Raw genomic sequence first — 72,089 nt, forward strand, 5'->3', positions numbered from 1 at the left:
GAAAATAGAGAACATGTTCTCTATTTTCCCGACGAGTTCCTCGGCGGCTCCAACGGGCCGAAAGTGTACAGACGACAGAGTTTCTCGGCAGAATCAGGCTCTGACCGAGTTTCTCGCCGAATTCTGCCGAGAAACTCTGTCGTGTGTACGAGGCCTTACGGGTGCTAGATTTTTGGCCTCTTGATTGGTCAGAGAGGGTGACATCAATCTTGTGCATGCATATGGGAATCATTAATCCTAGTTACTGGCACTATCCCCAGAATATATGCTGAGCTAAACATGTTTGCAATTTTATTTTCTTAATTATTAGCACTCTTTGTTGAATAAGGTCACATGTGGCAGTTTGAGAGATACTGCATATCACCTGCTACTGTATGTCATACTAACTAAACTAAAATGTTTAGTTCAAACCACTCTTAAAAAAAAGCTAAGCCCTGGGTTTGTTTTTTAATAAAAATGTGTAAAGGTTACTAACTTTATGTCAGTTAATCAACACTCCTAATTGTGCATAATGCATGTGAGGTTTAACACACATCTTAGAATACCCCGTTTGAGAACTCACTACAGTGTCCCATTGCAGCAGTGTTCTCATTCAGGCAACCAGCAATAGAATAAGTGAAGGAAGGCTTTGTATGTGTTGTACATCACTCAAATCACATTTTACAGATTCAGGCATATAAATATATTGCTGTTAAAGGAATATATTTTTTTACATTAACTTTTACAGAAAATTGTATTATTTGTCTTCTAAACACTAAAATGTAATAAATATATTTTGCAAGACATATAATTTTTTTTATATACAAACAAATTGAAACCACAAGAGAATCGACTGGGGGTGTACACGGCAAATCCACTACTGGTAGTGTACACAAAGTTAAAATGTTAAGAGCAAGGGGGAACATTTTAGACAAAAGAGACTTTGCACACATCCAAAGTCTCTGAGGTTCCGGGGCTTTCCTAGAGCATTTGGCACCCAGGGCAGATCCTATATGTGGCACCCCCACCTTAAAATGTAAAAACACCCCACTAAGCCCCCTGAAAACCTCTGCATCCTTCAATATATTTTTGTCACTACTGTGTACCCCCTCTCCACAACTGCACCTCTGGACCCCTTTACACTACACAGCACCCTGAACCTCTGGACCCCTTTACATTACACAGCGCCCTCCACCTCTGGACCCCTTTACATTACACAGCACCGCACCTCTGGACCCCTTTACATTACACAGCACCCTGCACCTCTGGACCCTTTTACATTACACAACCCCCCTGCACCTCTGGACCCCTTTACATTACACAGCACCCTGCACCTCTGGAACCCTTTACATTACATGGCACTCTGCACCTCTGGACTCCTTTACAATACACAGCACCTTGCACCTCTGGACCAATTTACATTTCACAGCACCATGCACCTCTGGACCCCTTTACATTAGACAGCACCCTGCACCTCTGAACCCCTTTACATTACACAGCCCCCCACAGCTCTGGACGTCTGTATGTTACACAGACCCCCGTACAATGCAGACCCACTCCCTACTGTGCAGACCCATCTCTATAGTGCAGACCCCCCTACAGTACAGACCCCCCAAAAATACAGCCCCCCTACAATGCAGACCCCCTAAAGTACAGACCCCCCTGCAGTGCAGACCCCCCTAAAGTACAGACCCCCCTTACAATGCACAGACCCCCTCTACTATACAGACCCCCTTCAGACCCATAATGTACCCCAGAACAAACATTGAGAGCCCAAGGTAGTGGTTTTGCAGTGGGGTGCGAGCCGCACCCGAGTGACACCCGTCGACACACACGGAAGGGACCCGGCGCAATGATCCCCTTCTTTCCGTGATCACGGCTCTGATCATTCTTGGCAGCCTCTGTCACAGCCGAGCAGAGTGAAGCTGCCTCCCCCTCCTCCTTTATGTCTACACAGTCCTGTGCATGTCCCGAAAAAGGAGGAGCCGGAGGGGGAGGTGGCTTTACTCTGCTCGGCTGTGACAACCGATGCCGAGACTGATCAGAGCCGTGACCACGGAGAGAAGGGGATCGTTATGTCAGGTCCCTCCCGGGTGTGCTGACGAGTGTCACTCACACCCCACTCTCCCTGCAAAGCCACTACTTTGGGCTCTCCGTGTGTATTCTGTGACCGCGTGGTGCCACTGGCTAAACCTGTGGTGCTGTCTCTACTAGTCTGCTTCAGTCGCGGATGGGGGGGGTGCTGGTCTCAGTGTGTGCCACCCAGGGCGGACTGCCCCCCACTTAGTAAGCCACTGCTGAGGTTGACTAACTAAAGTCATATAGACTGTTTACTGACTGCCATTATGTGCAAGCAAAAATGCTGTTTTTTTTATTTCCTTGCACATGATTCGTTGCAAAGTGAAGCTTTACCACATTCACTAAGTTTGGGGAAAATTCCCTTGCAGAGTGCAAAGTGAACAGTTTTTTTGCTTTTAGTATATCAACCCCTGTGTCTCATAGTTTTTTTTTTTTAACTTTATTTCTGCTTCAACTAACAGTTAATTATAAGTAAAAAAAGAAAAAAAGGGGACTACAAATAGTTAGGAGTAGATGGAATAATCTGGGACAGAAGCTGAGTAGGAAGAGCTTTGGGCTTGATAATAGGAGAAGATATGTAAGATTGGGAGTTGAGGAGGAAGCAGTACTTTCAGTAGTTCTGTTATTATATATATATATATATATATATATATATATATATATATATATATATATATATATACAGTTGTGTTCAAAATTATTCAACCCCCCAATGCTGTAAAGGGTTTTAGGGAATTTAGTGTACATTTGTAATTGTATTCAGAATGAAATCCTACAAGGACTTCTTAAAGAACCATATGCAACTAAAATGACATCAATTGGTTTTGTAATACAGTAGTAAATGTTTATTTTGTGAATTCTTCATTTACACAATTATTCAACCCCTTAAAGACTACCACTCTGAAGAACAGAGGTTCATTGTAGTGTTTTCAATCAGGTATTGAAAACACCTGTGGATGTCAGGGAGCAGCAATAAAGCCTAATAAGCACCAATCAGGCAGCTTTAAAATGACTGTGATACTCAGCTCCTTCTAGACATTTACTGGTGTGGTTACAAACATGGTGAAGTCAAGGGAATGGTCCAGGAAGACAATAGAAGAGGTGATTACTCTTCACAGGAAGGGCAATGGCTATAAGAAGATTGCAAAGATGTTAAACATACCAAGAGACACCATAGGAAGCATCATTCTCAAATTCAAGGCAAAGGGCACTGTTGAAACGCTACCTGGTCGTGGCAGAAAGAAGATGCTGACTTCGACTGCTGTGCGCTACCTGAAGCGTAGAGTGGAGAAAAGTCCCCTTGTGACTGCTGAGGAACTGAGAAAAGATTTGTCAGATGTGGGTACTGAAGTTTCTGCTCAGACAATACGGCGCACACTGCGTAATGAAGGCCTCCATGCCAGAACTCCCAGGCGCACCCCCTTGCTGTCTCCAAAGAATAAGAAGAGTCGACTGCAGTATGCAAAAATCATGTGGACAAACCACAGAAGTTTTGGGATTGTGTTCTGTGGACTCATGAAACAAAATTAGAAGTGTTTGGGCCCATGGATCAATGCTATGTTTGGAGGAGGAAGAACAAGGCCTATGATGAAAAGAACACCTTGCCTACTGTGAAGCATGGCGGGGGGTCAATCATGCTTTGGGGCTGTTTTGCTTCTGCAGGTACAGGGAAGCTTCAGTGTGTGCAAGGTACCATAAATTCTCTTCAGTACCAGGAGATATTGGATGACAATGTGATGCAGTCCGTCACAAACCTGAGGCTTGGGAGACGTTGGACCTTTCAACAGGACAATGATCCCAAGCATACCTCCAAGTCCACTAGAGCATGGTTGCAGATTAAAGGCTGGAACATTTTGGAGTGGCCATCGCAGTCACCAGACTTAAATCCGATTGAGAACCTCTGGTGGGACTTAAAGAAAGCAGTTGCAGTGCGCAAGCCTAAGAATGTGACTGAACTGGAGGCTTTTGCCCATGACGAATGGGCGAAGATACCCGTAGATCGCTGCAAGACACTTGTGTCAAGCTATGCTTCAAGTTTAAAAGCTGTTCTAACTGTAAAAGGATGTTGTACTAAGTACTAAGATTGAATGTCAACTGGGGGTTGAATAAAACTGATAATGATGTGAGCACAGAAAAGACATTTGTGGTTATTTCATTATAAATGTTATGTTATATTTGTCTGACCTACACGTGCCTCTTTGATTTAATTGTAAGCAGGATGACTGAATGATCAAAATCAATGTCAAACTGGGCAAAACAATCAATTTCAGTGGGGGTTGAATAATTTTGAATACAACTGTATATATATATATATAAAAACTATTTTGCTTCCCCCCTCACAACTATCTGGATGATTACTGTGACCCAGATTAGGAGTTTCACTAACCCCTCCCCCCGGGCCCTGAGGGGATATTACTCTAGGGGGAGGGAGTTGGTGTGAAGGGTGGAAACTGAATGTATCAATTTATTATTTGTAATTTGAATGAGGAACAGGATGATATATTTAGTTTGTACGAGGGTGATCTATCGACTCTATTTTTTGTATATGTTAATGAGATTTGGCTTCCTGTATAAATGAAAAAGTGAAAAATAAAGAAATTGAAAAAAAAAAAAATCACTTTGTATGTTTCTGCATGTAACAGCTAAAACAAATTACAAGAAGCAAAAGTGTTGCATTTTATCTATAAAAGATCACTATCACAGCCTGCTAGAGTAACCATTGAAGGAAAACATTTGGGTTGATTTAGCAAATACAAACAGGCTGTTTACTTTGCAATAGAATGTTCATTTTGCACTGTTTTCAAAAAGTGGCAGCTAGTACGGGAACTCTCCCCTTACTGCTTCCACAGCAGGAGTGGCCAGTCCTTAAAGAGCGCAGGGGCACTGCCCCCTACTTTGTATGCAGGGTTGCATGTGGGGCACTGGACTCAAGCACATAACTAAAGACCGAGGCTTTAATTGGCTTGAAAAAGGTTGGACTCGGGGAGAAGCGCACTGCACCCTGAACCCACCCACTTGTGACACTTGCGAATCAATATTCGCTATTGTTTTCTGGCTTCTCCTACCGGCCAATCAGCACAGGAGGCAGATCTAAAGAGGACCAGGCTGGCCGGAAGGAGACGCTGGGGAAGCCGTTGCGCCGTGACCCTGGAGGGGTGAGTGTGGACCTTGGGGGGGGTTGTTTGCCTCCCCCGCAAAAAGTTTTGCACCAGCCGCCACTGTCACTTTTCTCAGAAGTAAAACAGTGCAGAGCTATTTGGGAAGTAATCCTGCAGGGATCATTTAAGAGTTATTGCAAACTATGAGTTAAGGGCCACATGCATCTTCCTTTCTGCTGCGAACATCTAGTAGCTTACTGTAACAATTATAATATATTACATAGAGTTTTTTTTTTCTAACGAACATAACATTTAATAAATATCATAAGGGGCATGCACAGTATGTTGGATTCCCCCTAACATCAAAAAGGAGTTTGTATGTTTCTGTTGATATTTTAGATTTCACATTTACCATCTGCATGTATAGTCTGTCTGCATTGATCAGTCACCTAATTTTGTTCTCATAGATAAATCTGGTCTCTACAAGGAGTACTGGTGAAGCTACAAGTTTAAAAAGAGAATGTTGAACAGCGCCTGATCTGTATAACAGGGCATTTAAAACTAATTACTACTACTGTTTATACAACCTAATTTTGCTAGGAAAATGTAGTAAATTAACTCATAATGTCAAGGTTAAGATCCCCCAATATGGTTTGTTTTAGTTTAATTGTTACAAATTGAATTCATTACAATTGTCACTGATGCTACAAGACATAGAAACTGCTTCCTTTTCAGAGTCTTAAAGCAAAGATTCTTTTGTTCTTTATATAATCAGCCTAGAAAATATATTTAGAACAGCAGGAATTAAAATACTGGAACACACCAGTCTGATTTCTAAATGGCAATAACTAGAGTGCCGTGTAAAGAGCTGTGTTCAATAGAAATCAAAATATTGACCCTTTTCCCCTTTGCACCAATCTTAAACACAATTGTATTCATTCTGAATAACATGCTCACACATTCTACAAAGTCGTTTATTAATTTAGCAGGTTTTCATACCTAAGGTTTTATGCTGTACAGATGTTTAATGGTATTTGGTACAGCAAAACAAAGTGTGATTTTGATATAAAAAGTATAGTAAACATAGCAATCAATCAGGAATCATCTCTTATTTACTATAACTAACATAAATGAGATAAACCAAAATAAATATGTAAAGGTAAAAAATTGGAATATATAATATCGAACAATAACATTGTAAAAAACTATTACTACTGTATAGTAGACATGTGCATTTGTTTTTGTGCGAATGCATTTTCGTCCGAATTTCAGGTATTTTCGTTATCGTTTTAACAAGCGAAAACGAACGCACAGAACACGAAAAAAGAAAGATCTGACATAAACAAATGCTTTATTTTCGTTTTTGTTGGTCGAATGTGCCTAACCTTAACTCTATTAGTTCAAGATTAGTCTACATAGAGAGAAAAGATTTGACATTATAGAGAGAAAAAAATTGACATTATAGAGAGAAAATATTTGACATTATAGACATTATAGAGAGAAAAGACTTGACATTATAGGGATAAAAGATTTGACATAGAGAGAAAAGATCGCTGCTGGAATTGGGTGGGGGAAGTAAAATTGAAGGCTTATGGTGTCTGTTGATATTTCTAAGAAGATTCGACGGAGCAGCTAAACTCTACGACGACTCATACATTTCCGGTAAAATGTTTGGCCCATAGGCTATAGAAAAATTCTAATGTTGGTTGACTAGTAATAATAATTATCAAATATAATTATTACTAGTCATACAACATTAGAATTCTACTATAGCTTGTAGGCGGAACATTCAACGGGAAATGTAGGATTGAGGCGCCGTACAGTTTCGCTTCTTTGAACATTCGGCAGACATCATAAGCCTGCAATGACAGATTCAACCTTAATTCTTTCGGATTTTCGGACTAATGCAATTTCCAACGAAAAACAAAATAAATAAAAACGAATTTCGGGAGTAACTAAATAAATGTATTTTTCGGACGAAAACGAAATTCCGGAATGAAATATTTCAGTGTGCACATGTCTACTGTATAGTGATGGCTATATTTACTATAAGGTAGCTAGTGGGCTACTGCAAGGGGTAGCAATGTAAGAGGAAGAAACACTAAGCCTATACATTTTAAACTGTTATGACTTTTTTCCTATTTTGTTTGCATCTTTAGGCCACCTCTTGATATTTGTGGCTAAATTCAGCAAGTGAGCTGAAACAGAAAAGCATTGCAGGGGGAGCTGAGAAGAGTCATAACTGTATTGTTTTGATGGAACATGGTTTTATCTCTATTTCCTAATCACATGACACAAGAGGTAGAGCTTATATAAAAGTCACCATTGTTCCAGCAGGGCAGATTATATATACATCCCTACATAACCTGAATTACCAGGGATTACTGTACTTAGTATATCTCTATTGTTCTTTGCAATACCATAATTATGGAATCTAAAAATGTGCAAAAAAGCAGAATACTTATTTTTTGGATCCCTCAGAACACTAATTCTTTGAATTAAAACACTTTGCATGCTTGGTACCGCTTAGGGTCTGTCACAAAGGGTAAGAGTAGAAAATCTGGCAAATATTGCTATAGCACCCCCAGACCCCTCCTTTTTCTTACCTGAACCCGATCGTTCCAGCCACCGTCTTGGGTCCTCATTGGATAGATTGATAGCAGCATGAGCCATTGGCTCCTGCTGCTGTCAATAAAATCCAGTAACACAGGTGCCAAGGGGCAGGGCCGAGTCCCACTGTCTGTGTCAATGGACGCAGCAGCAGCACTCGAGAGCACATCTGCATGAGTGCCCCCATGGAATGCGGCTCTTCGTGGGGGCTCTCAAGAAGAGGAGGAGCCAGGAGCACTGTGGGGGACCCCGTAAAAGGGGGATCGGGGCCCAGATACCTGCTTAGACATGCACAGGACTCAAAAATTATTAATTTTTTTGAAAGGCAAAGTAGTTATCACTACACTACAATAGATGTTTCCTAATACGGTGAAGAACATATATGTTTTTTTGTTTTTATTTTTTGAAGCAAGCTTACAGACTTGTTTCTGATGCTTAATGAGGAAAAACTGGCAGATTTCCAGGGAGATTTCCAACCAGAGCTTTGGTTTCAATAAAAATTTAACAATTTAACAACAGCTCTTTTTTTTTAAGAGCCTGACAAATTTAGGGCCCAAGCTGAATAGAAACTTGTGCCAAGAGTCAAATGTGAAGCCATGTACACAAGACAGGGATTCCCGGCGGTATAAAGTCCGCTGGGAATCCCGACGGGAAAACCGAGAACCTGCTTGGTAAGTTTCCCTGTGTACACACGGCTGGGTTTCCCGTCGGGAAAACTGCGGGGAGAGCTTTGGCCGGGAATCCCGGCCGTGTGTATGCTCCCTCGCAGTGTTTCCCCATTGGAAAACTGCCGGGTTTAAAACCGCCAGGAATCCCAGTGAGAAAATAAAGAGCAGGGGGCAGATCCACATTGATCTGCACCCGCGCAGCGTATCAGAGATACGCTACGCCGCCGTACCTTACCTGGCGTTCTTTCAAATCCTCAAAGATTTTGCGCCGTAAGTTACAGCGGCATAGTGTATTTCTGGCGGCGGAATTAAAATCGGCGATTAGGGGGCGTGTTTCATTTAAATGAAGCGCGTCCCCGCGCCGAATGAACAGCGCATGCTCCGTTTCGAAATTTCCCGCCGTGCATTGCGTGAAATGACGTAATTTTTTTAACTTAGACGTGACTTACGTCCATCCCGATTCACGGACAACTTACGCAAATTTTTTTTTTCAAATTTCGACGCGGGAACGACGGCCATACTTAACATGGCAAGTCTATCTATACGCGCAAAATATCAGCTTTAACTATACGCCGGAAAAAGCCGACTAGAGACGACGTAAGAGAATGCGACAGCCGCGCGTACGTTCGTGGATCGTCGGAAAAAGCTAATTTGCATACCCGACGCGGAAAACGACGCAAACTCCACCCAGCAGACGCCGAAGTATTGCATCTACGATCCGAAGGCGTACGAAGCTGTACGCCTGTCGGATCAAACCCAGATGCCGTCATATCTTGGTTTAAGGATTCAAACTAAAGATACAACGCAGGAAATTTGAAAGTACGCCGGCTTATCAGTAGATACGCCGGCGTACTCTTACTGTGGATCTGGCCCCTGGTTCTCTATTTTTCCGCCGGGATTCCTGGCAGTTCTCCTGTTGGGAAAACTACGAGGAGGCATACACATGTCCGGTTTTCCCGGAAAAAAGCTCTCCCGACAGTTTTCCTGGCAGGGAAACCGGCCATGTGTACAGGGCTTGAGATTCTATTTGCTGAACTCTCACCATGAAAATGTTGATTCTGATTGATATTGATAAACATTTTATTTTTATCATTTTATATTTATTGCATGCTTGTTATAGATCAATGACTCTATCCCCTACTTTTCCCATTCCCTCAATGAAATCTTCTCACCATTTTTTTTCATTGCTTTATACATATCTTTGATCGTCAGTCTTTTGGCCAGTCCAGTAATGTCACAGGCCCTTTCTCTTATCCCACAAAATGGAAACAGTCTTCTTTCTGGCCTTGGTAGCACTCACATAATTACATTTAAGAAAGGCTCAGTACTGTGAGGCGAGGCTGCATGATGTCTCACCCCCACTGGGTGTGACATTAACAGACTGTGCACACAGGAAGTGTGTTAAAATCACTAGCCAACTATGGAGGTGATCACAGAAGGCATTGCTGAATCGTGGAGAAGATGAGTTGGCTTCTTTCTAGTTAAAAAAGGATTTGGAAACCTGCTTTAGTCAGAGAGTCTGCACATTCCAAAGATGATTTTTAAGGACGGTTCTTCAGAATAAATCAGATTTTAGTTCAGATTGATACCAACTGGATAAAAATAGACACAGAGGAGATGGTGGATTTAAAACTGTCCATACACCTTACAATCTGATTTCACATTTTCTATACAAGCTCTATTAATTTTATCAAAATGGTGTAGCATGAGGACCTACCTAAGCAATCCCTTCAGTTGGCTTCGAATATGTCAGACTCTTGCCCTACATAATAATTGGTAGATTGTACAATAAGGTGCATGGTCAGCATTATGCCAGTTAAAGTAGAAAACCCTCACTTGGTTTATAGCAAAGGTAGCTAATGTTTATGGGTGTCCATAAAGGAAGACAATTGAGAACAGTCATTTTGTTGTAATAGCTTATTTAAAGGTTAAATCACTATACAATCCATTTCACAGTATATGAAAAACACTTTTTTCAGGTTTAGTGTTGAAAAAAAGCTCTTGCTGGTGCTGTGTCATCCTTGATGCTGAACTGAGTGTTCTGGTCAGCATTACACAGCAGTAGGAGATCTCACAGCTGTAATCTTTGAATGTTATAGGCAGCTGTCAATAGCCGAACCATGCGTCCATTCAAATGAAGATACTTTCTTCCTGTATCATCTATGTACGTATTTAAAAAAACATTTTTTAGAATGAAAAGCAATAATACCAAAATATAAAATGAACATAACAAAGGTGAAAATCATTAAATTAAATAGAACATTTTAAAATATTCAAGCTAGAATCATTCAATTCCATACCTTAATCTGAATTATACACGCTAATGTCATATCTTATTGCAATATTTCTCGGTTAAAGGTTTTATTTGCTACTAAGAGACCTATTTAATCAATTTGTTCCATACTTACTTAAGCTAATGCATATTACAATTAAACCATTCTACAAATCTGCATTTCTTTGGAATCATTTTATTACTTCCTGATAAATTTCACACCAAGGGGCAATTTAATAAACTGTGGTGGTGTAATGTGTTTAACATGCAGAACAAAATGTATTATGTTTAAAATCCCGTGCTGTCCCTTTGTGCAAGATAAATTGTATATTCTAAAAATAAGCACAGTATTACATTTTGTCTGTGTTACAGTAGAAATTATTACCAGGTGTCAATTTTGTCTAGAATGTACACTGCCTCCTTTATATGTAGTTCTTTATATAATATATTCTTCTTCAAATTTCACAAAAGAATAATACATTTTGCACATGATTGAATATCCTAACATTGCTTTCCAGACTTATTCCCTTTGCAAACCACTTTAGGGTATAAAAACCTTAATTGCAAATTTTTCAACCGGGTACATATTTTTTTTTCGATGGAAAAAATACCCCCAACTGGGTTCTCATATGCTTTCCATCTTTTTTTTTAAACATCTACAATTGGTCGCCATATAAAATATTACAGTAGAAAAGCGCTTTATATATATATATATACATACTGTATATTGTAAGTAGTAATTTAACTTTTAGGGGCTGGACAGCATATCATCAGCTAACCAGCATTGCTCACCAGCTATGAGCATTTAATGCATATATTTTTTTGGTGACACATTACATAAAGTGGCCCTAAAAGCAGCAGCACTTGAGAACAAAGACTTAAATAAATAGGAAAAAATATATATTTTTGTACTGCATCAGGCAGAGGTGGATTAAATTCACTTGTGTATTCAAGATTCATTAATTTTGATGAAGATTAAAAATGTCATACTTATGCCACCCTGACCCCCCTGACACAAGGTCATAGAGTACAGCTTATTGAAGATTTTGAGAGGCGCTACTACCCTGCCCCCATTTCTAAGGAAGACACATGTAAACTCAAAGCTCTGATCTCTGGGAATGAGTTTGACAGAGCACTGAAGGAAATCAAGGCAGGGAAAAGCCCTGGGCCAGATGGCTTAATATTACATGACCCTTGTGGATTTCATAAGACCTTGATTTTGAAGGCCTCTTGTGACCTCTTCTTCCCCATCTCATCACCTTCTTGAGGCTCACATTACTGAACTTCCCAAGGAAGGGAAGGATAAGACACAAGTCTCAAACTATCATCCCATACCGGTCCTCAACATGGACATGAAGCTTCAAGATAAGATCCAGACGAATCAAAATGTTCTTCTTCCAGAGGAGATTGTTACGCAGTGCAAGGCTAATTTCCCCTTTTCATTGTGCTTGGAAGCCTTGAACTACTTACTGTAGGTATACAAATACCGACGCACCTCTCGGCGGAAACGTCACATGATCCAGGAGGCTATTCAATGAGATGTATGCACTTAAACTAATCTAAATATATTGTGGTTTGGCAGAGGGGCGCTCATAAAAATGACACTTCTCCCTATACTACTGTATGTCATGCAGACAGTCCCTATCCATCTTCCACCATCCTTCTTTTTCACTTTCAAGAGGGAATGCACAGTTATCCCGTGGCACAATAAGCCCCCCCCCCCCCATAGAATCAAGCACTTTTTCCTCATCCTGCAGAAATACAAGGAAGGTAATGGCCTGCCTGACCCACATGCAGTAGGTATTAACGGTCATGCTTACTCTATATTCTGGTGGATTGGAATATCCACAAAACGGTTAATGGACCCCTGAAACAATCTCTGAATGCTTTACATTTACACAATATTGGTATAATGTTCAGCGCTAAACCATCTTATGAAAAAGATTAAAGTTTAACATTTAAATAAAAAGGCATGCATCGCGGGCGTGGCTTGGACGGGACCCGAGATGGCTGCGTGAAGACGGAGCTCCTGCACAACGGGGACGACAGCAGCTATTTCTGGGATTCACACCCTGCTGAAACATGGGTAAATCCACCAGGAGCTCCTCCACACCCCGCACACTAAAGGACTCCGGGACGTAGCTAAACAATAGCATCCCGGAGATGTTCCGGTCCCGGCCTCCAGGATACCTCGGGGACTCGCAGGCTTCACAGGCAGCGCAGGCCTCATCCCTGATCTTGCCTGAAACTGCCATTGGAACGGCGTCAATAGCTGACGGTTCCACGGCCCTCAACCCGAGCCTTCTAAATCTCCAGCGGGACCTGCAGAGAGTGGCTCTAGACATCAAGCACACGCTGACGGCGGCCATTGCGGACCTGAGCCCCCCCCAGAGACATTTTGTGCTTTATTGTTAACTTTCCGCTTAAAGAGGAAATACTGAGAAAGGCGAAAGATAGGGGCCACATCGTGTTTAATGGCACAGACATTAAGCTGTTTCAAGACCTCTCTCAAATAACTCTGCAGAACAGACGTACTTTGCGCCCCCTGCTGGATACATTGCGGGCCCGCAACATCCAGTAAAGGTGGAAATTCCCGTTTTGCCTCTCAGCATCCTCTAGAGGCCGCACTGCATTTTTGCGGACCCCAGAAGACCTGCCCGCATTTTGCGAACTTGATATACCACCGATTGATCTGTCTGACTGGTATTCCTTCTATTTCCCTCTGGAACCATGGAGACCAGTGTCCCATACCTCCTCGCCGAGGGCTCAATGTCAACGATCCAGATGTTGTAGATTGGACCCGACTTCACCAGGGGGCCGATATGCCCGTCGAGATCACCCTCCGCAGAACCCGGAACCCACTGTCACCCCACTGAGGGGTCACCAAGATGCTTAACCACCTTTCCTTTCAGCCTATGGCCGGGCACCAGCTTGATGAGACTACACCGGAACAATTTACTACTGTTTGATTGTTTACTTCTCTCTCCACTCTTGCTTTGACTATGGGGTCATGTTGACCTCGAGCCTCCCAGAACAAAGCAGTTCAGAGTACTCCATTGGCTCCTGCAGACTTGTGCATTTGCTTTTTCCTGCACAAAGACTACCATACGTTGATTCTTTGCTGACTTCCGGCCCCACAGGGGCAACTGGTATGTTTTGCGGCTCTCTGGCTTTAGCCATTTTGACTACTGTTCCTTTCATTACAAATCTCCTAAGAGACCTTTTAAGGCTTATCCTCCTCCAGGGACTATGAAAGGAATCCCAACATATAGGTAACCTTTATATGTGCGTAAGGTAGGCCAGAGAAATGTATCACCCTATACTTGATGCTATACTTCAATGCTTGCTGATTGCTGTAGGGGGGGTGGGATCGGCCCCTAGCCGTCTGCGGAAGGTCTCTACACTTCAAAACCCTCATCTCACGTGTTTACTCTGTGCTTACTAATACGCTCTCAGTGCACTGTCTTCACCTCATGCACAAAAGGCCCATTTTTAGCTACATGGCCTGTTTGTATGGGGTTGACAGGTGGACTCAGATGAGTAAAGTTTAATTTTAGGGAAGGTATATGGTAGGAGCCCCTTGGAAGTCTGGCCCCAGACTTGGATACTGTGGCTCTGGACTGGAGACCATCTAGACCAGTATACAGTATGATCCTTCTGGGGTGGAGGGAGAGACAACTCCTTTTTTTTTGTTTATTTTTTATCTACTTTTCTTGTGTGTTTTGGCATTTCTGGTTCTGTGAACCCCGGGGTCTGGTGGATATTTTGACCCTGGAGTTTACAGATTATCAATGTCACCTCATATTGTTTTGCAAAATATGATGGCCACCCAAACCCCCAGGTGGTGTTTATGTTTGGGATCCTGTTACGTTGGTTAATGTCATGTTTCTCATTCACTACAGTCAAGATTACTGGATGCTCTTGGTCCAGTATGCAATACCTCTGCTAGACGCAGGCTGTGCTTGGTAAACATATTCACCCAGAAATTTCTCCTGTTCCTTCTTATACCTTCAAACTCTTACCCATACATCATCAGCATCTCATTCTATATCCCTTGTTTACCTGTATAGCTCTTTTCGTCCCCCGTGGTGCCAGACCCCGGTGACCCGTTCTAAGTTTATTGTCCCCCCACAGCTTCTTCACTTGAACGAAGCTGACAACCCGGAACCCCCCCATTAGGCGGTTAGATTTTTATGTAACTGCCTCCGGTATTCTCGCGCACACGTGACTGGTTCTCCCCACATTTGTGTGCTGCCCCCTTCCCCCCCTTTTTTTCCTTTCGTCTTCTCTTTCTTTCTTTCCCCTCTTTTTCTGCTTCTTTGTAGGGGCCGCTCCTCCCTCCTCTCCCCCATCTGGTCCAGTGTGGTGGATCCAGAATACCACAGCGAACTCAGAGCTCGTACAAGAGAGTTCCACACACATACTGTACTCTTCTTTAGCTTACAAGATGCAAAAGGAGCAGAGAATTAAACAAAATTTATCGCTGAAATGTCTCTCACTCAATGTTAAGGGACTAAATCTCCAAGAAAAAAGGTCGCAGGTGTTATCAGCACTGATCAAACACAAAGCCCACTTTCTCTTATTACAAGAAACACATTTCCGATCTGATGCAATCACCAAGTTGGGGAACCATGTTTACAAGCAGGCACTACACTCTATGAAACCGGATGCCAAAACAAAAGGGGTTTTAATACTCATCTCCAAGCACGCTGACTTTAAACTATCTGACTCGATTATTGACCCTGAGGGCAGATATATCTTTATTAAGGTTATATTTGCTTCCAAGCCAATCACATTGGCTAATGTGTACTTGTAGTCTCATGTTCTTTTATACTTATATACTAAATAAATTCCTAAGCTGTTTAAAGGATTGGCTTGGCGCTTCTCTCTCCTCCTTTTGCTTCACCTTTATATTGCCTACCATTGCTTCTGCCCTGACAGGTTCTTCCACGTATAAAAACTCACACACCGATAGAGGCCCTGCTTAAAGTGTTCAATCAAATGTTCTAATCTGCCCTTAGCGTGGCACACTTAGAACCTCTGATGTCTTTGCACCTTGACCCAGGCATGTCCACTAACTTCTTGAAACTGACCTGGCCACATAAAGATGACCTCACAACACATTTCTTTCGACTAGAGAAGCTACTCACCCTAGAGGCACTTAACACATTAACCACACCATATACCATACTGGTGTTGACACAAAACGAAGTCAAACATATTTTGATAACGCAGGGCCTCCCTCACTTAGGACCAGACGTCTTACACCACTTAAAGCACTAGAAAATACTTGCTTCACATCTGGTGGGCATGCTCCATATGTCACTTCTTCTGGAGACAGGTAAATGACATCATAGTGCCATTCACTACTGATGTGTTGGGTTACACTCCGGCACAATATTTACTTCACCACTGTTTACTCCCTAAAAGAGTATACCAAACCCCTAGTAATGTTTATGGTCAATGTATCCCATGTCACTGGCACTCAAGTCAGATACTAATGCCGCGTACACACGGTCGTTTTATGTGATGAAAAAAAATGACGTTTTTAAAAAGGTCACTTTAATTGACCGTGTGTGGGGGAAAACGTCGTTTTATGTCTTCTAAAAAACGACCAAAAAAAATTGAAGCATGCTTCAATTTTATGTGTCGTTTTTCAAAACGTCAACTTTTACTTCACAGAAATTGACCGTGTGTAGCAAAAACGTCGTTTAAAACGACGTTTTTTCATCCGCGCATGCCCAGAAGCTATTTATGAAGCAAGCTTCAATGGAAAAACGTGGTGAACGTAACCTCGCTTTGCTAGAACATTGTGAGAAAAACGATGGTGTGTAGGCAACTTCGTCTTTGAAAATTTAAGTTTCAAAAACGTCGTTTTTTACTTCACAGAAAATGTCGTTTTTTTTCATCACATAAAGTGATGGTGTGTATGCGGCATAACAGTAAGTGAATGGTTCCATAGGATAAACAAAATGGAAGAGAAGGAGGAATGAATTCATATATCACAGGACAGAATGACTAAGATCATGACTACATGGTCTTGTTGGTCCTTCTTTCTCTTAATTTTTTTTTGTATGTTGCCTGCTTGGACCCGAGGTCAACCTTTGTGGCTTTGCTATTTATGCTTGATCAAGATCCTGTCCAACTAACTCCTTTTCTGGGCATGTAGTTTGCCTGAGGACCAGGCATTACATTACAGTGCTTTCCTTATTTATTTTTTCTCTTCTGTGATTACATTTTTTGTAAAGATATCTGGATGCTCATTTAAAAGTGTTAATTTGTCTTAACCACTTGCGGACCAGCTCACAACTATATACGTCGGCGCAATAACACGGCTGTGAAAATTGGCGTACAGGTACGTCCCGTTTAAATTGTGGTATAGTGGGCACGCACTCCGCGAGCGTATCCACGGGACCCGCGGACTCAATGTCCCGCAATCGTGTCATGGAGCTGAAGAACTGGGAGGCAACAAACAAGGCATTTCCCTGTTCTGCCTAGCAACATGACAGAGATCTACTGCTCCCTGTCATTGGGAGCAGTGATCTCTGTCATGTCAATGGTAGCCCATACGCCCCACAGTTAGAATCACTCCCTAGGACACACTTAACCCCTTGATCGCTCCCTAGTGTTTAACCCCTTCCCTGCCAGTGTCTGGTCCCAAAATAGTGTCAAAGGTGTCCGATGTGTCAGCCATAATGTCGCAGTCATGATAAAAATCGCAGATCGCCGCCATTACTAGTAGAAAAAATTACTGATAAAAATCTATTCCCTAATTTGTATACTCTATAACTTTTGCGCAAATCAATCAATTTATACGCTTATTGTGATATTTTTTTACGAAAAATATGTAGAAGAATACATATCGGCCTAAACTGAGGGAAAAAAATAAATATTTTTTTGGGGATATTTATTATAGCAAAAAGTAAATATCGTAAATCCCTGGAGGGTTAATACTTCTTTTTGGATCCTTGCTATCCACAACATTGAGCTGCTGGGAACCAGTGATTGAGTTTGGAGATTTTTTCTGGAAAATATTGGGGAACAGATGGGAGGAACTTCCGGATTATACCAGAGATGACCTTTGGAGGTGCTGGAGATACCATCACTTTGCCTATTTGACCCATTTCTGAGAGGTTTTGGTTCCACACCACATGGTAAGAGTACCCATCTTATACCTTTTCTGGATTTATGTTTATTTACATATTGGTTTTATCATCAAGATTGCCATCATCATCACTGTTCCATGCCTCATATCTCACCTAGCTGGCGAGGATTAAACCTGATTGACATCATTAACCGTTTACATGGACCCTTTTCTGAAGTGACTCATGACCACTTTTCATAATACTTTTTAATATTGGAATACATTTATTGTCACTTGGTTTTTCACGCATATTTACTTTACTTTATTCATTAGCGCAACACAACTTTATATTTAAAAAAAAGGACGCCAATTTTGTTTGGGTGCAACATCGCACGAACGTGCAATTGTAAGTTAAAGCGATGCAGTACCGTATCGGAAAAAGTGCTCTGGTCAGGAAGGGGGTAAATTCTTCTGGGGCTGACCTCAAGCTGGACTCCCCACCGAACAGCTTCCTCTCAAAGGAACAACGCTTGGGATCTTCTCAAGATTGGGGACCCAGTCGATCACTGGGGCCCAGCCACAGATCAAATGTTCCGGACCAATGTGGTCCCGGAAACAGGAACACCGCGTGGGACGTGCACCCCAGCCTGGAAGGCCATTTCGCCGGGGCGCCGTGGTGTGATCACCCTAAAGGTGGGCGCCACACTGGAAGAAGACCCAGACCAATGGCGTCTGTCTCATAAATACCCTCCCCCAGCATGCACAGCAAGGAAAACCCCTCCTGATTGGCTGCTGGGGAAAAGCACCCAAACCTCGACTCCACTGCTGCCACCTGTCGTCCTGGGGTGAGATCAGCACCACAGAAGCGACAAAATGAGCCCACAGCACAGCCAAGCTGAGACAGAGACCTAAATTTAAACAAATTAGCCTGGTCAGAGCTAACTAACACTCTGACCCCCTCTAAATTTTAATTAGCACCGGTTCTTAGAAGTAACCAGGCGCTACATAACATTTTTTATTCTTACTCTAGTTATCATCATCTAGTATGTGTTTGCCAAAGACATTAAAGTGAAATAAATGAAAAACTCTAATGTTAGTATTTGATTTACATGAGGCTACAGTTAAGGTAAGACTAAATTACACACACACACACACACAAAAAAAACCGGTATAAACTAAATTAGCTAATAAATAGATGCTCAGTTTTTCCTCTTCAACCTTACTTTCCTAAGAAATCAGTGTTATTTTTGTAAAGCTTTTAAAGTGTGACCTTTTTGCATATATCATCTTACAGAGTTTGAATAGAAGAGTGAAGGACAGACTGTGTGGTCAGTGTTTTCAATATCCCCCCTGCAAGCTATTACATCATTCAGCTACTCTAAGAGGATTTTCAGCAGGCTTGGCTTCGTTATTAAAATAGTAATTAATTTTTTTTCTCTTCACAAAACCTGTAGACCTTCAAATGGAGGCCTTAGAGCTGGGGCACTTTTCTTTTGAAAGTGGCCTTTCTGGGAGCCATAATCGGCTCTCCATCTTTACAGTACACATGTTCCTCAGTAAATGTGATTAAAAAGCCATACGGAAAAAAAAAAAAAAACCTCACAGAAAATTAATTCAGTTTCTAGAATGAAAAGTTTGATAAAGTTGTGCAATGCTTCGATGACAACACATAATAGAAGTGCAAAGTTCTATCCCCTTTAAGGATAAATGAGCGGCCAAAAAGGTCTGGTAGTTCCCAGAGTAAAAACATCTGCTGCAACTAATTCACTTTAGCTTTTGATTGTAAAATTCATTAGCCATATCAGGCAGCTGTAGCTTCAAACATGTTGCTGGAAAGAACATTTTTACAGGCTCAAATGCCATTTAATCTCCTAGCAAAGAAAATGCATAAAAAGTCATCCAAATGAAGTGGTATTCTATAAATTCTGTTTTAAGGTGACAAGTGACTCTTTATAAATAAGATTTCTCCAGAAGATTACAGCCTTACAATTTAAATATGGAATATGGCACAATTGTATAATGTAGTACAGGTATCTTAAAGTGGTATATAAACCCACATTTTTTTTTATTTTTTTTTTGCTGTCACAATGTAAAGTATAAGATTTCCTATAATCTGTGCCCAGTCTTGCCACAAAGAGTTAATCCAGCAATCCTCTTTTCTTTTTTCAGTGAGATAAACGGACAAACAGGAGAAAACTTTTGTCCGTTCTTCCCCCTTGCTGTGAATGACAGGTTATTTACATATCTCATGCGCTAGCCTGAGACAGACATTATTTTTTAATTCCCACCCCCATTCCTTTTCTGAAGTCATGTGGTTACTGGGTGTGATCATAGCAGAATTTAGTGTAAGGAATACACAGGAAAAAATGCATGTTGACAAGGGGGTGTAGAGGTGAACGGGGAGTCTACTGACATCATGACTTCACCCACCGAGCTCCAGACAACAGATCCACCCACAGAATGTGCAGTTTTTCAGATCTCATAACAGACAGAGGGGAGACATTTGACAGGTAAGGATACATGCAGGAGGCATCTATATCCTTATATATCAGCATTATGGCAATAGTTTAGAAAGGATGAGAGTGGGTTTACATCCACTTTAATGGTGTCTGCTATAAATTCACTGTAGATTTAAAAACCAAAAACACTAAAGATAGATAGATGAGTATTTCAAAAACTGCTGATCTACTGTGATTTTCACGCACAACCATCTCTAGGATTTACAGAGAATGATTTGAAAAAGAGAAAATATCCAGCGAGCAGCAGTTGAAGATGATAGAAAGACGACCACTCGTTACAACCAAGATATGCAGAATTCCATCTCTGAACACACAACACATTGAAACCTTGAAGCAGATGGGCTACAGCAGCAGAAGACCAGGTGCCACTCCTGTCAGCTAAAAACAGGAAACTGTGGCTACAATTTGCACAGGCTCACCAAAATTGGACAATAGAAGATTAGAAAAATGTTGCCTGGTCTGATGAGTCTCGATTTCAGCTGTGACATTCAAATGGTAGGGTCAGAATTTGGTGTAAAAAACATGAAAGCATGGATCAATGCTGCCTTTTATAAATGGTTCAGGCTGGTCGTGTAATGGTGTAGGGGATATTTTCTTGGCACACTTTGGGCCTCTTAGTACCAATTGAGCATCATTTAAATGCTCAATTGGTACTAAGGGGTCCAAAGTGTTCAAAGGGGCACAAATTGGTACAAAGGGGCCCTACCTGAGTATTGTTGCTGACCATGTCCTTCCCTTTTTGACTACAGTGTACCCACCTTTTGATGGCTACTTCCAGCAGCACCATGTCACAAAGTCATAAAGTCATGTCAAACTGGTTTCTTGAACATGACAATGAATTCACTGTACTCCAATGGCCTCCACAGTCATCAGATCTCAATCCAAAACATCACCTTTGGGATGGGGCAAATCTGCAGCAACTGCGTAATGCTATCATGCAATTGTGGACCAAAATCTCTTAGGAATGTTTCCAACACCTTGTTGAATCACAAAGAATTAAGGCAGTTCTTAAAGGGTTTGTAAAGGAATTTTTTTTATCTTAATAGCTTACTTTACCTTAATGCAGTGCTGTTTTCATGTCCTCATTGTTTGTTTTTGCTCTTAAGTTGCTGTAATTCTTCTCTGATCTCCACACTTCCTGGTTGTCTGTTTCCTGATGACCACAGTACTGGGAGCTTTCTCTCTGTGGTCACTAATCAAGAGGTGTGATTACTGTGTGTCTAAAACCCCTCAGCACCAATCAGTTTTGTTTTCCAAACCATCACTGCCCTGTTTTGGCTCTGTGGCTCTCTACATCACAGAAACAGGAAACAACATGCAAAAACGAAACTAGAAACTGCAGGTACATTATATGATTGATTTTTATCTATTTTTAATCATTTTTAAAAGGAATCAGTAAACTATTATGTCTCTATACCCTGTAAACAGTCATTTCAGCAAAAAAAAATGTTTCCTTTACAACTCCTTTAAGGCAAAGGGAGGTCCAACCCAATACTAGCAAGGTGTAACTAATAAAGTGGGCAGTGAGTATATACAGTATATATATATATATAGTAATGTTGCTGATGTTGTAGTGCGCTGGGCAACCTGTTGGCACTATATAAATCCTGTAAAATAATAATATGAAAAACGTACTTGTTTAGAATCATTATTTAATAGAATGCACAATACCAGGTTCAATCTTTACTTATTGCACTTGCATATTGATTCTGCATGGCTGACAGGGTACAGTTATAAAAGGTCCACTCTAGCACTTCATTTACATTTTGTGATTAATAATAGGGGGGGGGGGGACATAGCTTACCTACCTATGAAAATTGTTGCTATTTTTTTCCAGTTTCTGTGTGTTGCACATATTTTTAGTACCACCTATTTCAGTCCTTATACTTCTATGAGGGCTAAGGATGGGTCATTATGCCAGGGATGCAATCTCCCCTCACCCCATACATAATTTAATAATAGTCTTAAAAGTAATTGTCTCTTTGAACAATTTAGGTTGGATCCAGATTGAGGACCAGCTGTAACGATGAGGAGAAACACAAGCAACATATGTTCCAATAGTTATTATATAATATGCTCCAATAGTTATTATGTAAAACAGATGTTTCAATAATCAACAATGTAGCCCTAAAAGAAAAACTGCTGGGGCTAGATATGCTAAAATAGGAACAGCGAGATTATAGAATTTGGAGACCATAATCCGGCAAGTCCTTAACTGGCATATACTATACTGGTACTAAGGGAGTGCCTAGTAAAACTATTTTGGGGTGGCTTGTCCAGGGATCTGGATGTTTGTATGGAAGAACCTTTCTTTCATTAAAGGAGTTCTCTGACCTAAAACTTTTAACCCCCGCTGTGCCCGGGCTGTAAAAATATACAAAATAAACTTTCACTTACCTGCCTACGATCCCCCGTTGTTCCGATATCGCCGTCCCGTTCTCCGGTCCCGGACCCCTTCCGCTTCCTGTGTGTCGGTGACTCATAGTGCGCTCAGCCTATCAGTGGCCGCAGCAATGTCCCGTCGCGGCCGCTGATAGGCTGAGCGCACTATGAGTCACCGACACACAGGAAGCGGAAGAGACCGGGACCGGAGAACGGGACGGCGATATCGGAACAACGGGGGATCGTAGGCAGGTAAGTGAAAGTTTATTTTGTATATTTTTACAGCCCGGGCACAGCGGGGGTTAAAAGTTTTAGGTCAGAGAACTCCTTTAACACAATATGGGGGTAGGTTTAAGGCCATAAGTGGTGTAAATTAGTGCTTTACTTTGAACCCTCAAAGTGATAATATTCCTTTAAATTTTCAAAGTCAAATATTTACATTTATGAAAATCCTCCTTTTACAAGTGACCCTGGCATTCTAATGAACTGTATTAAAAAATACCAGGGCATATTTGTATATCATTTTAGAAACATATTTTTAATTAACTTTTTTTTCTTTTGTTCAAATGCCACGTACAAATGTTTGGACATTCCGACAACAAAACCGTGGATTTTTTTCTGACGGATTATTCGCTCAAACTTGTCTTGCATACACACGGTCACACAAATGTTGTCGGAAATTCCGAACATCAAGAACGCGGTCGCGTACAACACTACGTTGAGCTGATAAAAATTAAGTTCAATGATTCTGAGCATGCGTCAAATTGATTCCGAGCATGCGTAGGATTTTTGTTTGTCGTATTTGCACACGATCAGAATTTACGACAATAACTTTTGTTGTCGGAAAACTTGAGAACCAGCTCCCAAACATTTGTTCTCGGAAATTCCGACAACAGATGTCTGATGGAGCCTACACACGGTCGGAATATCTGACCAAAAGCTGACATCGAACATTTGTTGTCAGAAATTCCGACCATGTGTATGAGGCATTATAAGCTAATAATAATGTTAGCCTGCATTGAGCTGGTAATTGGTTGCTACATAACTTACCTGAAACTTTCTAGAATACTTGAAGGAAGTTCTTTAAAAAGTATCATTACATACAGGATATGTCCCCCTGTCACAGTATGTACCAGGGTGTTTGGCCTTGCATGACTGTATTGGAAATGTACCCACTAATGTCTGCAGCTCCACCAGCCGAAGCATATTACTAAATTTTAGACTAGCTAAAAGCTGTGTTTATTTAAGGGGGTACTTATAGGGTGCTATTATTCTCCTTCAAGGAGTTCCCTGTGTGTCAACATGTGTAATGTATTTCTCTGGTCAAGATAGAGCATGTAGGTATTTTTGGCATTTAGTGGCATAACACTTTGAAGACAGAAAATTCAAAAATGAACTACAGTTGTGTGGACATTAAATGCTACATATATTAGGAGCTGTAATAAATATATAAACTTATACACCATAAAATCCTGGAACACCTGGTCTAAAGACAATTCAATTAGAAGCCCAGAGAGAGAAAGAGAGATGGATGGACGATCTTCTGTTCGCATCGGAGAAACACTAGTGGAATGCCCATAAACCTAAGTTCTAGTGATATGCGCTATGACAGTGGTCACCAACCCTGTCCTCAGGGCCCACTAACAGGCCAGGTTTGCAAGATAACTGAAATACATCACAGGTGATACAATTTGCTGCTCAGTGATTGCAGTATTCTAGTTTGCATCTCGCTAAGGTAATACATAAGAGCTGGTCTGTTAGTGGGTCCTGAGGACAGGGTTGATGACCACTGCGCTATAAGCTTTAAAGTGATATGATCTATCAGATATGAGCTAGTGAGCTATAGCCAGCTCTACCATAGTCACAGTCTTTCATAAATAAGTGCCCAATATATTGCAAGTTATTGGTGCCTGGCTGATATTTTAATGCCCCTAACAGATTAGATCGCACAAAAGAAGAAAGACTAAAAAGATGGGTGCAAACATACTACTGTTATAATGTTCTATTCGTCTGTTGCCAGCTGTTGAAAAAGTAAAGAACGTCTGGTTTAGGTCTGGTAGATTAGGTGACCAATGTTGATTTGAGGCCAAAGATGCATGGTAAAACCAAACACCATTTGTTCCTACTTGTTACATTGGAATAGGGACATATTGCAATGCTGGATTTCTTATCCTTATTTAAATGCCCTCTACATCAATCTTCACAGAAAAAAGGGAGCAAAGGAAGTGCACATACTAGTAAATTAAATCTCTTTTTCTTTTTTGGATGCAAAAGATAAAAAAAATATAAAAGCCTGCACTTCTGGTCTTCTGTGTAAGGCTGTGTATGCAAATTCCTAGGTCCAAGTATATACCAATGATGTACTTCACGTATAAAAGCTTCTTTACTAAGGCTAGTGCTACGGTACTCAGAAGCCACCAGGACTTACATTATATACTCTGACCATGAGTGTTGCCAGCAGGCTCGCAGACAAATTACTGTAGGTAAGGGTAGGTAGAGATGACTAAAGCATGGGAAAGCAGACAAGAGAGTATCCAGGAAATGTAGCCAATGCTCAAGAGTAGCATCACACAAGAGCGTAACCCAGTGAAAGTAGCCAAAGGTCAGGGCAGACAGCAGGAAATGGAGTAATCTAGTAAACCTAACCAAGAGCAGGACAGGCAGAACACAAGAGATAAATCCAGCAAATGTAGCCTAAGATCAAAACAGAATCATATCATACTTGAGCGATCAGCTAGGAATTGCTACTGCAAGCATTGAGGTACAGATTAATGATGTTTAAAAAAGGCACCAACTGAGCCATAGCGCAAACTTAGAGCTGGAGGCATGTTTCTAGGTGCCCCACAGAAAGGCAGAGCTGCAGTCAGCAACACAGGCTGTTATACAGTGCATCTATATTCATTCCCCCACAACTGATTGGGACAGGGCTCCAGCAACACAGGGTGCATAACATTTTGCCATGCCTAACATTCTGCTTCTCTGAGTGGTTTTCAAAGTTTTCTCTGTTTCTCAACTTTACCTTCTCCTTCATTTTCCCCCTCTCTAAATTGCTGTTCCTGTTCTCTCCCTTCTTTTGTGCCCATGTTCTACCCATGTTCTCCCCCATTGGTGCCTGCTCTTTGTTCTCTCCTTTACTTCAGTAATGTAGCCACTCTACATTGTTTATGTCTCTGCCCACTCTCTACTCTATTTGTACTCTGCATATCTTAGCAACAAAATAACTACCGGTACACCTTAAAAAGTACACCTTATTTCCCATATCTTTCTTTTTCATTTCCAATACTTTTTATTTGTTTTTGGAGAAGTGTACAAAACATAAGTAAGCTCTTACAAACACATTTGAATGTCTTGTTTAAAGGGGTTGTAAAGGTAAAAAAAAAAATTCCCTAAATAGCTTTGTTTACCTTAGTGCAGTCCTCCTTTACTTACCTCATCCTTAGATTTGGCTTATTTCTTCTGAGAAATCCTCACTTCCTGTTCTTCTGTCTGCAACTACACACACTAATGCAAGGCTTTGTGGAGAAAGCCTCTTGAGGGGGGAGGGGTCGAGCAGGAGTGTCAGGAGGCCCACTAACACACAGCTCCTATCTCTATCTAAGTAGAGAGTGTCCAGACTTGCCTGCTCCCCCCCCCCCCCCTCAAGAGGCTTTCTCCACACCAGGGAGAAAGCCTTGCATTACGGTGTATAGTTACAGACAAAAGAACAGGAAGTGAGGATTTCTCTGAAGAAATAAGGACATTTAAAAGCAAAATGGAAGGATGAGGTAAGTGAAGGAGGACTGCACTAAGGTAAAGGAAGCAGTATTTAGGGATTTTTTTTTTTACCTTTACAACCCGTTTAAAGTAATAAAGTACCATACACAAATTTTGCATTGGCAAGAAACCATTAAAAGGCTTTATGAAAAATACTGATGGCGTCCCTACCCCATCCATAAGTAGCCCATGCCATTTAAGATGAGGCTGACTTAGGTAAAGCAATACTTTCCATGCATTCTAAGTCTAGATGAAGCATTGTCTTCATAGGCACATACCAATCTTACATACGTGATGTAAACTCTGGATGTGGCAAATGGGACACCTTCCTTGGGAGGGAACATTTCCTTGTTGCTATGTTCAAAACCTTAGTGATCTGCTCCATGGGGAGTATTTCATGGGCCAGGGACAAGCCTCCAGCAGTAGTTGACCCAAGAAGGCTTGCTGTTGGGATTTCATAGGATTTTTCTGGGTCAGAGAATAAATTACATATCAAGTATCTTTTCACTTTTGGAAAGGACCACCAGATATGTTGGAGCTAACCCCCCCCCGACTGCAACCTCTGAAGCAGAGTGGGGAGGCTTCCTATGTGCAGAACATCGATCTAGATGGAACCATATACCATCTAAGCAATATTTTATAGTTGGCTTCAGTGATAGAGGTATTGGTATATAATCTGGAAGCACAACCTGCCGTTTGCTACCATTCCTTAATTTTCCTTTCCACATTTAAATCATGTTCCCATTTCACCATATACAGCAGTTTAGTGGAGTTAGACATCAGTACATTTCTGAAAAATTACTATAACGCTTACCAACATTTTTATAAAGATGATTTGAAAGCCCCGTACACACGATCGGAATTTCCGATGGAAAAAGTCAGACGGACTTTTTCAATCGGAAATTCCAACCGTGTGTATGCCCCATCGGAGTAATTCCATCGGAAATTCAGGAGTTTAGATAGAGAACATGTTCTATTTTACTGCGATTGAATTCTGTCGGAATTCCGATGTGATTTTGGTGATTTTGGTCAGAGAAAGGTCCGATTGTGTGTACAGGGCTTAAAGCAGTCATACTAGACAGATCACTCTTGCTTTGCAGGAAGTTTATGAAATGTGCTATCTGATTATAACAATAGAGTTCTGTATCTGGTAGGTGATGTTTGTCTCTCAAGTATTGCAGAGATAATATATTTCGTCACTTACACACATCTGCAATCTTTAAAAATCCTTTATTATTTCCACCACCTAAATGTAGGTTTGATGAGACCTGGGGTGAACTGCAAATTGTTAACTTAAGAGTGTCAGGGTACTTTGTGGGGATGTATTTATGTATTAATTTCAGGTACTTATATTAATCCATCAATTTATGCAGTGCTTTACATATACTGTATATACTCGAGTATAAGCCAAGTTTTTCAGCACATTTTGTGCTGAAAATGCCCCCCTTAGCTAATACTTGAGTCACATTTTTGCGCCGAATCTCCCGGAATTTGGGGAGACAGTACTTGGCACACATATGGCCCCACTCTTTCTGTACAAGTGCGCAAAGTTTGTTGTCCGTAGGACCTACGGCTGGGGAGCACCGATTTTTCAAAGCTGGGCACCGCTTCTATATACTCCCATGTTAAACGTAAGTCTAGTCATGTACACAGTGAGGCATGGGCACAGTGAGGCATGGACACAGTGAGGCACAGTGAGTCATGGACACAGTGAGGCATCCGCACAGTGAGTCATGGACACAGTGAGGCATGGGCACAGTGAGGTATGGGCACAGTGAGGCATGGGCACAGTGAGGCATGGACACAGTGAGGCATGGGCACAGGGAGGCATGGACAGAGTGAGGCATGCACATGGACACGGTGAGGCAAAGTGAGGCATGCATATGGACACCCTAGGCTTATACTTGAGTCAATATGTTTTCTATTTTTTTTGTGGTCAAATTAGGTGCCTCGGCTTATATTCTTGCTGGCTTATTCTCGAGTATATACGGTACATTGTACATTCGCATCAGTCCCTGCCCTCAAGGAGCTTATAATTTAAGGTTCCTAACTCACATTCATACATACACATAGTAGGGCCAATTTAGACAGGATCAATTAACCCACCAGCATGTCTATGGAGTGTAGGAGGAAACCGGAGTACCAGGAGGAAACCCACGCATGCACAGGGAGAGCATGCAATCTCCAGGCAGGTAATGTCGTGAATAATAAAATAATGCTCAGTGAAAAACATAAAGTTGGGTATAGGTGGTCTATACCTATATGGTAATCACATCAAGTGGCTAATGTGTCTATGGGAATAAGGCAAGGATTCCAGCAACATCCAGGGTAAGTATGGTGTTTGAGCGTAGTTTAGGGCAAACTGCACCAGTTATGCAGCCTGAAAATACTTTATAAATATTTTTCCTGTTCAATGAACAACATTTGTTAGTTTAATGCAACATAAAAAATACAAAGTCAGCATCTTAGTAAAACACATGGGCCAAATTCTCAAAAGAGATACGCAGACTTAACTCCATTTTTCTAATTTTACACGGCGCGTATATTTGCGCGCGATCGTCAAAACGACTTAAGCAAAGATTTCCGTATTTTCAGCCGTACTTAAATTAGTTACACCTGCGCATTCCCGGGCGCAAATTACGCTAGGCTCGCCGCTGTTTTTGATAGGCAAAGATGCAAATGAGGGAGTTAGGGCGATTCTCAGAATTAAGTGTGCGTGCCGTATTTTCCGCCCTGTGCGCACCTGTTAGTTTTTCTGACTAAATTTCCACATTATAAAACCAGCCCTAATTTTACACATGCTGTGGAAGGGATTGCTGAAGGAAGTGACTAGAGGTTATAGCTCTAGTTGTGAAGGTTTTTGTTTAAAAATGCCAGGACCAGCGATGATTTTAACGGCACTTGCTGCCTTACAGGCACAAAGGAGGAGGAGGGCACAGAGGAGGAGGATGAGGGCACAGGCGCGTGTTTATCGGCCACGCCGTGATATTTGGCAAATGCCAGCTTATGAGGTCATCGGCAACTACCGATTTGATAGGGAGGCCATCCTGGAGATCACCCAACTCCTTCATGAGGATCTAATCGCCCCAACCCTACGTTCCCATGCCCTGACACCTCTTGAAAAAGTTATGGCAACCCTCCATTTTTTATCGAGTGGCTCATTCCAGCGAGCATCTGGAGGTGTGGCTGGGATGGTGCAGTCAACCATGAGTAAATGTCTACATCAGGTGGTCCCTGCCATACTGCGGCGCATGAGCCACCAGTTTGTCATGCCCACCCAGGAGGACCAGCGTGTGCAAGCAATGACAGACTTTTACAATATTGCTGGCTTTCCTAAGACCATTGGGGCGATTGACTGCACCCATGTGGCACTCCAGCCCCCCCATGATACGGAACACCTGTTCAGAAACAGGAAAGGCTGGCATTCGATCAATGTCCAGATGATCGTAGATGCACATGGCCTCATCTGGCACGTTTGTGCCAAGTTTCCCGGCTCGTGCCATGATAGTTTCATACTAAGGCAGACCAAGATCTACAGAGACTTTGAGATGAACGTGTATGGAGACAGCTGGCTGATTGGTGAGTGACATTGGTGTCAGGTATGCCCCCCCCATGATGCAGACATCACAAGGGGCACATGCATGACTAATATCCTCCTGTCTTTTCCCTTACAGGTGACTCAGGATATGCCTTGGGACCCCACCTGATGACCCCCTTTAGGAACCCCCAAACACCCGGAGAACGAAAATTCAATGAGGTGCACAGCCAGACCAGGGCTATAGTAGAGCGGACTTTTGGCATGCTAAAGTCAAGATTCAGATGCCTTGACAAGACTGGGGGTACACTATTGTATTCCCCAGACTTTGTATGCAAAATTATTGGGGCATGTTGCATACTGCACAATTTTGCATTAAGAAGGGGCATGCATGTGGAGATATCTCCTGACCTAACCCCCCACCCAGGCAATCCCCCCCCCCAAACCCCTCTACCCGGTCTGCTGAGGGCCAGGCAATCAGGAGACAACTGTCTGAAGGCATCTTTGCCCAGTAAATGGATCCTAATTATATTTTTGTTTTTGATTTGCCCAGAACAAATCACAGAGATTATGTGACATTTAAATCTTTATTTTGCTAAATAAATGCACATTACTTATATGCCAAAGAGAATGTTTATTTTTATTTACAAAACGCACATTAATTATCTCACAATGAGAATGCATGAATGCACGTCACTGTGGTCCCTAGCACAGACACATCACATGCACATCGAATTGGATTAGATCCAAGTACCCCCCCCCCCCCTTTGGTACTTGGGAGCAGTAACGCCCCGCCACGGCTCCAATTATGTCACTGTGCATTCATACACCATTCAGGAACCTAGGATGACTTCTCCCTGGTCCTGGGGATCCCTACTCCACCAAAACTGAGGGTGACACCCTTATGTTTTCAGGAATGCCACCCCCCCCACATTCACACATCATTCACACACATAAACCAAATCATAAGTACAGTGTAAAAAAAAAACAAAAAAAAAAGTACCCCTGCAAATTAGGGATGTTGCCGAGTGCTCCTTCTGGGCTGCCCACGGGCACGGTCACGGGCACGGGGACGGCCACGGGGACGGCCACGGCCGACTGGGGGATCTTCACGGGGGGGGGTCTGTGCAGGGGAGGGAGTATTTTCAGGGGGGGGGGGACTGTGCAGGGGAGGGAGTATTTTCAGGGGGGGGGACTGTGCAGGGGAGGAAGCAGCCTCCCCTGGTGTCTGTCCTCCTGCTGGCCTTCCCTCCAAGGCAACGGCTATCCTTGTCAGACAGGAAGTAATGTCAGCCGTATTGGCCTGCACAGCCCGGGTATTGGCCTGCACAGCCTGGGTGAGGGCAGTCACCTCCTGGGCCACACCTGTTGTGGCGTTCCTCAGGTCCCACAAACAGGTGATGACCCCCACGGAGTTGGTGGCCACATCACCCAGTGACTCCCTCATTGCACCCAGGCTGCGCTCCACCTTGCTCATTGTTTTTTGTATTGCAGACAGACTGCGGGTCTGCCGGACATTGTCCCTCAACAGACTGACCGGCAGACGCACCAACCCCCCCCTGTTTTCAGGGGTCGGCATCCTACTTGCCCCTGAGGCTTGTGGCCTTGGAGGAGGAGTTGGAGTGAGCCATGGGTGCTGCTGCATGTTGGAGGAGGGTTGGAAGGGGCGACCCATGATGGTGGCCTGACTTCTGGGCGCCTGTGGGGTTCCCTCAGGGGATGATTCAAAGGTCATGTCTTGACCCATCATTATTTCCTGCCCAATCAGAATATTGTCATCTTCCTCCCCCTCATCCTCCTCCCACTCAACATCCAAATTAGGGGAGTTGTGGGCACTCCCCTCCCATGGCGAATCCTGCCCTTCTTGGGACTCTGCATGAGCCTGTCTTGGGGGTGGTGCAGCAGCCTGCCCTGATGGGCCTGCAACCTCCTGACCTGATGGGCATGCAACCTCCTGACCTGATGGGGCTGCCACCTCCTGGGCTGATGGGGCTGCCACCTCCTGGGCTGATGGGGCTGCCACCTCCTGGGCTGATGGGGCTGCCACCTCCTGGGCTGATGGGGCTGCAACCTCCTGGCCATCTGGGGAGGACACAAAACAATCACAGGTTGTTGGATCCATACACTTGGCACATCTTCCCTTCCCCCACCCACACATGCTAATCACCAGATAGAAAATCAAAAAAATTACCTGTCCTCATAAGAGGATCATTGTCAAAGCCAGGCAGGCCCACCATCTGCTGTGCGTGGAAACACTGGGCCACTGCCCATTCCTCCTCACTCATCCTGACTGGGCAGGGTCCCCCTCCTCCAGTGCCCCTGGTATGGGCATGCAGTGTTGCCAGCTTGTTCCGGGACACGCTCCTCAAGTCATTTTTTTTTTTTTGAACTCCAGCGATGGTCCTGGTCTCCCCCCCCCCCCGCCGCATTGATCCGATCGGTGATCTTTTGAATGATCTCCTTCCTCCTGGCCGGGGTGGTGGTGTGGCTCTCAGGGCCATGGAGAAATCGCCCAAATTTAATGACGCCCTGAGCAAGTATATGCTTCTCTGCCAGGGTAAAATTAAGCTTCCTGCGCTTGGGAGCCATGACAGACAACACCCAGCAACAGGGAACTCACCCAAAAAACAAACACCAATACACACACACAACAAAGAAAATACAAACAAGCCAAAATAAAAAATATACAGACAGCTACTATTAATTCGAAAACAAACAGGCAAAAAAGGAAAACAAAAAATATAAACAAAACCCCAAAAAAAAGATTTAAAAAAACAAACAGGCAAACAATCAAAACAAAGAACAAATTATCAAAAACAAACACCAACTATACCCTCCAACTCCACAAACACTTTTCTCACAAAACAATCTTACCAACAAACACTGACAAACGTTCAAAGCAGAAGCAACTTGCTTTAGGAAGGGAACACAGGGAAATACTTTTGCAATTGAAGTGTGTTTGACTGGGGCTATTTAGACACAGGGCGATCTTCAAACTAAGTACGCTTGGCCTTTTACCTATCTCACTGATTGCGCTGACCAAAGTTCTGCACATGCGCAGTGAGGTCCAGATTCGTGCGCGCATGCGCAGTACGGCCGGCACTTCATTTGCATGGGGTCACGGCTCATTACAATGAAGCACGCCCACTTCATTCCCACTTGCCATAACCACGCCTTACGCATTGAAACTTAAGTTAAGGATGGCGCAGTTTTGTGCGCAAATGCACTGAGAATACGGTAGTTACGACACCAACTTAGGGCGCCGTAACTTAAATGACATAAGTTAGATAATCCTAAATTTACACATGGTTTTGAGAATTTGGCCCCTTGTTCCTATCACTGGCATGCTGCAAAAATTGGGCATTTCTTTGGCAATAAGGCTTACTAGCCTTTCCAAACATACAATACAAAATGGAAAACACAGTAAAAAAGGACAATGTGATCTTAAAATCGTGTTCTATATCTATAACCCCTTTTTTATAAATATTTTCTTCTCCTTTGATTGATAGTTGTAATAAAACTTTAAACACAGCCTAATGCATATTTTTCATTTTTTTTATAAACCTATAATGAGGTACCATTTAAAAGAAACACTTAATCATTTTAAACGCCATGTAACTTATTATTTCCAGTGGATGTTTCCACTATTAAAGTAATGATTGCTAATTCTTTAATATAATGAGAGAGGACAATATGTTTCCTGGTAAGTTCTGTGCAACCCTCTCCATTTTAAACAAAATGATTATCAGCATTTACCTGCTTGAAATATTTCTAAGTGATTTATGCATGTAATGAATATATGCACATAAACAATGATGAAATACATAATGTACTCTATTTTAACACGGATACTTCTCATTTCACAGCTTCTGCTTTGTTAGAAAGATGGAATAATTCACTTTTTCTTAACAGCACAGTTGTTTTAATAATATCATGAATGAAAGTATTATGGAAACCTAGGATTACTGAAATGCTTTTGTAATACAAATTTTTATAGAAACTGATATTTTAATCTATCTTTAGTTTGTATACTATAGAAAATTAGATGATTGCAGGTAAATTACATCATTGAAGCGAAGAAGTATGTACGCCATGAAACATGATGTTAAATTGTTTTGTAGTCAGGCTGAATTAACTAACATGACTTTGGGTAGATCCACAGGAGGATCATCAGGTCAGGATCGGAAGACCCTGGCAGAACGATGTCTGTCCCTTAAGTACCCCCTCCCAGAATGCACAGTGGCAGAGACTACGCCCACTGGGCTGCTTCTGGGTAAAGAGGCACTCAATCCACCCAACTCATTGCATTTCCAACCTTGAATCCTGGTGACAGCGACACCCACAGTCAAGTGGAAAATGTGCAACGCAGCTGAACTGGAACAGAAACCCATAATTTGGCATAATCATTCTGAGCTAAACTACAGTTTAGATAACTCAATTTACAAATAGCGCCTACTCAACGAAGCAGGGTGCTACAAATATAATTAGCTGAGCCTTATTAGGTTAACATGAGATGAGGTCAGTGCCAGATTAAACTCTATGGAGGCCTCCAGGCAGTTTAAAGTTTGCACCCCCCTCAAGTTTCTGGAAGTTTCTTGTGGATGTGCTCTAGAGGCATAACATTGAACTATGTAGTGTGCATGTCGGCTGTTAGATGGAGATGACCATCACTACTGTACATTAAATGTATGTAGGTTGCACCAATTTTTTTTTTAAACTGACAGCTGAAACAAGATGAGCTTTTAAGAGACTGTAATGTGAAACTGATGTCTATGGTTTATGTACTTATGTTGTTATTAGGTACTTCACAATAATACAGTATTTTCTCTAAAGAATCTTCAGTGTAAAGTTTTCATTTTCTTCAGCTGATTATTTTTTTTATCTTTTGTAAACAATTTAAAAGGGGTTGTAAAGGTTGATTTTTTTTTTAGATAATGAACATACTATACTTACCTCCACTGAGCAGTTCGTTTTGCACAGAGTGGCCCCCGATCCTTGACTTTTGGGGTCCCTCGGCAGCTGTCTCGTCTCCTCCCCGCTAGAGCTAACCCCCTTCTCGGAAGCGATCTCCCAAGGGGGTTAGCTTGCGGGTGTGATCCCGTGTGATACAGTGGCGGCCTTAGCCGCCAAGTGTATCACTCGCCCCCAGCCCCCTGCGCGCTGTGTCATTGATTTGATTGACATCAGTGGGAGCCAATGGCTGCACTGCTATTAATCATCCAATGGTGAGGCCACAAGAGATGGGGGAAACCATTGCGGGATCGCGCCCATGGAGATTCGTGCCTCAGGTAAGTAAAATGGGGGCTCGGGGGGGCCTGTAACTATAAGATTTTTTTCACCTTAATGCATCCTATGAAAAGATGGAAGGTTTACAACCCTTTTAAGAAAGCTTTATTGTAAATTTCTTTCATTACAATCAATATTATTTTGATCTGTTATCACAGGGCCCTTAACGGCATGGGACCCATAGGCTGGTGCCTACTCTGCTTATTTGGTAAACAGGCACTGAATGAAGTAGTTATATAGTACAAGGGTGGGCCACAATATAATATAATAGACATTGGTGGCACCTGTGGTATTCATTCACACAGGCTGAGGGTTCAGAATGTACATCAGAATGTCACTGATAAATTTCCACTCTGCTCCTTTAACAAAAGTAATTTAGATAATTGACTTTTTTTTTTAATCAGGCATCGGTATAAAGAAATAGATTGAGTAAAACTTTGTGGAGAAAGGGGTGAACACAGGCATTGGTTCACCAGACACAAGCACCAGAAATGCTTGCATTAAAGGATCACATTTGCTACCAGCATCTGCAACTACATTTCAGAGGGTCTTCTGTTGGAGCACATTGCAATGCCTGTAATGACTATCACTGTGTACAATCAATATGGCTGGGTTCACACTAATGCCCTGCTCAGTGTTGCCAACCGCCAGTATTTTTACTGGCAGCCAGTAAAAAAAACAGGCAATATTCTCCTGCCAGTAAATGCCAGTAAAAGTAAAATATTGCCAGTAAAAAATATGGCTGTGACGCACGGCTTGGTCCGGAGCTGGCTGGGACCATCCGAGTGCTTGCTACAGTGTGATCGGGCAGCTCTGATGGAGGCAGTGCCTGAGCATGTCTTGAGGTGTCAAGGTGCAATGAAGCCAAGCAGAGCGACCAGAGCCTTGTGTCAATGGTATGGGAGCAAGGCAGGCCAGGACCGTCAGTGCTGTTTAGACTGGAGGGACCACTTGGCTCGGAGAGAGACTGTCACTGTGACTCAGGAGGAGGATGTGTTGTGTCAGTGAGGTCTCATCATCATCTGTGCTGCTGCACACTGCTGTCAGTGTCTCTGTGAGAGTCAATTTTATGTGTGAGTGCCACCCATTCTAATCTTGCACTCCTGAGGCCAGTCCCTGATCTATATCAAAAATAAAAAAAAGGAATATGTTTTTTGCCTTAGCAGTACACCTGTAAGGGGCCTGGAGGTCCCCAGGGGCCCAGATGGCAACCCCCTTTTTTATTTTTTTATTTTTTTTTTGTAAGGGGCCTGGAGGTCCCCATGGGCCCAGAGGTCCCCAGGGCCCCCGGATGGCAACCCCCCTTCTCTGCTCCAGGGGGCCCATGCCTGAAGCTGTGTAAGGGGCCCCATAATTCCTGATGGCGACCCTGTTGCATATTGTATTTATTTGTAGCCTAAATTCTCTAATTTACTCTTAAAACTGTAATTTTGTAACTTTTGGAAATGCCAGTAAAATCTTGGCTGTGCCAGTAAGTTTTAGGTGTCATGTCAGTAAATTTCAATCTGGTAGGCTGGCAACACTGGCCCTGCTGTAATGTGTGTGCGTTACAGTAAAATGCTTGTTTTGCATGTTATTCGATTGCAGTTCCATTCACCAACACACTTCGCCAACAGATAGGTGACGCAGTGCATCACAACAAAGAGTAATGCACAACCATGTTTTATGGTGTGCTGTGTCACAAAAATTGTATATGCACCTTGTTTGGTGTGTTTTGGTGCATTGGGGAGCTAATTCAATTTAATTGCTGCTTTAACGCAACACAAGTAATCCAAGTGCGTTACTGCGCTGGAGATGTACTGAATGAACCCAGCCTTAGAGCCCATTCCCACCTATGTATTTACTGCACTCATTTTAATGCACATGTACACAGGTTAGCCATTGTTTTAAATGTTGCTTGTTCACATCTTTTTAATAAATTGACATACATTATCTGTTTAAATGCATTTACATGTGTTATTGGGCTTATTGATGGCGATAGCAGAGCATAAAATTGCGCATGTAAAAATACATGGAACTATCCAAAAAATTTATGAATCCAGCCTAAAAGTATTTAGAGGTCACAAGTAGAATAGCAGTTTGTCTAAAAAAAGGATGTACCTAATAACAGAGTGCAGAAACCTGTGAATAGCTATTTGCATAATATGAAATGTGGTGTGTTTGTGTAAATCGCTATATATATGTAAATATAAGCACTTAACTAACATTCCCACAATGCAGAGCCTTCTATTTTGTGTAATTTAACAGAAGCATAGTAAAACTGTAAAAAAAAAAAAAAAAACAGCATCTGCACAGCAGGTAAACCCAACGCATTTGTTAAATAGTGTTCTATAATGCGCTAGCTGAACTGACTTGACCAAACACATTTTTTGTAATAGCAGTAGTTATGAAAGGTTCACTACACTTCATTTCCTTGTGTCACATATATCGATAAAACTGAAGTGAAAAGCATGTGGGAGATTAATTTTTCCCAGACCAAAGGATGTATTTCTGATTGTTATGAAGACTCCTCCTTCAACAGGAATTCCCACAAGCTGCACAAACAGAGGCACTCTCTGCCTTGACTATTTGATAAAGCGTACACAGTGTGTGTTTGTATATAGAGCATATCAGAGAACCTATGCCAAAGTATCTAGATAAAGAAAATACGATGGGTTATGAACTATTGTGACAATGTAAAAGCAAAGATATTTCTAAAAACATTTAAATTATTTAAATATCATAAAAACTCACAAGCGATGCTTGCCTTTAAAATCTAAAATTGTTTTTAGATCTTGAAAAGGAATAAAAAAAAATACGTATATGCAAATGCAAATATATATGCAAATAGCTGTTTTTTTATAGACTATTACAGAAATGTTTTCTGAGATGAAGCACAAATGTTAGATGAAACACAAATGCATATTATTTTTGATTAACATTTTTGATTAAAACATTTATTAAACCCTAACAATTAAAGTCTCCCATTTGCTTCCTTTTGGTATGCTAAATATACCAATTGAAAACATTGCGTTATCTGTTTTACATGCTTAGTTATAGTCTGCGGACTACAGAACCTCTTTTTCACATATTATGGAGACAAGAAAAAGGGGATGTCCAAAGCATGCAACTTAAAGCGGAGTTCTGGCCACAATTTCACTTTTTAAATATAAATACCCCTGTAATACACAAACTTAATGTATTCTAGTAAAGTTGGCCTGTAAACTAAGGTCCGTTTTGTTAGGTTGTTACAGCATTTAGACACTTTATAAAATAGAAATTGACTGGGGCCATCTTAAGTGTGGGCATCATGAAGCCAGACTGTATGACTTCCCGGATTTCAGCCTTGCAGATCTCGCACTTGCTGCACAAGCAGTGTCAGATCAGGTTTCAGCACCTGTGCTGTCCAAGTCACATGATTCTTTGAGACTGGGGAGTGCACAGACTCCTGGTAAGTTACACCCACTACATTCCCAGGAGTCTGTGCGGTGCATTAAGCACCTAGGTGCAGGAAGTGGGAAGATTAACTATTCTGCCTAGCAACAACACTTTGCAGGCATCTAAAAAAAAAAAAAAAATTCGTAAAGGACTAATGACATTTTTTTAAAACTACTGATGTAATGTTATATTTATGGGTGGAACTCCACTTTAACCACTTAACGACCGCCGCACGAGTATATACGTCCGCAGAATGGCACGGACAGGCACATGGGCGTATATATATGCCCCTGCCTATTCGCGGGTCGGGGGTCCCATCGGGACCCCCCCCGCACCGTGCGGCGGTCGGTAAGTGGTTACGGGCGTCCCGGGGAGAGGAGGCGGCTATTCGATTCCTCTGGATCACTCTCAGCCAATGAGCGTCCTGCTCAGCCCCTTCCTGTGCTAAATGTAAACACAGGAAGGGGAAGTGAAGTCCTCTCTCCTCGTGTGGGTCTTTTTCGTCTGGATCCAGAGGAGAGAGGACTTCTGTAACGTGAGTTGCACCAAACACAACACTGACACGTTACACATAGGCACACAACCCCCCCCCCAGTCACCGCTGATCACCCCCCCCCATCCAACTGTCACAGTGTCACTATTGCAGTGATCATTTATTTTCTGATCACTGCAATTAGTGTCATTTGTGACATAAAAAAGTGTTAGGGACATTAGCTTTAGGCCCCCTACCCCCCCTAATAAAGGTTTAACCCCTTGATCACCACCCTAATTAACCCTTTCACCCCCTATTGCCAGTGTCACTAAGCGATCGGTTTTCTGATCGCTGTATTAGTGTCACTGTTGCCGCTAGGCAGTTAGTTTTTTTTGAGGTTCGCCTCCAGGTTTATATAGCGTTAGGTACCCCCATAAATAAAGGTTTTAACCCCTGATTGCCCCTAGAGTTAACCCTTTCACCAGTGATCACCGTATAAGTGTCACTGGTGACGCGGTTAGCCAGTTAGTTATTTAGTTATTTTAGGTTCGCCGCCAGGTTTTTAGAAAGCGTCAGGTACCCCCATATATTACCTAATAAAGGTTTTAACCCCCTGATTGCCCCCTAGTTAACCCTTTCACCAGTGATCACCGTATAAGTGTTACGGTTGACGCTGGTTAGTTAGTTTGCTGTTTATAGCATCAGGGCACCCGCCGTATATAACCCAATAAAGGTTTAACCCCCTGATCGCCCGGCGGGTGATATAAATAAAATGTTAGCGTCAGTCAGGGTCTGCGTCGCCCCAGGCAGCGTTAAGTTAGTGCCAGTACCGCTTACACCCACTCGCAAAGCATACACTCCCCTTAGTGGTATAGTATCTGAACGGATCGATACCTGATCTGATCAGATCTATACTAGCGTACCCAGCAGTTTAGGGTACCCAAAAACGCATTGTTAGCGGAATCAGCCCAGATACCTGCTAGCACCTGCGTTTTCCCCCTCTGCCCAGCCCAACCCACCCAAGTGCAGTATCGATCGACCACTGTCACTTCAAAAACACAAGACACATAACTGCAGCATTCGCCGAGACAGGCCTGATCCCTGCGATCGCTAACAGTTTTTTTTGGAAGCGTTTTCTACATTTGCTTTTCAATAGTCAGGTGCTTTTTTTACCCGTGAATCATCACCATTGTACCACTAAATTTAGAGTCCAGAATGGCAAAGCGAAGGTACAATGATGAACAGGCCTACTTGTTCATGAGCTTGACAGATAGTGAAGAGGAGGTCACGCATCTGTCAGAATCTGGCTCAGAATATGAACCCATTTACGACAGCGGCTCCATGTCAGATAGCTCGTACGACGGAGTTGTGGTCCCTGCTAAGGCCAGGCGTACCCGACCCCGTTCTGATGTTGTTGAGCAGCAAGAACCGCAGGACCCTTGTATGGAGCAGAGAAGTACTAGCGCTGCTATTCCTTCTGGTGAACTGGCAAGCACCAGCGGCCTAGTACACCCTGGTCGTTCATCCAGCACTGCAGTATCACGTGGTGACGTGGCGAGTCCCATAAGTGCAGTTCAAGCTGGCGAGGTGGCAAGCACAAGTAGTGTCCCGCTGCCACCAAGAAGAAGACAGAGACAGGCCCGTCGTGCCCATAGTGCCCTTCCTGCAGAATTCGCCTATCCTGATTGGGTCCCCACCACTTCTGCAGAACCTGTACTTCCCCCATTCACTGGCCAACCCGGTATTCAGGTGAATACAGCAAATTTTATGCCACTTGATTTCTTTTCGCTGTATTTCACGGAAGATCTCTATAGATCTATTGTGGACCAGACTAATTTATATGCTGGTACCTACATCGCCGCTAATCCCCAGTCTCTCCTTGCCAAAGAATGGAAACCTCTTGAGGTTTCCGAATTTAAGATCTTTCTAGGCCTTACCCTCAACATGGGCATACACCCATTTCCGTTGTTGCGGATGTATTGGTCCACACATCCCATCGACAATATGCCCGTGTTCTCTGCTCACATGGCCAGGAGACGATACGAGGCGATCCTGCGGTTCCTGCATTTCAGTGACAATGCACTTTGTCGTCCACGTGGAGACCCTGAATTTGACCGGCTCTACAAAATTCGGCCCCTCATAAACCATTTCAACAAACGTTATGCAGCCTTGTTTAATCCCCAGCAGGTTGTATGCGTTGATGAGTCCCTGGTTAAATTTTCTGGCCGCTTGTCTTTCAAACAGTTCCTTCCCAGCAAGCGTGCCAGATACGGGGTCAAGCTCTATAAGCTCTGTGACAGGGCCACAGGCTACACATGGAGCTTTAGGGTTTATGAGGGAAAAGATAGTGAGGTAGAGCCGGAAGGATGCCCAGATTGCATGGGGAGCGCTGGCAAGATCGTTTGGGACTTGGTGTCACCCTTAATCGGAAAGGGGTACCATTTGTATGTGGACAATTTTTACAGTAGCGTGCCACTTTTTAGCCACTTGTTTGATCATCAGATTGGAGCATGTGGCACCGTGCGACCTAATCGCCGGGGCTTTCCCCAGCGGCTTGTAGATGCCCGTCTTAGGCTGGGGGCGAGAGCCTGCTACCATTGTAAAAATTTGCTCGCTGTGAAGTGGCGGGACAATAGGAATGTTTTCGTTCTTACCACCCTTCACGCAGACACGACAGTACAAATTCGTACGGCGACTGGTGTTGTGGAGAAACCCCTCTGTGTCCACGAATATAACCAAAATATGGGAGGGGTGGACCTCAACGACCAGTTAATGGCGCCGTATCCTATTGCCCGTAAGGCGAGACGCTGGTACAAAAAAGTGTCTCTACATTTATTTCAATTGACTCTACTGAATGCTTTTGTCTTATGCAAAGCTTCAGGACAGAACGGATCCTTCCTTCAATTCCAGAGGGATATCGTCACAGAATTCCTGTATCCAGGCGGTTCTGTACCTCACCAGCCCCTACCAAATGCAGTAAGCCGACTGCATGAGAGGCATTTTATATATGCCCTCGAGAGTACCCCTACCCAAAAAAAACCCCAAAGAAAATGTCGTGTCTGTACCAAGCGCGGATTTAGGCGTGACACACGTTATTGTTGTCCCCAATGTCCTGCCGATCCTGGTCTTTGTATTGGTGAATGTTTTGAACGCTTCCACACACGAGTGAAGTATTAGCGTAGGGTAAAACATTTCACAGGCTAGGCACACTCACACAGGGTCTCCCAAGATGCCATCGCATTTTGAGAGACCCAAACCTGGATCCAGAAAGTTCAACAGTTACAGTTACAAAAAAAAGTGTTAAAAAAAAGTAAAAAATAAAAACACAAAAAAAATATAAAATAAAAAAACCAAAAATAGTTGTCGTTTTATTGTTCTCTCCCTCTCTACTCTCGCTCTATTGTTCTGCTCTTTTTTACTGTATTCTATTCTGCAAAGTTTTATTGTTATGTTTTTTCATGCTTGCTTTTCAGGTATGTAATTTACTTTACTGTTTTCAGGTATGCCATTCAGCTGTTGCGCGGACTTATTTATCTTGACAGCAAGAGCGTTTGCTCCCACGATATATAAAGCCGCGACTCCAGTGCTGTAGGAGGTGATTTCACCACCACAGTTAAAAAAAGAGCATATATGCCGAAGCATGGGGGCATTAGGGGCGGAGGAGCGATTTTGCTCCTAATGCCGCGTATATACGGTCGACATTCCTACGGAGGCTTGCCCGTGGAAAAGTCTGACCGTGTGTATGCGGCATAACTTTTTATGCCGCGTACATACGATCGAAATTCCGACGGGGGCTTGCCCGTGGAAAAGTCCGACCGTGTGTACGCGGCATAACTTTTTTGTGGGAGGATGCCCCCATGCTTCGGCATATATATATTTTAGGTACAGGTTGCGTTAAATGTTTTATTTTTTACTATGTTTTTTTTTGGTATTTGCTTTGCAGGTATGGTATGATCTTACTGTTATACTGTAATGTTACTTTGTTTTAATGTTAACCATCATTTGCTTAGCAGGTACGCCATTCAGTTGCAGCGCGGATTTATTTAGCGTGACAGCAACATCGTTTGCTCCCACGATATAGAAAGCTGCGACTCCAACGCTGTGGAGGTGATTTCACCACCACAGTTAAAAAAAGAGCATATATGCCGAAGCATGGGGGCATTAGGGGCGGAGGAGCGATTTTGCTCCTAATGCCGCGTACGTACGGTTGACATTCCTACGGAGGCTTTCCCGTGGAAAAGTCTGACCATGTGTACACGGCATAGAAAAGTCCGACCGTGTGTACGCGGCATAGAAAAGTCCAACCGTGTGTACGCGGCATAACTTTTTTGCGGGAGGATGCCCCCATGCTTCTGCATATATAATTGGTGCATGTATGCCCATCATTAGAAGTGGGTGGATGAAGGGAGGTATTCTAATGGTGGGCATACCCACCGATCAATCTTTTTTTCGTTCAGCCAACAGGCTGCATGAAAAAAAAAGATTACAATACATGTCCAACAAGAACCATCAACATACTGGTATGTTGCTGGACTTTGAATGGTTATACCAGAATGATGCCTGCGGGTTTAGGCATCATCTTGGTATCATTCTTTTGAGCCAGCGGTCGGCTTTCATGTAAAAGCAGTCCTAGCGGCTAATTAGCCTCTAGACTGCTTTTACATTCAGTGGGAGGGAATGTCCCCCCCCCGGATATAAACAGCGCCATTGGGAAAATGGGAAAGCATTTTATCACACCGATCTTGGTGTGGTCAGATGCTTTGAGGGCAGAGAAAAGATCTAGGGTCTAATAGACCCCATTTTTTTTTAAAAAGAGTACCTGTCACTAACTATTTCTATCATAAGGGATATTTACATTCCCTGAGATAACAATAAAAATGGTAAAAAATTAATAAAATGGAAGGAACAGTTTACAAATAAAATAAAAAAGCGAAATAAATATATAAAAAAAAAAAAAAAAAGCATCTCTGTCCCCCCCTGCTCTTGCGCAAAGGCGAACGCAAGCGTCGATCTGGAGTCATATGTAAACAGCAGTTGCACCATGCATGTGAGGTATCACCGCGAAGGGCAGATCGAGGGCAGTCATTTTAGCAGTAGACCTACTCTGTAAATCTAATGTGGTAACCTGTAAAGGCTTTTAAAGGCTTTTAAAAATGTATGTAGTTTGTCGCCACTGCGCGTTTGTGCGCAATTTTAAAGTATGTCGTGTTTGGTATCCATGTACTCGGCCTAAGATCATCATTTTTATTTCATCAATAATTTGGGCAATATAGTGTGTTTTAGTGCTTTAAAATAAAAAAAAAGTGTATTTTTTCCCCAAAAAATGCGTTTGAAAAAACGCTGCGCAAATACTGTGTGGAAAAAAAAATTGCAACACCCACCATTTTAATCTGTAGGGCCTTTGCTTTAAAAAAATATATAATGTTTGGGGGTTCAACTTAACTTTCTTGCAAAAAAATAATATGTTTTTATGTAAACAAACAGTGTCAGAAAGGGCTTTTTCTTCAAGTGATTAGAAGAGTGGGTGATGTGCGACATAAGCTTCTAAATGTTGTTCATAAAATGCCAGGACAGTTCAAAACCCCCCCAAATGACCCCATTTTGGAAAGTAGACACCCCAAGCTATTTTCTGAGAGGCATCACGAGTCCATGGAATATTTTATATTTTGACCCAAGTTGCGGGAAAGATAAATATATATTTTTTAATTTTATTTTTTGTGCAAAGTTGTCACTAAATGATATATTGCTCAAACATGCCATACGCATATGTGAAATTACACCCCAAAATACATTCTGCTGCTTCTCCTGAGTACGGGGATACCACATGTGTGAGACTTTTTGGGAGCCTAGCCGCGTACGGGGACCCCAAAAACCAATCACCGCCTTCAGGCTTTCTAAGGGTGTACATTTTTGATTTCACTCCTCACTACCTATCACAGTTTCGAAGGCCATAAAATGCCAAAATAGCAAAAAAAAAAAAAAAATGACCCCATTTTGGAAAGTAGACACCCCAATCTATTTGCTGAGAGGCATGTCAAGTCCATGGAATATTTTATATTTTGACACAAGTTGCGAGAATATGACAAACTGATTTTTTTTTGCACAAAGTTGTCACTAAATGATATATTGCTCACACATGCCATGGTTATATGTGGAATTGCACCCCAAAATACATTCTGCTGCTTCTCCTGAGTACGGGGATACCACATGTGTGGGACTTTTTGTGAGCCTAGCCGTGTACGGGGTCCCGAAAACCAAGCACCGCCTTCAAGATTTCCAACGGCATACAATTTTGATTTCCCTCCTCACTAGCTATCACTACCTATTACTGTTTTGAAGGCCATAAAATGCCAAGATGGCACACAACCCCCCCAAATGACCCCATTTTGGAAAGAAGACACCCCAAGCTATTTTCTGAGAGGCATGTTGAGTCCATGGAATATTTAATTTTTTGGCCCCAAGTGATTGAATAATGACCAAAAAAAAAATAATTACAAAACGTTGTCACTAAATTATATATTTCTCACACATGCCATGGGCATATGTGGAATTACACCCACAAATACATTCTGCTGCTTCTCCTGAGTACGGGGATACCACATGTGTGGGACTTTTTGGGAGCCTAGCCGCGTACGGAACCCCGAAAACCAATCACCACCTTCAAGATTTCTAAGGACATCAATCTTTGATTTCACTCACACAAATCTCGAAGGCGGTGATTGGTTTTTGGGGTCCCGTACGCGGCTAGGCTCCCAAAAAGTCCCACACATGTGGTATCCCCGTACTCAGGAGAAGCAGCAGAATGTATTTTGGGGTGTAATTCCACATATGCCAATGGCATGTTTGAGCAATTTATCATTTAGTGACAATGTTTTGTAAAAACAAATTTTTGGTCATAATTCAATCACTTGGGGCAAAAAAATTAAATATTCCATGGACTCAACATGCCTCTCAGCAAATAGCTTGGGGTGTCTTCTTTCCAAAATGGGGTCATTTGGGGGGGTTGTGTGCCATCTTGGCATTTTATGGCCTTCAAAACTGTGATAGGTGGTGAGTAGTGAAATCAAAAATGTATGCCCGTAGAAATCTTGAAGGCGGTGCTTGGATTTTGGGGCCCCGTACGTGGCTAGGCTCCCAAAAAGTCCCACACATGTGGTATCCCCGTACTCAGGAGAAGCAGCAGAATGTATTTTGGGGTGTAATTCCACATATGCCCATGGCATGTTTGAGCAATTTATCATTTAGTGACAACGTTTTGTAATTATTATTTTTTTTGGTCATTATTCAATCACTTGGGGTAAAAAAATTAAATATTCCATGGACTCAACATGCCTCTCATCAAATAGCTTGGGGTGTCTTCTTTCCAAAATGGGGTCATTTGGGGGGGTTGTGTGCCATCTTGGCATTTTATGGCCTTCAAAACAGTAATAGGCAGTGATAGCTAGTGAGGAGGGAAATCAAAATTGTATGCCGTTGGAAATCTTGAAGGCAGTGCTTGGTTTTCGGGGCCCCGTACGCGGCTAGACTCACAAAAAGTCCCACACATGTGGTATCCCCGTACTCAGGAGAAGCAGCAGAATGTATTTTGGGGTACAATTCCACATATAACCATGGCATGTGTGAGCAATATATCATTTAGTGACAACTTTGTGCAAAAAAAAATCAGTTATTCATATTCTCGCAACTTGTGTCAAAATATAAAATATTCCATGGACTCGACATGCCTCTCAGCAAATAGCTTGGGTGTCTACTTTTCAAAATGGGGTCATTTGGGTTTTTTTTGTGCTATTTTGGAATTTTATGGCCTTCTAAACCTTGATAGGTAGTGAAGAGTGAAATCAAAAATTTGTGCCCTTAGAAATGCTGATGGCGGTACTTGGTTTTTGGGGCCCCGTACGCGGCTAGGCTCCCAAAAAGTCCCACACATGTGGTATCCCCGTACTCAGGAGAAGCAGCAGAATGTATTTTGGGGTGCAATTCCACATATAACCATGGCATGTGTGAGCAATATATCATTTAGTGACAACTTTTTGTAAAAAAAAAAAAAATATTTTTTTTTGTCATTATTCAATCACTTGGGACAAAAAAATAAAATATTCAATGGACTCAACATGCCTCTCAGCAGTTTCCTTGGGGTGTCTACTTTCCAAAATGGGGTCATTTGGGGGGGGGGTTTGTACTGCCCTGCCATTTTAGCACCTCAAGAAATGAGATAGGCAGTCATAAAATAAAAGCTGTGTAAATTCCAAAAAATGTACCCTAGTTTGTAGACGCTATAACTTTTGCGAAAACCAATAAATATACGCTTATTGCGATTTTTTTACTAAAGACATGTGTCTGAATACATTTTGGCCTAAATGTTTGACTAAAATTTAGTTTATTCGATATTTTTTACTTTTTGTTTTAAGAAAAATCTATTTTTTTTCAAAATTTACTGTCTTTTTCCGTTTATATCGCAAAAAATAAAAACCGCAGAGGCAATCAAATACCATCAAAAGAAAGCTCTATTTGTGGGAAGAAAAGGACGCAAGTTTCGTTTCGGTACAATATTGCATGACTGCGCAATTACCAGTTAAAGCAGCGCAGTGCTAAATTGTAAAAACACCTCTGGGCACCAAGCTGCATATTGGTCCGGGGCTTAAGTGGTTAATGACAACAGGGTTTCCCCATAGTATGGCAAGGGAGTGTTTTTCTTGGACAAGAGGTCTATTTCTGGCATGACAAGGGTATTCGATATATCCTGGAGACACCTGGGCCAACCAAAATCTACACTCACCTCTACCCCTCAAATAGCCGACACCACACTAAATCTAGGGTTGGTGGCTACAGCAACCATTTATTAGATAGAAGGCCAAATAACATCCTGGTTGTCTATACATTTAAACAATAAATAAAGATAAAATAATCCTGAAAAATAATCCTGAATTGGGATCAAGGTCCTTGAAGGTCATCTTACATAACAAAGCATTTAGTATTTTCATACTAGGGGCTAGATTCAGGTAGGGGCGCGCATAGTTACGGTGGCGCAGCGTATCGTATTTACGCTACGCCGCCGTAAGTTAGAGAGGCAAGTGCTGTATTCACAAAGCACTTGCCTTCTAAGTTACGGCGGCGTAGTGTAAATGGGGCCGGCGTAAGCGCGTGTAATTCAAATGTGGATGAGGGGGCGTGTTTTATGTTAATGTATGATGACCTGAAGTGATTGACGTTTTTTTTACGAATGGCGCATGCGCCGTCCGTGTACATATTCCAGTGTGCATTGCTCCCAAGTACGCTGCAACGACATATTGGTTTCGACGTGAACGTAAATTACATCCAGCCCTGTTCGCGAACAGCGCGAAATAAAAAAATCGAAGCGGGAACGACGTCCATACTTAACATTGCTTGCGCCTCATAGAAACAGGAGCAACGTTACGCCGAAAAAGCCTTACGCAATCGACGTAAAAAAAATACCCCCTGGGCGCACGTACGTTTGTAAATCGGCGTATCGAGGTCATTTGCATATTCTACGCCGAAAACAACGGAAGCACCCCTAGCGGCCAGCGTAAATTTGCACACAATTATACGCCACCGTATTCAAGTTACATCGGCGGAGGAAGCCTATTTTTTGAACCTATCTGCTTTTGAGAATCGGCGTAAAGATACGACGGCGCAGATTTTAAATTACGGCGGCGTAACATGGCCTATTGCCACAGGATTGCCATAACGTTAATGGCAAATGCCATCCTTTAAAATAAATAATACTCTACCCAGCTACATTGATGATAAAAGAGAGGATCGACATATTGTAAGTGCAAAAAGCGCTGTCCTGAAAATCCACAAAGGTGGAATTGTGGTAATGCTGCTCCAGTGCTGCCAACTCCAAAGCTGGAACCTCCTCTCTAATCAGGTATGTGTCTAACTTCACTCTTCATTTCACTCTAAGAATTAACTATTGCTAAAAAAAACCTGCAAGAAAAAGACATAATGAGCTAGTATGCATAGAATACTAGCTCATTATGTATTACTTACCTGAGATCCAAGCCCCTGCATCGGTGCTCATTCCTCAAGTCCACCATCTTTCCCTAAATGTCTTACTCTTATCGTGGCTACGGCGCTGTGACTGTCCGGAGCCGCAATGATGTCACTCCTGCGCATTCGCACGGGTGCCGCCACTAACGGCACGCTCAGTGCACCTGCGCACCGTTGTCTACGGCGCACGTGCCATAGACATCGGTGCATGTCTTTTGGAAATTTCTCCTAAACCGTGTAGGTTTAGGAGATATTTCATGCACTTACAGGTAGGCCTTAATCTAGGCTTACCTGTAGGTAAAAGTGGTCTGTAAGGGTGTACAACCCCTTTAAGGCCTGACTGGATCACCAAAAATAAGGAAAATTTGCTTGTAAAAGGCAAACTAATGCATCCAGCACATCTATAGACTGGCAAGATGCAATATATGATTATTTCTTATGTATAGATGCTGTACACTTTGAGCATCACACACAGTTTTTTTAGACCAGTGGTTATATTTGTTGTTGATTTTAACCACTTCAGCCCCGGAAGAATTGGCTGCCCAATGACCGGGCCATTTTTTTGTGATTTGGCACTGCGTCGTTTTAACTGACAATTGTGCGACATTGCACCCAAACAAAATTGACTTCCTTTTTTTCCCACAAATAGAGCTTTAATTTGGTGGTATTTGATCACCTCTGCAGTTTTTTTTAGCTATAACCAAAAGAAGAGCGACAATTTTGAAAAAAAAGCAATATTTTTTACTTTTTGCTATAATAAATATCCCCCAAAAATATTCAATTTTAAAAAAAAATTCCTCAGGTATGGCCGAGATATATTCTGCTACATATTTTTGGTAAAAAAATTGCAAAAGTTATAGCATATACAAAATAGGGGATAGTTTTATGGCATTTTTATTATAATTTTTTTCTTACTAGTAATGGTGGCGATCTGCGATTTTTATTGTGACTGCAATATTGCGGCGGACATTTTTTGACACTATTTTGGGACCATTGTCATTTATACAGCGATCAGTGCTATAAAAATGCACTGATTACTGTATAAATGACACTGGCAGGGAAGGGGTTAACCACTAGGGGGCAAGGAAGGGGTTAAGTGTGTCCTAAGGAGTGATTCTAACTGTGAGAGGGCTGGGCTACCAGTGACCTGACAGTGATCACTGCTCCCGATGACAGGGAGTAGTGGATCACTGTCCTGTCACTAGGCAGAACAGGGAAATGTCTTGTTTACATAGGCATCTCCCTGTTCTGCCTTCCATGACACGATCGCGGGACACCAGCGGACATCGAGTCCATGGGTCCCGCAGGCAAGTCACCGATCTCCCGTCGGACGTGCACGCTAGGCGGCAGATTCAAAGCAACGTACCTGTATGTAGCTTTGCTTGCCCTTGCCATTCTGCCAACGTATATTTATGTGAGGCAGTCGGCAAGTGGTTAAAGATGCATTTAGTAAGCAAACACGTGTTATTTTGTACCTAGAAAAGGTTCTTTCAGATTTTCACTCTGAGGCCTCCTACACACGACCGTTTTCCTCGGCAGAATCCATCAAGAAACTTGGTGGCAGAGCTTTTTTGCAGAGGAAAACGTGTGTATGTTTTTCATCGAGGAAACTGTCGAGGAACTCGACGAGAAAAAAAAAAAACAAGTTCTCTTTTTCCTCGACGGGAGTCTCAATTTCCTCGTCGGGCTGGTTTTCGACGAGAAACACATTAGTGTGTATACCAAGAAACCCGCGCATGCTCAGAATAAAGTATCAGACGGGAGCGCACCTTCGGTAAAAGTAGCGTTTGTAATGGAGATAGCACATTTGTCACGCTGTAACAGACTGAAAAGTGCAAATCGTCTCTCACCAAACTTTTACTTAACACGCAGTAACAATTCGATTAGCAAAAGCAGCCCCAAGGGTTGTGCCAGTGGAATCGAACTTCTCCTGCCATTGTATGTGTTGTACGTCACCGCGTTTGAGAACGAGGAGATTTGGTCTTGACCGTGTGTACGCAAAGCAAGCTTGTCAAGTTTTTCGACAAGCCTGACAAGGAACTCGTCGAGGAAAACGATGTTTAAATTACGACGAGTTCCTCGGTCGTGTGTACGGGGCCTTATGGGAGAAAACCTAGCTTAATCAACCTCTGTCTGCATCCACGTGCATCTTTTCCCTTGCAGTATCTCTTTATAGTAATCAGGTATCCTTATTTTATGACCTTGACATTCTCACTTAATCTAAAAATAAATAACCATCATTTTGGATAATTTGTTAGAACTTGCATACTAGACTACCACCTTTTCTGGGAAAAATACCAGCCCTATTTTTTCTCGTGGGTCCACAACTTTGGGTCCACATCCCATTTTACCTGCCAGACAGAAAAATAACAGATACGTGTCAGTCTTGAAACAGTTTATAAGAATGTTAGAACAGTTATATATATCATGCAGAGAGACAGAAATAGGAAAGGTGCAGAGGTCTATGATGGCATATTTTTTAAATAAATGTTATTGCATCAGGACCAGCTTCATAAACTGGTTTGTGAGGATTAAATACAGTAAATCGTATTGATCATTTACATTAGAAATTGTATTTGTCTTTAAATAAAATCTAGAGTGTTTTATTTATCCAGGCCAGTGCTTTCACCATGTAGCAGGTACCTCTGACTGTTTGCACATTGGGCCCTTTCATAGTGTTAGCACCTTGGGTACTGAGAATGTCTGAGCACTTTGATATGTACTTACTGTACATCTTGGGTGTAGCATTTTCCAGCCCTTTGCCACTTTTCTTGAAGAAAGTTATACACTCAGCATGAGACAAATGAGGATTTTAAGATGGCAAATTTTCCATGTAGTACAGTATGCATGAGGTCATATGAAGAGAGTATGGTAGGTCAGCTTAGGATTAGAGTTAATATATGAACTACCTCCATATTTTAGCCATGCCCACCATTTCTCATAGTGTGTGTTATGCACTTCAGTACTTACTGGTACCATATGTTCTTAATGTCACTGACACCCAGTAGACCATGTGTCCCCAAGCTATTGTTTTTAGGACTATAACTGGTATCTTAGTGCATTCTATGCATTATGTTAAAAAACCTTCTGTGCACCTGAGCCCCATCTTGATCAAACGGTGTTGCACGAGAGACTAGGCTGTCTGGAACTCTCCCTCCTTATTGGCTGAGACAGCAGAAAAGAGTCATTGGCTCCAACTGCTGTCAATCAGTCAGTGAGCCAATGAGGAGAGAGGGGGGCAGGGCCGTGGCTCCATGTCTGAATGGATACAGGGAGCTGTGGCTTGGCTCGAGTGCCCACACAGCAAGCTCATAGTTGCCAACATTTTAAAAAAAATTCCAGGGACACTTTGCAGCACAGCTATTAATTAATTACCACACTCACTTCCCCGAAGCTCCACCCACTCCGCATAATCTTCGCCTGGCGAAGATTATGCAGAGTGGGTGGAGCTTCGGGGAAGTGAGTGTGGTAATTAATTAATAGCTGTGCTGCAAAGTGTCCCTGGACAAATGTTGGCAACTAGCTGCTTGCTGTGGGGGCACTCGATAGGAGGGAAGGACCAGGAGCGCCGGGGAGGGACCCAAGAAGAGGAGGATCTGGGCTGCTATGTGCAAAACCACTACACAGGGCAGGTAAGTATAACATGTTTGTTATTAAAAAACAAACAAAAAAACAAGACTTTAGTATCACTTTAAAATCTATAATACCTGTAGCACTGTCAGCACCTAGGGACTGTATACATCAGACTCTACAGTGCTTTTGATGCACATATAATGTAATTCTGGAGACATTCTGGAACCAGAAGTATGTCACTTTCAGGCATTATGTCAGTGTGCTGATAGTCCACTCACAGAAGGACACACATAACTCGGATGTTTGTGGTCATGTGACTGCCACTAAAGCCATCTAAAAATGTATTTCTGACATAGGATTTACCCAAACCTTTCAGCCAAATGTTGACGCTGCCCAGAAAAAACAGCAACATTTATAGATGTTTTCTGGCAATCCCTTTGGAAGAATGTTAATGATTGTATTAAAGAGTGTACTTTGATCTCTATTCCATTGACAGTGGATGTCTGTATACTTGGTTTGGTCCACTTGCTGGCCATGTCCAGAGCAATGAGAACGCTGATTGGGTTACTGCTATTTTACGTCCACTAAGCCATCCTAAGTAGAAAATAATTGTTTGGACAGCGGCACTCTGAAAAAACCTCTCGGTTGCCTTTTATTGCTAAAAAAAAAATTAAACACGAATGGAAGTCCCCAACCTCACCTACACTTGATTTTTGGAATACCACTGTATAAATTCACGTATGAGTCTAGGGGTTGCCCCGGGAAATTTGATAGAATTGGGGATATCAGGGCGGACTCCTTGGCAACAAACCCTTCTGGGGAGACCTCCACGTGATTTATTCCCCCTCCTTGACTCTACTCTATTGACCCATCTACAGATCAAAAACAGATTGAGTGATGTCATTTATGGCTATGCCTGTGTCAATAAACTTTATTCAAATCAGTCACCTTGGTTGCCAAGCAAATAGTTAATCCAACATTGTTTTTTAATTCTGTATTTTTTTTCTCATTTTCTTTTTATGTTTACTGTGTTACCTTGAAGCCTGGGTATGCCCATAAGCTTTGTTTTGTATCTAAACCTCAAAATACTTTAACAAAGTTATTTCTGGAACAATTTGTTATATTTTTCAAACTGATATAAAGCCAGTTCTTGAGGTTGCGTGGGGACTTTTGGTGTACACTGTCTTTCCATCTACTTATCTCTTTATAAATGGACTTTAACTGATATTGTGTATATTTAATACATTAATATGTGCTAAATAATAATTATTATTATTATTATTATTATTATTATTATTATTATTATTATTAATAATAATAATAATAATAATAATAATAATAGTAATAATAATTTGGTCATCTAATTTAATTACGGTTCCCAGAAAACAAACTGAATGAAGAAATATTATATTAATCATCCGATAAAAGCAACTGCAGCAAGCTAGTAATGTTACTGATACAGTATGCAATCAGGCTTTTTTTCTAGTGTGTGTATTCCCTTCACTGATGTACCTTGCATTATGCAGTACCAGGGTGTCTCTTTTTTCACTTTAAATTGCCCACAAATGCAGACAAGCTTTACAATCAAAACAATCAATTCTAAACTGCCTAAACTAATCAGTCCACGTTGAATGTGACCCTTTAAATTGAGTGTGAAATTGAGAGATGGAACTCCCTTTTCTCTCTCAAGTACAGTGCACTGTACTCAGAAAAGCCATCACTTAATTTTGTAAGTAGCTATGTTAATAATAGTGCTGCTCCTGCAGGTATTATGTGCTAACAAAACCATGTGTGCCTAGTTCTTAAGAGGGTTACTGGAAGGCAAAGCAAACCTTGGCCATCTGGCATCACCACATTGCATATATATTATCCAGATACTGGTGCTTAACATACTTGTAAAGCTAACTTGTCTCTCTCAGGGTTTGATTTTAATTTGACTAATATTCCTGTTAATAATAACATCTAATTAGAAGATCCATTAAAAGTTAGTAACATTAATTTAACAGGGAAACATCTAATGGAGTTCTTGGAGCAGCTTTGGCATGCTTCCATTAAATTAATGTTACAAACTTTTTTAAAGGATGTCTTAAATGGGAATCATTAGTGGTGGGAATATTAAACAAATTAAACTCAGGCCTTTATTAAGAGGTGGGAGTTTTTTTATTAATCAGAGCAAAGGTGTCTGTTATTTTCTGAGCCTGTTTAAAATGTGCAGCAGGAAACAAATTTGGCCAAAACGATGCTGTTTGTGAACATTGCTTATAGTTCTTAGATTGCCTTATGTCAGTATTCAAATGCTGGAATTTGTTTAATTCATCATTAAAACTTTACTGTATATAATTATATGTGTATTTAAATGCACAGTTTACAGATTTGAATACAACATAATAAAATCTTACTATAAGTTAATGCTTCAAAATGCAGCAACCTTTAGCCAAAACATTTATTTTATGGTTTTGAAGCAGGGAAAATGTTAAAACCTCTGCAAGGTTGTAAATGCTGTCCCTATTGAAGATATTTTCTTTATTTTACTCTATGAAAAGCTCCTAAAGTAGTAAAATGTGTAAAAAGGAGCATGTGGATTACCACTGTACCGAATAACAATAAAACTGATGTTAGGCTTTTAGAAGGAGAATGGCTTCACTTTTGTCTTTGGTGCTATAATTGTGAGCAGGTCACAGACCCGTCGGTGGAGGGAAGTTGGGGTTTGAGGGGGCTTGGAGGGGAGTTGTTGGGATTGTATTCTTTATTTTCTGTTCTGTTTTAAACTTATCACATGGATAGGAAGTGATGACAGCTTTCCTCAATGGGGACACTGGCAGCCAACAAAAAAAAAAAAAAAGTTTCAACCCTATCCCACATACTATTTTTTTTTTTGCTGCCTGTATACCCATGATAGGGATTTCACCCCACTTTTTCTAAAAAATATCAAATAGACAGGAAGTTATCAGATATATCCCATGCAGGGATAAAGGCAGGAATGAAGTTTTTTTGTTAAAGGGAACCCCTGACTGTGCCCTCAGGATTGTTGGAGTTAAACTCAGCGGGCCAGATTCACAGCAGAGATATGACGGCGGATCCACAACGGTTTTCGCGCTCGTTACGTCGTTGCTAGTAATTTTTTCCCGTCGCAAATTTACACCTGCTTTAACATGGCTTAACTTTAGTCCAGCCATGTTAAAGTATGGCCGTCGTTCCCGGGTCGAATTTCAATTTTTTTTTGTTTTGGAGTAAGACGTCCGGGAATACGAATGGACGCTACGCACGTCGCCGTTCTAAAACATGATGTCACATCGCGCAAAGCACGGCGGGAATTTCTAAGCTGAGCATGCGCAGTACGTCCGGTGCGGGAGCGCGCCTAATTTAAATGGTACACACCCCATTTGAATTGGGCGGGCTTGCGCCGGACGTGTTTACGATACACCGCCTCAAGTTTACAGGTAATTGCTTTATGGATCAGGCACTTACACTGAAAACTTGCGGTGGTGTAACGTAAACGGGTTACGTTGCGCCGCCGCAAATGTACAAGAATCTGGCCCAGAGTGCATATCTTATCAGTTTACTGTGAAATTGAGAGGGGGAGCAAATCTTTAATTGATTTGTCTTGTTTTCTATATCAAAATTTATAGCATTACCTTTACAAATATAATTAATTGTTTGGACATTTCTTTATTATATAGCACCATAGAATGATCCCTTAAACATGCTGATGGGAAAAGTAAAATGAATGGATGCAAAGTGAATATATCAGCATGCATGGATTCTATGAATGAACTAATGGAAAAGCGCATGGGTTAGCCTGAATGAAAGAGTGAATAAGTCAGATTGTTACAAAGAGAAATTCTGGTGACTCGAGGAACTGTTTTAAGATAGAATATGAATATGACTTGAGGGTTAGTTGTGGGCCTGTCCTTTGTGTCCTCTACCACAACGTGGATGTGACACAGAAGAAGGAACTAAATATAATGTAGAATAATTCTACATCTAGTTAAAATAGTATTTGTTTTTGGCAAAGTGACTCATTGTATATGAGACTTTGAAATGTGAAACCATAAAAATAAGAACATTTATATTTCTTTAGCCTTGTTACAAACTATTGATTACTAATAATGATTACTAATAATGTCAGCATCATGTCAGTTGTATCAGTAAGGCCCAGTGGCATGCAGCCATGGCTCATGCTGCAGGCCACTAAATTTCCATGGTTGATGGACTACATATATATCAGCAAGCCCCAGTTTGTACAGTTCTGCTCCCTTTTTATGGTGTTCAAAATAATAGCTCAGTTTGTCTTTCACCTTCCAAATTCTGGAGCCAATCCAGAAGCTTAATGTAACACTTTTACTGAATGCTAAATGCATCTGTCTTGTAAACAGTTTTACCATGAATGCTATTTCCATTCTAGTGCAGTCTAAGCATTTATTTTAAACCCCAATTAGACCCTAGAATAAATTTCTACCGACAGCTTCCTTGTGCAGTATAACAGTAAGTGAGCAGAGCCTTGCTCATTTAGGTGCTAAGCAAACCACCACCATAATAAACAGTCTGTCCCCCACTATCATGTAGTAGAGCCCTGTGATCTGTGTGTAGTAAGTGACTGTCTCTGCCAGGACTAGATTCACATCAAGAGCCTATAGTCAGAAAATTCTGAAGCCCCCAGTAAGACTGACTTTTTTTATTGATAAATTACTACAAAGGTCTAGGAAACACAAAATGTAAGTAAAGAAACACACTAAATCAATTTTAGGGCAAGCAAACGCGATAAACAAACCCACATTTTTTGGTAATGTATAAAAGACAAAAAGTCCCCTATGTGATGATTTTAAGGTGACGGGTTCTCTTTACTCTCTTTTTTCTTTATTTTTTGGTAATGTATAAAAGACAAAAAGTCCCCTATGTGATGATTTTAAGGTGACGGGTTCTCTTTACTCTCTTTTTTCTTTACTTTATTCCACTGGATGTACAGCATTGCAATGCAAAGGGCATTGCATAACATCCCGTCCTGGCTATGCTAGCCGGGGAAAGTGACAGGGTGACCCAGAAGTGACATCATACATCATGCTTTCTGGGTCACCAGCAAGAAGGGGAGGAGAGGGGACGTGTGTCCACTGTTCTCAATCCCCTCCACCCGCTAGCCCCCTCCATGTCAGTCCTAGGCCCGCAGATGGGCAAGCAGAGCCCAGAATACATGGCGGGAGTGCTGGTACTGATAGTGTCTGGAAGCAATCGGGTAGCAGCGCAGCCGTCTGAAGCCCGCTGCCAGGTCCATATGTCATACAGAAAAAAAACTCATACTGATGAGTGCCCCTCTAGGAAGGACAGTTGTAGGAACATGTCTAATGTGCCGAGTAGAAAATCTGGCTCTGCTCTCTGCTGCGGTTCAACATGCCCCCTGTGAATCAGAGTTAGTATCATGGCGGGGGCCAGAAATTACACAATCTTTCCCACACAGAAAGGTTCTCTGCTTCTGCTTCTCCCCTTTGAGTGGTTACAAAACAAAAAAAATTCTGTCAGGAATGACTGGAGCTCAAGGTCTGCTTTTTGTTAATAAATGGTACCGATTGTTTTGAAAGATTATACTGTTGCTGTAGATTCAGACATGTCAGGAATTAGTTTATCCATGCAAGGCACGTTTGTCAATAACATCTTGCAGCTTTGAGGTCATTTCACACAGGGTACTCTCCTGTTCATCAGGGATTCCATGAACAGATCCCCTGCTAAACTGGTGATGAACAGGACAGATGTCAATTTTGAGACATCCATGCTCATCTTGACAGCTGACCGTCAGCTCTATGGGTGGCTGGATGTAAACAGACTTGCGTCCATTTCTATCAAACTACATCTTATCCATCAGGTTTAGGTCTGGAAAACTGGAAAAGGATTGCATATTTTTCCTTTTTTTCAGATCAGGATGAAATTGCAGGTAGCCACAAGTCTGTTTACATCCACCTGCCTATAGAGTTGCATGGAGTTGCCAAACAGGCAAAAACTGACTAGTGGACCTGATCACAAAGCCACATGAAAGGGGCCTACAAAGCAAGAAGGCTAATGGGTCCCAATGGTTGACTGTGAGCTTTCTATTTATTGGGCTCTACCAGGGCTGTCTTAATGAGAGGGCACACCTGGGCACTGCCCAGGGGCCCCAGCTGCATGGGGGGCCCCTGCACTATCCCCAAAGCAACTGGTCCTTGAGCCCATGCTGCCCCAAAATTGGGGCCCCACAATGGCACTGAGAGTGATAGAGTCTGCCTCCTACCTACTTGATGTCTGTTTACCTGCACTGTCATCATTGAAGGGGCCCCAGAGCATTACTTTGCCCAGGGGCCCATGATGATATTAAGACGGCCCTGGGCTCTACCACTCCGTGTAACAAAATTAACTGCTAAGTAAGTGGTACTTTGACACACTTTAACCATTTCACTAATACCTCTAGGAAAATCTGTGTAAGAGAACAAATAATAAAGTCCATTCTACAGAAATCACTCGTATTCCTTAAAACAGACCTGAGCAAAGACAGATTTTGAACCTGAATCTTATTTGTGTGTTGTGTATTATGTATACATTGCTTAATAATATGCAAACCTATTTATAATGAAATGTAACAGAGAACTCACTATATCAGGAAAGCTGATTTGTTATTTTAAAGGTGAAAGAAAAAGGAACATGGTATCACAAGCTTAATATTCCAAGGCAATAACTAAAAATAGAAAGGGTTGTTAAAACATGCCTTTGTATATTGTTCAATGATATACGGTACAGTATTGACCTTTCTCTAGAGGTTTTATATGCAGGAAGTAATTCACTGGTAATTATGATTGATTTGTTGTGGTCTGTGTTGCACTGTTAAGTCACCTTTTTCTAAAAAATCTTAATGACCTTGCATTAACCATTGATTTGAGGACAGCTGTCATGATTTCTTCATATTATCTTGCTCTGTGTAATCTTGTCTATAACCTATCTATATGAAATATTATGGGATGAACAACCTGCATTTAATTACACTTTCTGAGTTTACAAGTGAGAATACATTTTACTTCATTATATCCATGGGCCTAGAGTTCTAAATTCTAATGTAGTTTATATTTTCGATCATAGTTTATTTGCACGTATGTTTTAAGAGCTCACACTTTCCAAGTTCTAGGTGATCTGGGGCACAGCATATTTCTTTATACACGTAGATGCACGTATGTCATTTTTTAAATCTTTCCAGTATTGATGGGCAACCTTGGGCAAGCAGTCGCAATGAAGGTCATTTGTTCTGTAAAAAATTGCCTATCTTACCAACAATATCAATATAATGTATATGCCAGTATCTGTGTTCTACAAATTAAGGCCCACATTGGCCCTGCTCCAATTCAGTGGTACCATTCCAGTTACAATGGCCTTGAAATGACAGAGCTCAATTCTTTTAGGATCCGTGGGTGGATGCCATCTAGTCAAGGTGCTTCATCCACCTTTATTCTGTCTTATTTCTGAACCATACCCCCATTATGGACATGAGCTCCCCCATGCTCCTTTGTATACACAGAGCTGAAGAAAGTATTTAATACATTTGCCTTCTCTTTGTCCGCTCACCCAGATTATGTTGTAAAGGGCCCACATGCTCAGACCTGACCTTTTAACTATTAATATATTTGAAGAATTTTGGGGGGTTTGTCCTACTATCTTTTGCCATCTGTTGTTTGTTTATTTTTGCATCCTTGATTTCCTTTTTACATATTCTGTTATATTCTATGTAACGTTTAAACGATGATAGCGTTCCTTCATTTTTATATTTTTTAAAGGCTCTTTTTTTATTATTTATAGCCATTTTAACTTTGGCCGTGAGCCACATATATTTTATTTTTAGCCATTTAAGCTTATTGCCCATGGGAATATACTTTGCAGTGAGTTTACATACAGTCACTTGGAAGAATTACCATTTCTGTTCTGTGTTCTTTGATGCCAATATTCCCTCTCAGCCTAAGTCCTGGAGAGCAGCCCTCATCCTTGGAAAATTTGCTCTCTTAAAGTTATGTGTATTTATCTTACCCGTATGTGTTTGTTGCTTACAGCTAACATTAAATTAAATCATGTTATGGTCACTACTACCCAAATGCTTTATTATCTGAATATTGGTAATAAGCTCTGCATGGTTTGAGATTACCAGGTCCAGCAGAGCAGAGCGTCATTACTAGCCGGGGCCTCATTAAACTGGACCATCAAATTGTCTTGTAATAGGTTTATAATTTTTTGCCCTTTAACCGTCCCAACAGTGCCATTACCCAAGTCAATTTCCGGGTAGTTAAAATTCCCCCTTATTATTACTGTCTCAGCCCTTGCAGCCCTTTCCATCTGTGCAAGGAGCTGAGACTGTAGCTCCGCACACTGGAAGGTCTATAACAAACTCCAATAACAACCTTTGGAGTATGCACGCCCATGTACAGATCCACCCACAATGCTTCAGACTCATCACACTCTCCATAAACTAAGTTCTCTTTCAAGCTCGCTTTGAGATCACTTTGCACATAGAGAGAGAAAACACCACCCCTCCATTTTACCCTGTCTTTCCAAAAGAGAGCATAGCCAGGAATATTAATAGCCCAGTCATGAGAAGAATGAAGCCAAGATTCAGCAATAGTTCTCCTCATGCACCAGAGCTTCCAACTCACCTATTTTTTCTTTGCAGACTTCTGGCATTGGTGAACAAACACTTTAATTCATTGTCCTATTTTGCAAATATATGTTGCATATTTTTTATTTTAGTAGAAATAGTACAATTTCCAATGGTTGATTGTAACATAGGATCTTTCATATCTTTCTCGCCCCATCTATCCCCATTCCACCCACCACAAAGGGGCTGATCCCTGTCTGACCTGTATGCCCCATTATAATCTAATTCATCCTACCCCACACCCCTAGTTTAAATACTCCTCCAGCCTTCCCATATACCCTTTCATTACCAGGCCATTTATATATTTTCAATGCTATGATAGTTTGACTGACAATTACTTGGTCATGCAAATTAATTTGTTAAAATGTTTTTGAGCAGATAAAGCTTTCCTTTGGTGTTTTTTTTTTGCTATATAAATAAAAAAAGGCTAAAAATATAGGATTTTTTTTCCCCTTTAATTTAGGTCATGAAACATCAAATAAAAATGTCAGGACAATGTACAGATCCCCCAAATTACCCTTTTTTGACAAGTAGACACCCTAAGATGATCTAAATTTTTTCAGAAACAAAGAAACATGCTGGTATGGTGGGGGTAATGCAGTTATAACATTGGGGAACTAGATACATTAACCACTTGCAGACAGCCCACCGTACATATACTGTGACAGGGAGGCCGCTCTGTGCCTGATCAAGTACGTGATCTGACATTTCCGGGCCTGGGGGCATGCACCACCAGCAACCTGCTCCCACTGTAATCACACACAGTGGGTGCCCAGTGGTGGGTACTCTGGACTCGATGTTGGCACCCGCCAATTAGACAGTACACAGGCTGAGTGGAAATCTGCCTATGTAAACAAGGCAGATTGCTATTCTGTCAGAAGGCAAAGTATTGATCCTGTATTTCTGCAAAGCAGGAACATGGATCAATGCTTTCCCATAGTCAAAGCACCTCCCACATAGTAAGAAAGCAAAAGCTAGGCACACAGTTAACTCTTTGATTGCCCCTGGTGTTAACCCCATCCCAGTCAGTGCCATTAGTGCATATTTTTTAGCACTGATCACTGTATTAGGGTCACTGCTCCCCAAAAAGTGTCAGCTAGGTGTCCGATTTGTCCACTGAAATATTGCAGTCCTGCTATAAATTGCTGATCGCTACCATTATTGTAATATTTATATATATATATATATATATATATATATATATATATATATATATATATATATATTGTGACAGAAAGTCAGGCAAATCTGTGGGTGTTGTCACAGACGGGAGATACATTTGTGCCTGGTTTAGACAATACACCAATGGTTATTAGGCGTCGGCTGCAGAAGTAGCCAGAAAAAGGTTTAAGGGCGTTGGAAGACTTCAGCTGTTCAGAATGAGGCAATTAAGGCCTCTATAAGTAATCCAGAGGATTACCACTGAATTGCTGCATCCTGAGGCTTTGTGAGTAAGGAGAGCAGCGTACTGAAAGTCTTCTGAGGAGGTGAGATGGTGATTGATTTTTCTGTGTGATAAAAATCAAAAGACTATTGTTTTTCTGCTGTATGATCAGCAGTGTCTGCCCAGCACTAGGCTGTGCCAGACTCCATAGATAGGTTCCTGTGTGGAAGGTAGACGCCCAAAGTGGCCAGGGTTTATTTTATGTTTGATTTTGTTTATGCTGTTTGGATGCTTGCACTTGTTTCCAGCAAGATGAAAGAATAAACCAAAATCTTTGTTTTCAACCGTCTTCGACTGCCTGTCTGTATAAATTCAGTGTGTAGTGAACCCATTCAGGGGATCACACACCCCGCTACCGAGCTAACCCCTTACAATATAATATATATGCTTATTGGGGATTTTTTTTACTACAAGTATGTAGCAGAATACATACAAGCCTAAATTGATGAAGAAATTAGATTTTTTAAATTTTACTATTGGATCTATTTATAGCAGAAATTGTCGGCCTTTTTTGTTTAAAGTACAAAAAATAAAAAACCTAAAGGTGATAAAATACCACCAAAAGAAATCTCTATTTGTGGGAAAGAAAGGACAACACATTTATTTGGGTACAGTGTCACATGACCGCGCAATTGACAGTTAAAATAACGCAGTGCCTTATCACAAAAAACTGCCTGGTTATAAAGGGTGGTAAATCTTCTGGAGGTCAAGTGTTTAAATGTACAGGTCATATACAGAGGGAGGAGGGGGCGAATAGGATAATGTACAGGTCCAATGGAGGATGGAGATGTGGAGGTAATTGTGCTGATTGTCTGATATGAGAAGTGAGGATGTTAATATACAGGTTACACAGAGACATCACAGTGATCACAAGGTACAGGACTGCTCAAATTGGCTCTGTACATTTTGTCTGTGATGTTAGCCACCCAAGAATGGGTGACAATGTAGCAATTATTGGGTTTGTGACGGTATCGGTATGATATCCCCGTCAACGTTCCCTTCTTCCCATAACGAAAATCACCCCAATATTCCACGAGGAGGGATATCCCTGGAATCGCCCAGAAAGCCACACATGAGACCAGCTTACTGCTTGAACAACACAGAGTTTTAATCGTAAGAAACCAGAGCTTATATGTGGTTACAACTGTTACAATGACAAATCTCCGCCCCCCCCTCACACAGTGGGGGGTCTTCAATACAGCTCCTTTGAAATAAAGATATTTCTTTGAACTACTCAGTATCTAGCCGGTTCGGCACCGCATATAGAGAGATAATTATCACAAGGAAGCAATCAGCATAATTAACATGAGCCACTTATCTAATCACAGTAACCAGTAAACACAGGGCTAGAACAATTAACATTTGAAACAGGGCTAGCTGCAGAAGAGTAATTACAATTAACAGCCTTAAACAAGCAGGGAGGATTAAACTGAAGCATATAGGTAATAAGTCCATCACAATGGCCCCCCTTTTTCTCCCTGCTCCGGCAAACCCGGTTGGACCTTCCCTGGTCCAGTAGGGTTGACGGGTTCAGAGCTTTTAGTCCGAGGTTAACTCCGTTTGGCATGACTGACCTCCCTTGACAACTGCTCCCGACTCAGGTATGCCACCGGGTCGTCAGATCACACGCCGGTCAGTCCCCAAGTCTTTGTGCGATCTGCAAAGTCACCAGAAGTCAGTGTGAAGACGGCGAATGGGTCTGTGCGCCGCCATCTAGGTGTCCCACTATGGGAGGGGCAGGTTATGGCTCTGAAGTGACAGTCACAGGAGATTCATAAAAAGAAAAAGTTATATTTGTTGAAATGCTGTAGCACTGGTGCTCAGAGTCCGGGGGGGGGGGAGAGGGGACTCAGAGCCCCATAAGGTCAGCCACCCCCTGCTCCCTCCGCAGCCGCCGGTTCTCCTCTTTGAGCTTCTCCAGCTCCATCTCCAGTTCATGGAGCCTGGGGGGGTCAGCCCGCTGTGACCTCAGGTGGTTGTTCTCCTCCTCCATGCGGCTTATGCACTCCTCCAGCTCTATGTACTCACGGATCAGATCCTGCTTGCTCATGTCCTGCAGGCTCTCCACGTGGTCCTTCATCATCAGGAACTGGGTGGTGGTGTAAGGGGCCACTGGTGGGCCCTTGGCGAACATCTCGGCCCGCATCTGGGGCGCCCGCTGCGATTCCATCTCCTCCAGTCGCTTCTTCTCCTCCCAGGTCCGCTGGTTATATGACTTCCAGGACCTCTTCTTCTTGGAGGGTAGCTGGCGGTGCCTCTTTCTGCCCAGCTCCCTCCAGGGCCCCTCCGGCTCATGGCTGTCGCCCATGACCAGCTGACAATGGTGTTCCCTGTTGTCCGTAATAACAGATTGTACCATGAGGGCTTCGTAAGGGGTGCCCAATGGTTCTTCCTGACCCAGCTCCTGGGGATCCCAAGCCGAGTCTACACAATGGGCTGCTGCTGGTGGGCGGTACCCAGGTTGAGACCAATTTGACCTGGTGTTGTCATTCATGGGGCAATTCTGCTTGAAGTGACCCAACTGTTTGCACCGGAAGCAGCGTTGTTCGTTGTCCTCCTGGCGTGGGTAGCGAGGGCTAGATGTCATCGGTCTGTTAGGCGGTTGGTATCTAGCGGCTGGTGGGTGTGAGGGCGCCGTTGGTTGTGGAGGTTGTACCCGTGGTGTGACCTGGTTTGTCTTGCGAGTATCCGCATATTCATCCGCCAACTTCGCGGCCTCTGGTAGAGTCATAGGCCTGCGATCTCTCACCCAATCTTTGACATCCGTCTGGATGTGATTGTAAAATTGCTCCAGGAGCATTAGTTGCAAAATGTCCTCTGCGGTGGTGGCCTGGCTGCTGTTAACCCAGTTAGAGGCCGACAGGGACAGCTGGCATGCCCATTCTGCGTAAGAGTCTTTCGTGGTTTTGCGTGAGTCCCTGAACTTCTGTCGGTGGGACTCTGGGGTTACTGCATAACGAGCCAGGAGCGCTTCTTTAACCCTGGCGTAGCTATGGATATCCTGATCTGGCACGGTCCGGAAAGCATCAGAAGCTTTGCCTGACAGATTGCCTGACAATATTGCAACCCACTCTCTTCTAGCTATTCGGTGCAGGTTACATTGTCGCTCAAAATCCGCCAGGTAGTTATCAATCTCACAGTCCTTTTCATCAAAAGCTTTAAAAGCGCTAAACGGAATCTTCCTTGCGTCTGCTGTGCTGTACTCACTGTTCGTAGAAGGTGCGGCTGCTTGTTGGACTGCTGCCAGTTTTAACTGTAGCTCTGCGTCCCTTATTTGTTTATCCTTCTGTAGCTCTGCGTCTCTTATTTGTTTATCCTTCTGTAGTTCTGTGTCTCTTATTTCTTTAGCCTTCTGTAGCTCTGCGTCCCTTATTTGTTTATCCTTCTGTAGTTCTGCGTCCCTTATTTCTTTAGCCTTCTGTAGCTCTGCGTCCCTTATTTGTTTATCCTTCTGTAGTTCTGCGTCTCTTATTTGTTTGGCCTCCTCCGCTAACAGGTCCATCACTTTCAGCACCACATCCGGCGTTGGGTTCGGGCCGAACCACGCTAGCTTCTCTCTCATTAGCTTGATGGTTGGTGACTCCTCCTGAATCACTGGTGTCTCCATCTCTTGTACTGCTGGCGTTGCTGCAATCCCGTCCTCCTGGTCTATCTCCATTGATTCTGCTATGATGACCCGCTTGGTTTTGTTGCTAGCAATCCTTCCACGAACTTCCAGTAGTTCTTCCAGTGTCTGCTTGGAATCCGGGTGTAAAGGAGAGTAGAAGGGAAGATCCCGCTGCTGCCAACCAATTTGTGATGGTATCGGTATGATATCCCCGTCAACGTTCCCTTCTTCCCATAACGAAAATCACCCCAATATTCCACGAGGAGGGATATCCCTGGAATCGCCCAGAAAGCCACACATGAGACCAGCTTACTGCTTGAACAACACAGAGTTTTAATCGTAAGAAACCAGAACTTATATGTGGTTACAACTGTTACAATGACAAATCTCCGCCCCCCCTCACACAGTGGGGGGTCTTCAATACAGCTCCTTTGAAATAAAGATATTTCTTTGAACTACTCAGTATCTAGCCGGTTCGGCACCGCATATAGAGAGATAATTATCACAAGGAAGCAATCAGCATAATTAACATGAGCCACTTATCTAATCACAGTAACCAGTAAACACAGGGCTAGAACAATTAACATTTGAAACAGGGCTAGCTGCAGAAGAGTAATTACAATTAACAGCCTTAAACAAGCAGGGAGGATTAAACTGAAGCATATAGGTAATAAGTCCATCACAGGGTTCATTGGTCTCCCATGGGTTATTTCTGTACCGCCACTAGTAAGTGCACGTGGAAAGGTATCCAGCTCTTTTTTGTTTAAAGACATACAGTGGTAGCAAAGTGGTTCATGCAGATACACTAGCCACTAAGGGGTCAATGCACATACATTGGAGCTTGGTCCCTGAGGGACTAACCCTGATATGCTTTAGATTGGTCATTGAGGGTTTAAAGCATTTACTTTGAGGATTGATCAGCCAGAGGTTACTACGCATATGTCGCTGGTGGTTCATGCTAATTGAGTATGCTTCCCTCAAAGTAAAATTGGTTAATATGTATAATGTGAGGACTAGTCACTGAGGAATGATGCATATACGTCATGCTAAAAAAAATTCCCTCAGGTTTAATACCCATGCTCTAGTAATAGACTGCTGAGTTTATGTTTATGCTTTAGTGGCTTAGTTATTGTACATACTGTAAGGATTTATCACTTGTCATGTGAAAGACATGTTACTGAGTGGTAACTGGACATGCTTTGGAGATTGTTGGTGTAAGCTGCTGCTGGCTAGTGGGCTTTTTGTACTGAAGAGGCCATCTCAATTATGGAAAGGGTCCTGGAAAGTAAAATTTGTGTAATTTTGTCAGGATTTTGAGCAATAATTGGACTGGTGGTAATTTACTTGGACCTGCCCAATTCTTTTTCCTTACTAGTTAGTTCTTGCAGTACATGTGATACAGGGTTTGCTAACTTTTTCCCCACAGAAAGGATTATTAATGGAGCATGGTCACACAAATACTTTCCCACTTGTTGGAGGATAAATACCACTTAAATTATTCTAAAATACTTGTTAGATCTTTAATGATAAAAAAACATGTTGTCTGCCAATGCTGACCTCCTCTGAATTCTTTCTGAAACGATAATACTGTTTGGGCAATTCACAGTCTATGCCCATTTTACAAATGTGTCATTTGTTGTTGGTTGCTAGTTAGTGCAGTCATACATCTCTAGATTCCAGTTAAGTATTTTTTCTTTATTTTTATTAAGTCGTTATGGATATAATTTTAGTTATCCATGCATTGTTGGAATACAAGATAAACAAATAATCTGTCCCAAGTTTATAAAACCAAAATCATTGTTCATGTGTTATTTTCCTGCTGAGTTGGCTTTACAGAGTTGAAGTTGTATCTCTTTTTAATGCAACACACACAGAAAATCCCTTTGCATGCTGTGCCCAAAGAATATTTTCTGATTTTCATCAAACGGAAATTTTTTCACCCTTCTGAGATGAAAAGTAAAATGGTCAGGGTGAGAAACATTTAGGTTTGTTACAGTCTCTTGGGATCTTTCAAAAAATGCTCTCAAGCATGAATATTTAATCTTGTCAATCCCTTTAGAGTCAAGATTTCAAGGGATGAAATTAAAGTAACCCTGATATGTGATCTATGACCTCTTGGGATAAAATACAGAGGCATTAAAAGCAACTATTTTATGTGAGCTCTTTTGCAATATCACCTTGTCAGTCAATCACAAACCAAGAAAGGTGGCATTAGTGGGTTCTCCACCCTCAATTACCATTCAGTTGCTGTGAAAATGTAAAGGGCTTGGATGCCATTCTTGTGATTTTCATTCTTCCTATGGAAAACTCTGATTAAAGCAAAAAGAAAGGTTTATGGAGAGATGTCATATGTATCTTTTCATAAAACATGTATTTATTTTTCTGTTAAGACAAACAACTCTACTAGATTGAATCTGAACATGGTTTTAAGATGTTAGGAGCTTCTCTATGTTAAGATTTCAACTGGCTGATAATCTCTGCTCTTCCACAAGTTCTATCACTTTATCCTTTTAGGTTTCTGGGTTTATTCTTCAGGTCTTCTCCTTTTTAAAGCTGAATTCCATTTTTTTACTAGAAATTAATGGGATTATCAATACCAGCACAGATCATTCCTATGTACCATGTTGCTCTGTTGTCTGCAGATCCCCTGATTTCTGGGTTTAGTTGTTTCTTTGTGTCATGTGACGCTTTGCATGTCCTGTTGATAGACTATTAGGTAGATTCACAAAGAGTTAGGCTGGCTTATCTACAGATAAGCCGACCTAACTCTGAATCTAAGCCGACCTATGTTTAAGTGTATTCTCCAACAGAGATGCACTTAAACATATCTAAGATAGGACGGCTTGCGCCGTCCTATCTTAGATTGCAATGTTTTGGCTTACCGCTAGGTGGCGCTTCCATTGTGGCCGGCGTAGATTATGTAAATGAGCATTTACGACGATTCCCGAATGAACGCGAGCCCGCTGCAGTCGATTAACGTCGTTTCCGTAAGCGATAGGCTGCCTAAAGTTATTCCACCTATGAGGTGGAATAACAATGGCCCAGATTCAGGTACGACTTGCGCGGGAGCAAGTGAGATTTGCGCCGCGCAAGTACGGATTTGCGCCCAGGCAAATTTGCGGGTGACCCAGAAAGCAAGCTAAGCCTGAAATGTGGCATTTTTGCACGGAGGCAGTTTCTCTGCCCCGGCGCAATTAAGGGGCAATTTTGCTCAGGGAGCAACTTGCGCTCTCATGGTTTTCCCTCAGCAAATATGCAAATGAGGAACTGCCACTGATTCATAAACTTGCGCGTGTGAGGCGCATTTTGTGCCCAAATCGCGCAAGCTGTTTGGCCGGGGCAAATTTGCACTTTATAAAAGCAGGGGCAAGTTAGCAACAGATGGCCACAGGTCAGCTGGAGAGCAACTACAGCAGCACCAAGACGGACGAGTTGAACAAGCAGAGCACCCACACTTTCTGGATTTCACATCTGTGTGCCAACATGCCAGGGGCAGCTACAAAATAAAAAAAAGCTCATAATCTGGGCATCAATAAAAAAAAAACTCAAAATCTGAGCATAACCAAAAAACAAGCTCATAATCTGAGCCACCAAAAAAAAAAAAATGGTCATAAATTATTTTTTTCTTTTGGACATCCTTGGCCCAAGGATGCCCCGGCTCTGGCTCCTCAGACGCCGTGGTGGAGCATGGGGTGGGGATGGAGGGGGGGGAGCATCAACCCCTACTTCATCTCTCCTGGCAGGTGGTGCCTGCAAGCCCTCCATGGCATTGGCCAGGCGGTTGAGGACGGTATTGGTCTGTCCCAACATCCTCATCTGCCATGTGGTGGTGATCCTCAACTGCCGTCGGGTAAGTCTCCCCTCCTCCCGCACAGCAGCAGTGTTGGCCTCCACCGCACCTGCCAACCTGCTCACCTCCGAAGTTAATAATGCAGTGGCATCCTGCTGTTCAACCAGACAGGTCACAATGGCTGCGCAGTTGCCACTAACATCCTCCAGGGTCTCATTCTGTCGGTCCCCCCGGTCAGCATGGTGGGTGAGGGCCTGCTGGACAGAGGAGGAGGAGGATGCCAGGCTGTCCGCAACCCGCCTCAGGTCTCCCACCATCTCCCCTATATGGTGGGTCTGCCGGGCCTGCTCCTCCTGCAGACCCTCATGGAGGCTGGAGGGTACACCCCTAGTTTTAGAAAGAGCCTTCCTTGGAGGAGAGGCTGGGGCACGAACTGAGGGAGCAGAAGGGGAGGGGGTCACACAGGAGGGAGTGACACTGGAGGGGGGACACTGGAGGGAGGGACACTGGAGGGAGGGATACTGGAGGGGCTTGCCCTGGAGGGGGATGATGTTATGGTCGGGGGGGGTGGTGGGTCGGTCAGGGATGGTGGGATCCTCCTGGAGGGACACTGCTTCCTCCAGATTGAGGATAACGGCCTCCTCCACCACTTCCTCCTCCCTAGATGGACTCTGGCCGATATCCTCCTCCACCAACATGCCCAGGATCTGCAGAGGGCCTGACTGCACCCCATGATGTTCTGGGGATGGCGTGGGTCGCCCTACAGCCGACGACGGCCCAGCCTCATCATCAACATCTGTGGATGACACAAAACAAAAATGTTGCTGGAGCAACACACTTATCACATGTTCCCTTCTACCCCCTCCCATGATACACAGCAGATATGAGAAACAAAAACGTGTTACATGTTCCCTTCTACCCCCTCATATGTTCCCTTCTACCCCCTCCCATGATACACAGCAGATATGAGAAACAAAAACTTGTTACATGTTCCCTTCTACCCCCTCATATGTTCACTTCTACCCCCTCCCATGATACACAGCAGATATGAGAAACAAAAACTTGTTACATGTTCCCTTCTACCCCCTCATATGTTCACTTCTACCCCCTCCCATGATACACAGCAGATATGAGAAACAAAAAACTTACCAGTCCCCAAGTCCCCAACAGTGGAGTCATAGCCTGGCAGTCCCTCCACCTGCTCCAGCGCTAGACTCTGAGAGATGACCTCCTCCTCCGGATTGAGTCGCACAGAACAGGCTGGTCCTCCTCCGGTGCCCCTGCTGTGCTTTTTAATGAGTCCAGGGCATTGATGTCTAAGGTTATCGCCTCAAATATTGCCCTCCTTTGGGCTACGGTAGTATTTTGGCGTTCAGCGCCATACAGAACAGCAGTATGGCGCGTCAGTGCCTCCAGCATGATCTCCATCTCCGCTGCCACAAAATTAGCCTTCCTCTTTTTTTTTTGGCCGGGAGGTGCCATCTCGCAGCAAAGGGCAAAATTACCTTGCTCAGGGGGGTGGAACAAGCAGGATGTAATTTTGCACAGGACCTGCGCAGGTCTGCCCCTATTTATTTGCTCAGTGCAAGCAGGTGGGCAAAATTTGCCCTGAAAATAGGCGCAAACCACTGCTGAGTGGAAAAAAGATCATTTGCATAGGGCACACCCACTTTCACTTGCGCTGCCTTACGCCCTGATTTTTGCCTTACAAAGGAGCAAATTAGCAGACAAAAGGAATCCTGAATCAGGTGGCAATCTTTCACAGGTGTAACTAAAGGGCAAATCTACCTGAATCTGGGCCAATGTTAAGTATGGCCGCCGTTCCCGCCGCAAGGTTCGAATTTTTTACGTTGTTTG

This window comes from Rana temporaria, chromosome 5 (assembly GCF_905171775.1).
Source record: "Rana temporaria chromosome 5, aRanTem1.1, whole genome shotgun sequence".
NCBI lineage: Eukaryota > Metazoa > Chordata > Amphibia > Anura > Ranidae > Rana > Rana temporaria.